The sequence below is a fragment of the Macrobrachium rosenbergii genome, chromosome 13, assembly GCF_040412425.1.
Source record: "Macrobrachium rosenbergii isolate ZJJX-2024 chromosome 13, ASM4041242v1, whole genome shotgun sequence".
Lineage (NCBI taxonomy): Eukaryota > Metazoa > Arthropoda > Malacostraca > Decapoda > Palaemonidae > Macrobrachium > Macrobrachium rosenbergii.
Genome location: NC_089753.1, coordinates 31,034,876 through 31,106,964, shown reverse-complemented (window position 1 = coordinate 31,106,964; position 72,089 = coordinate 31,034,876). Strand labels below are relative to the sequence as shown.

At 36.4% G+C, this 72,089-nt stretch overlaps 2 protein-coding genes across 2 annotated transcripts; one reads left to right on the top strand and one right to left on the bottom strand.

The window, feature by feature from the left end:
- Window positions 1-4,517: 4,517 nt before the first annotated feature.
- Window positions 4,518-11,137, top strand: LOC136844754 (uncharacterized). Its single transcript, XM_067113988.1, has 6 exons — window positions 4,518-4,752; window positions 5,676-5,810; window positions 6,195-6,352; window positions 7,412-7,536; window positions 10,616-10,786; window positions 10,940-11,137. Exons 1-6 carry the CDS (start codon window positions 4,559-4,561, stop codon window positions 11,135-11,137), a joined length of 981 nt encoding a protein of 326 aa, XP_066970089.1. The 5' UTR covers window positions 4,518-4,558.
- A 14,774-nt stretch (window positions 11,138-25,911) lies between these two features.
- On the bottom strand, window positions 25,912-71,260 carry LOC136845117 (polyamine-transporting ATPase 13A3-like). Its single transcript, XM_067114951.1, is given in 21 exon segments — window positions 25,912-30,997; window positions 31,122-31,338; window positions 32,504-32,661; window positions 34,309-34,579; window positions 35,283-35,321; window positions 35,323-35,412; window positions 37,178-37,333; window positions 39,278-39,448; window positions 39,720-39,827; window positions 40,320-40,412; window positions 41,349-41,588; window positions 41,927-42,139; window positions 42,506-42,661; window positions 42,924-43,079; window positions 43,359-43,456; window positions 43,614-43,750; window positions 53,772-53,843; window positions 60,094-60,155; window positions 60,824-60,991; window positions 69,154-69,230; window positions 71,103-71,260. Coding segments are annotated over 21 exon segments (3,837 nt in total). The 5' UTR covers window positions 71,173-71,260; the 3' UTR covers window positions 25,912-29,912.
- Between the last annotated feature and the right edge of the window lie 829 nt (window positions 71,261-72,089).

Genomic DNA, 72,089 nt, shown 5'->3' with positions numbered 1-72,089 from the left:
ACTTGGGCTATAGGCAATAGCTGTGAGACATTCAAGATGAACAAGAAATGCGGAGATGGTATCCAGTCTTATACAATTCAAAGTTCAGAATCTGTTACAATTCAAAGTTCAGAAATTGTAACGAACAACAGGTTAACCTATTCCACTTGCAAACACGGTTGTTTAAAAAGGAAACAAATACACCACTTTTTTTTTTTTTTAACCTAAATCACGTTCCACTTGTCTTTTTAAGGAAAATAAGTTTAGGAATTTGGCGCCAAAGAAAAGACATCACACACCACAAGCTCCGTAGAACGAGAGTTAAGGACCACTGTCTTATACCATTTATATATATATATATATATATATATATATATATATATATATATATATATATATATATATATATATATATATATATATATATATATATAGTAGTGTGTGTGCGTTTGCGTGATAATGAAGTTTACGTCAGAAAAACAAAAGTTACCATGTGCACCAGTTATTTAAATGGAACAAATCTGAGTCAGTTGCCAGAGAGAGAGAGAGAGAGAGAGAGAGAGAGAGAGAGAGAGAGAGAGAGAGAGAGAGAGAGAGAGAGAGAGAGAGAGAGAGAGGTGCTACTTAAGGAAAAAAGTAGAAATGTATACTACTTAGAATATGAACACCTAGAAAAGTCACTTCTCGTATTAAATAAAGGCCGTAGTTTAACAAGTGCGAATACGGCGGGATCCTCCCAACATATGGATTACCCTTAAGGGGTTATTGTTTGCAATTATCTTTTTTTTTAGCTCTTTTCTATCTTTTTTTTTCTGTCTATGTTCCAGACTAATGGCTGCTGTAAGCCACGTAGCTCTACATATATTATTCAATTGCTGCCCATTAAGATAAATTTAGTAGCAATTAAGTTGCTCCTGGTTTTCAAGCAACCGTGAACTAGCTTCCGCTTGACATGGAAGTTCATTTGGGATCTGAAAAAGAAAAAATCTAGTGCATTGTTTCATGCGTCCAGTTGTTTCTTTTTTGAGCTATTTCTTTTATCTGTTAATAGGAATTCGACGAAGACAACCCCATAGGTGCTTTTGCCAGACACAGTAAATTTACACAACTTCCTTACTTTTTCACTGGGTGTCTCCAAGAATCATGAAAACGTGAAAACCTGAGACCACCAAAGAAAACGACTCAAAACCACACTATTCGAAGCTATGTCTAACACGAGGTAACTATAGACAATTCGATCAAACCATAAACTGTAACAAATTAATCGAGCTCCGTTAATAGGTCGAACGAGCGGCCGCCAAGAGGGGTCCTCTACAAATAACCGTCTAGACAGCTTGCTGTTTTGAGAAACGAAAACTGTCTAGACAGGACGCGACGAATCCAAATCAAAATATTTTAGGAAAACGGGTTTCCACCATCTGTTTCGACTCGCTTATCTGTCTGTACCGTAGGTAAATATGTTTGGAAAATAGACCATTCTTGCATATATATGCTGTGATACTAAATTCAAATTGATATACTGAGCGCTCTGCAGACATCACCTGAAAATCTCTGTATCGCCTCGCGTATCAGAGATTCATTTCCTTGATCAATGAGCGGTAACCTTTCTGGAAAAATACACAGTGCGCTTATAGAGCAATGATAGACTACAGTATCGATTGTACGAGTCTGGAGTATCTCGCACATACCAGTGCTATATGGTGGGGAATCTGGCAGCCTCCAGTAGCGATCTAGCACGTACGGTTTCTTAGAGATACACAAGGTAGGTCGATATTCGTTCCACGAAAGAGCTGTAGGTGCATATTTTAGTTTTCTGTAGAAAAAAACAAAAATACTATTGAGATGGCTTTGTCTGTCCGTCCGCACTTTTTTTCTGTCCGCCCTCAGATCTTAAAAATTACTGAGGTCAGAGGGTTGCAAATTGGTATGCTGATCATCCACCCTCCAATCGTCAGACATACCAAATTGCAGCCATCTACCCTCAGTAGTTTTTATTTCATTTAAGGGTAAAGTTAGCCATAATCGTGCTTTTGGTACCGATACAGGACAGACCACCTACGGACCGTGGTTAAAGCTTCATGGGCCGCGGCTCATGCAACATTATACAGAGACCACCGAAAGACATATCTATTTTCGGTGGCCTTGATTATACGCTGTAGCGGCTGTACAGAAAATTCGATTGCGCCGAAAAAACTTCGGCGCATTTTTAACTTACCTGTGATTACAACCAGGGTCTATATCTGTTTGGACCCTGATTACAACGAGGTTTGCCAGTACGGAAGGCTCATCTCACTTGTCTGGAGTCGCGAATATTATAATGGAAGAAAAGGTTTCCAAGTATCGAACAGCGGGCGATGCTTCATGAAGTGGCAAAGCAACCTAAAGGAAATTTAACGTTGCTGTATCATTTTAATGACATAAGTTTTTGCAGCGAATAATAACACAAACTACTTTAGCAAAAAAAAAAAAAAAAAAAAAAAAAAAAAAGGAAAAATTCGCACACAAAACCTGTTTGCAAATCCGATGTTTACGAGTGATTTTCCAAACTCTTTTTTTGCTGCTGATATCAAGCTAGCGAAGTACTTAGTAGATATTCTTAACCCATTAGTAGGTACCATCTCAAATGCAAATATCAAGAATAATGTGGACCTGATAAATAAACTAAATAGTGTAGAGATTAATAGTGAATCCAGGCTTGTAAGTTTTGATGTTGTATCACTATTCACAAAGGTGCCAATAGATGATCTGATGGCGTTTTTATCTGAATTGTTAGAGAACACACAGCTGGATATCCCATTTTCTAAAAGTACTTTAATTGAACTGATTAAATTATGTGTAAAAGATTGTAAATTTGAATTTAATGGTAAATTTTACTCACAAAATTTTGGTATGGCAATGGGAAACCCTCTATCCCCAGTGTTAAGTAACTTATATATGGAATTTTTGAAAAGAAGATATTAAACAACATAATCCCACGTAATGTAACATGGTTTAGGTATGTTGACGACATAATTTGTGTATGGCCAGGAACAAAGATGTAAAAAAACTTTTTTGCCAAGTTAAATCAATTAGTACCATCAATTAAATTCACGATGGAAATGGAAAATGATGGGTGCTTACCGTTTTGGATGTCCTCATACGAAGAAATAGTAGTGGGTTCAAATACAGTGTGTATAGAAAACCCACTAATATTTCTTCCTATGTGCATTTCTATTCTGGACAAAGCAATAAGGTTAAAAAGTCAGTGTTTTCATCTATGTTTTTAAGAGCATTACGGGTATGTAGCCCTGAATATATTGATGATGAAATAGATAAGATTAGGAATGCAGGCAAAAATTGAAATATCCTGATAGTGTATTACACAGTGCATTTGAAGCGGCAAAAAAGACTATGTATCAAAACCAGAAAGAACCTTACAACACAAAAAATTTGCTTGTTTTGCCTTATAATAATAATATGAAGGATATCCCTCATCTTCTTAAGAATTTTGGTGTTAATGTCGCATTTAAGAACAATACAACAATGAAAAATGTACTTATCAAGAACTCCCCAGACAATACTAAAGGGTGTGTATATAAAATTCCGTGTAAGTCTTGTGACAACTTTTATATTGGCCAAACCGGGAAAGCACTGGAAAAAAGAATTGAACAACATAAGAAATGTGTGAGATATGCACAAGTGAACAGTGGTATATTTGTACATGTTAGTGAGAACAATCATGCTATCAACTGGGAAGGGGCAAAAGGATTGTATATTCTAATAATGCACTGGAAAGGAACATCATTGAATCTAGCTTTATAAAAGAAAGTTACAACCATAATATGAACATCAGTCAAGGGATGTATAAACTTGATCCTTTAATATCAAAAGAAATTTGTAAATTGTTTAAACTTTAAGGTAGGCAGTAGAGATGTATGAAAATAGGACTATCATATTTGTAAACACAGTACGAGGGTAGTAATGTTAATGAGTTTCCAAACTCCGCCTCCATGACACCTGTCAGGTGTGGATCTGAGGTGGGGTATGGTCTGTTTATCAGCAATGTCCCCAGAGAGTCTATTGTGATTTTTAGCCAAATGAGTTTTAAAGGCCACTCCTACCTCGACACCGGCCTGAGTGGGGATATGGAGTCCCTAACGGTTGTGTATGTTCGTCTGTACTGTTCTTGTAGTATATATATTTGTGACTTCTCACACTCTGTATCAGTCCTTCGTCAATGGCTTGGAAATAAAGTCGAAACCGGTCAGGACCTACACCCCGTTTCTTATTTTTCACCTGTGGTAATGTGTGATAAATGAATCACGTACAAAAGTGATAATAATCATATATATATATATATATATATATATATATATATATATATATATATATATATATATATATATATATATATATATATATATATATATATATATATATATATATATATATATATATATATATATATATATATATATATACAGTGTAACCACGTTAATAAGTATACAAATAGCGGTACACTAATTCACAGCAGAATCCCAGTCTTAGAAAAATGACTCTAAATTTTGCGAACTTGCCTTTTCTGGACAGGTTTTCCAACATGAGTTCCTCCGGGGGAACCGATTCTCCGCAACGTCGTCGAAAGGTCTTCTGGGACGGCGTCGACGCCTCCATCGCGGGGATGCTGCAGACTGAGAATGCTGAAGTCCTGTCCATCGTCGATACCGCAGAGATCATGAATTATCTTCCGAATTTCAAGGGACTGAACGTTCTCGATCTCGGTGCTGGTATTGGGTAAGCTGTGTGTGTGTGTATGTGTGAATAATAGAGGCTATATTGTACCACTTGAAGTGCAATGGAGATGCGCTTTTGAATAGAAAATACACCTCGGTTCATAGCCATACAACATCCAACAGTTTAGAACCTATTTTGTTAAAACGTCGTACAGCATTTGAAATGGCAACAACTTACGTGGAAGTATGAATCCAATGGAGATGCACTTTTGAATAGAAAATACACCTTGGCTCATAGCCATAAAACATCCAACAGTTTAGACCCTGTTTTGTTAAAACGTCGTACAGCACTTGAAATGGCAACAACTTACGTGGGAGTATGAAGCAAGATATGGAATCTTAATTATCAAGTAACTGTTCTTTTGTTGATTGATTACATCACACCTCTTATAAACTACACTACACGATATGAAACAATCAGCTCACTTTAACATTAATGCAATGAATGGTCAAATATAATAATTTGCCTCAAGTTCTCTTATTCCCTAAGTGTTTCTCAATACCTACTGTATATATGTTACAGGCAGACAGCGAAACCAGGCATTTCGCAAACTGCCTGAAATTTCAGGCGGATAGCGATATGCACATAGGGACATTTGATCTCCCAGGGGCTAGTACTAAACACAGAAAAATACATTTCCCCCCAGGGGCTAGTATTAAACACGGCGAAACAGTGTAGGTGAGACACTGTTTCACTGCGTTTAGTACTAGCCCCTGAGGGGATCAAATGTCCCCAAGTGCATTTTGCTATCTGCCTGAAACTTCAGGCAGTTCGCAAAATGCCTGGTTTCTCTATCTGCCTGTAACAAATGTTCCCTGTAACAAATGTTCCAAGTGCATTTCGCTATCTTCCTGAAATTTCAGGCAGTTTGCGAAATGCCTGGTTCCACTATCTGCCTTTAAAATATAGTACATCTTTGCCAGACGTTTCACCACCGAACTGGCCAAAGTGGCCCACCACGTAACAGCCGTTGACATCAGCCAGAGTTTCATCGAACAGAACCAAAAGAACAATAAGAACTTCACTAACATTACCTACGTCTGTAAGGACGTCGTCCAGTAAGTTTAATTCTCTTTCTGACTTCACTGTTCTTGCGTGAGGAAGAACTTTTTAGTACTGGGTCATACTCATTCAAAGATATTTTCCTTTCTTCATCATATATATATATATATATATATATATATATATATATATATATATATATATATATATATATATATATATATATATATATATATGCATATATGTATGTATACTTGCAAAAGACTGTTGAACTGAATGTAGAATTTAGGCCAAAGGCCAAGCACTGGGACCTATGAGGTTGTGCACCCTGTATCTAATGACTTACCTGTCTTCCTATATCACTACATACCTGCATAGATTCTTGTATATCTAATAATCTACCTTTTTCCAATATTTTCTGTTATCTGTCGCCTTCACAGACTTGATTTCCCACCTGGTTCCTTCAACCTCGTCTTCAGTAGTTGGATCTTGAAGTATCTGACTGACGAAGAAGTCTCCCAATTTCTTTCCCGGATTCTGTCATGGCTGACGCCCGGAGGCCACTTTTTCTTTCGAGAATCTTGCTTTCACGAAGTTGGTGAGTTCTGAAAGGATTTCAAGCCCACTATTAACTGAGTGCACATAGGAAGTCAATTCTTGCAGCTGATCCTAAGGAAAATCTAGAATCTTAATAGAACTACTTAATAATGATAATGTTACAACAGAACAGTAAACATCTGTTTCATGAAACCAATGAACTATGTGCTAAAAAGGCAAAGAATAGGGACTACACACCAGTGACGATTTTGGCCAGGGAAGTCGATCACAAACTATTCTGCCCTGAAATGGAAAACTGCAGCATCTGCAAAATTTTCGAAACTGATTATTGGGCTCCTACTCTGCAGTTTCAGAATGATTCTTCAATGCTTTCCACGAGTATTTAGGGGGTCCCATTTGCAGTATATGCAAAATCAGTAGTAAGGCAAGGGAAAACTGCAGTATCTACCATTTTCCTCAATTTTGTATTTTTGTAGATACTGCAGTCTTCCATTTTAGGGCAGTATTCTACTGTAGACATGATTTTCCACTAAGACAAATACAAGAAAAATGTCTAATAACTCCCCATTTCTCGGCCACTAACATTTGCGTTTAAACCACATATCACAACCATCCTTTCTTAGCCTCCAAACACAACCAGGCAGAGATCCGACCCTTCCACAAATACTCTCCTTCATTCTCAATTTTATTTTAATCCTGGCCCATACACTTTATCCGAATTCTATTTTTTCTGATGGACTTACTCTCACTTAAACCATGCTTAGTCCTTTCCATTCCTGTGCACAGTGTCCTTCCACCTCTGTCTCACTGGTGAGACAGTTTTCTCTCCTTGAACAACATCAAATGTCACATAATTTTTCTTTTGAGTCAAATCTGCAAACATTTACAACCTAAGACTTGGCGTTTTTCCTTAGGTCTGTTTATCATTAAATACATTATGACGCTTTAAATCTCCTTCCTGGCCACTGCAGGGTAGTTTTGAAAGCTCGTCAGCATTCTTGGCTAACCGATACAGGTGACCACTGAATCATTTATAAAGCTAAGAACGTTTATTTTTCCTTTCCATCTACCATTTCGTTCATATATTGAATGCCCACAGGCACAGTGAGCCTGCCAGGCAATCCAACGATCTTCCGTCCATTGTCACATTACTGTGAACTGCTTCGCTGTGCCTCAATCAACTTCAAACTTCTGCGTGCCAAAAATGTCCAGTCGTATTTGCAGGTGAGTCCACAAAGGCGGTTCCTCTCTCTCTCTCTCTCTCTCTCTCTCTCTCTCTCTCTCTCTCTCTCTCTCTCTCTCTCAGGGTCCAGATGGTCTACTGCAATGCATCTTACATGTCCAGCTGTGATGTTGGATTGGAAATGATCTACTTTACGTTATTATTATTATTATTATTATTATTATTATTATTATTATTATTATTATTATTATTATTATTATTATCATTAATACAAAACAAGCTGCAACACTAGTTGGATAAACAGAAAGCTACAAACACATGGGCCCAATATTGTAAAGCAGCTCCGTACAACAATGATTAAACTGAGACGCAAAAATATAAACTATGAAAGAGAAATAACAAAGAAAAACAAATAGGACAAAAAGAACATAAAATAGTAAAATAAATAATAATACAACTATGAAGTGAAACTCATGTCAGCTTCCTGTAGAAAAAAATTTTTGCACCAAGTTGGAATTTCTAAGGTTCCAATAATCCAGTATTAAAGGATCAGGAAAATCATTCCACAATTTGGTCACAATAGGAATAATACTACTAAAACTAGTAAAAAATGCTCCGAAGTTCCTACGGCGCAATCGAGTTTTCTGTACATCGTATAATCAAGGCCACCGAAAATAGATCTATCTTTCAGTGGTCTAGGTGTAATGCTGTATGAGCCGCGGCCCATGACACTTTAACCACGGTCTGGTGTTGGCCTGGCCTATATCATTGCCAGACGCACGATTTTGGCTTACTTTAACCTTCAATAAAGTAAAAACTACTGAGGCTAGAGGGCTGCACTTTGGTATGTTTGATGATTGGAGGGTGGATGATCAATATACCAATTTGCAGCACTCAAGCCTCAGTAGTTTTTAAGATCTGAGGGTGGACAGAACTAGTGCGGACAGACAGACAAAGCCGGTACAATAGTTTTCTTTTCAGAAAACTAAAAAAAATGTGTGCTGCTGAAACTCTTAGATGAAAAGGCAAGTCTGTTAGAATTAACTGCAAATTTAGTAGCGTGTGGTGGTTAATATGGTATAGGACGGTCTGAATGCAAAGGTTGATCAAAATTATCAACTATCTTATAGAGCATGCGCAAAGAGCTAATTGAGCATTGGTGACGGAAACAAATATCAAGATCGAGGAGAAGAATTTAAAAAAAAACGTAAGCTTTTATGCAAACAATCAAGTTACAAGCTAGCTGCTGAACACCAAACAAGGAATGGAATGGAATACAGACTTTAGGCCAAAGGCCAAGCACTAAAACCTATCAGGTCATTCAGCGCAGGAAAGGAAATTGAAAGTAGGTAGGTAACTTGGGGTAGAAAGGTGCAACAGGAGGAAAACCTCGCTGTTGCATTGCAACAACTATTAGGAGAAGGTGGATAGCAAGATAGAAGAAAGATAATATGAATGGAGAAGACCAAACAAGGGAACAATATTCAAAATATCAAAACGCTTCCTCTGGACAGACAGGTCTTCTAGGGTTCTGAAACTTTCTCAGCATACAGAGGTTTTGTGCACCTGAAGGAGAGGTAGACCAAATGTGCTGCTCAAAATGGAATCAAGAATGACACCTACAATTTTAAAGGAGTTGAATGTAGTTAAAGATACGCAGTCAGTGAAAAGATCTATTGGGTGTGGAGGTGTAGATCTCGAGTCTTAGAACTGCTAAAAATCACACCTTTGGTTTTGTCAGGATTTACTTTCCATAATAATTCATACCTTGCACTAATTTTGGCTAAATCTCTGTTAAGAGATTCAGCAACCACAGGTCTTCACTCAAGAAGTGAAATAATTGCAAGAAGAGCAGCACCATCAACATTGGCAATAAGTTTGTTTTCACGGCCAAGCCACATGACATAAATATATAACATAAAAAGTAATGGGCCAAGAACACTAGCCTAGGAACGCCAGAGATTACATTCATGCGGTCATTAAAGTGCTCATCAAAAACTGTTCTTTACAATTTATGAAATGGTCCACCAACTCCCATTTGTCCAAGTTTGAAAATGAGAGCCTCGTAACTAACACAGTCATGAACAAAATCTAAGGATTTCTGTACGACACTAGGAATTGAAATCGGAGCACCACAAGCATCCTGGTTCTTGCAGGAGCCAACTTGTAAACTAAGGAACAGATGATTACTTCTACCGTAGCACAGCATTCAAACGTTTTGCCAGCACACATTAATAAAACTTAAGATAATAATAATGAGAGTTACAAAAACTGGGTGGTAATAAGCAAGGCTAGCGCTACCACAATTATATTTACTTATTAAGAGCAACATTTTCAACTCTCTAAGTGCCAAAACAACCCATTCATGCTGACTTCCAAAAATCCACAGACAATTCTAGAATTAAGTAAACAAGTGGAAGGGAAAACTGACAGCAGAACTCCAACCCCAGACAGTGGAAGGCCACGGTACTGTCCAAGACTAGAGAACAGTGACATGATTTTTGAGTGGTCCCCCCGAAGCAGAGCTGCTTATCATAGTTAAAGTTTCTCCTCTGTTTTAAATATGAGAACGAAAGGTGCAGTATTAGTGTTGTCAGAGGTGGGAGGGAAAAAGAGAATATATAATGAATAAGCCAGACCATTCCATATCTGTGTGGGCACAAGAAAAGGAATGTACCTAAAAGGGGATCCAGCATCAGACTGGCTGGCTAATCCTTGAAGGGTTCTTTATTAGCTACAGATAGTAAATGATCATTATAAACTTAGAAATGGTTAGGCACTGATCGAAAAAAAAATCTATAAACAAATAATCACGTTTTACAGAATCTTCTGGGACTTTACTGTATAAAACGTATTTCGCCTAGAGACTGATTTAGAATTTTTTAGAGATTATGATCAAAAGAAAGCCATTAAAGGCTAAGAAATCCCTGAAAAAGCGCTTGTTCAGTTTTTGCTCACAATTTTTTTTTTTATGCATCTTTTATAACAAATGAAACTTGAAATTAACTGTAACGTTAGTTTAACATTCCATCTAGATATGGGTTCGTTACCTAACTTGAACGCTGTATATTTTTAACTACATATTTCTTACAAATAAACTTGCACTTTTGACATTTTCAGTTCCAGAATGCCCCCAACCAGGTGTGCTTCTTAGTCCAGAGAAAGGACAACGAAAAAGTGAACGAGGCTCACGAGATGCTGGAAGACCGATATTCCAGGCACAACATCACGATGATGGAGAAGATCTTCGGATCGCCCTGGATATACACGGGACGCGAGGATACGGCCAAGGTAATCAGTGACACAAACACTAGGCCTATCTGTACTGATCACCTGAAAAGCTGCAGATACAGTAGACCTCGTAGTCAGTCGCAAATAAAACTTCAAATACAAACGTTCACTGGTTAACTTTTTAGTCACAGACGTCTTATTTTCTGTCGACAGAAATTGTTCGGGAATCTGCAGTTACGCCCTGGCCATCGCGTGCTGGACGTCGGATGCGGAACGGGAAATTCGGCCTTTTTCATCACGAGGCAGTACAGGGCTCAAGTTCACGGGGTCGACCTATCAGTCGCCGCCATCGACCTGGCCATCGAGAGACAGATGGCGCTTGATAACGACCTGAGGAGAAGGGTCAGCTGAACCGGGTTCTCCTCTATGGAAGTGGAGTGTGGATGTTGAATGTGAATGAAAGGATGAAGGTGGAAGCAGTAGAGGTTTAATTCTGCCCTAAAATGGAAAACTGCAGTATCTGGGAAATTTTCGAAATTGAGATATGCCACCTATTGGGCTAGTGAAACATTAGTACACAAGGTACTGCAGTTTCAGAATGATTCTTCAGAGCTTTATTAAGGGGTCACATTTGCAAAATCAGTAGTAAGCAAGGGAAAACTGCAGTATCTACCATTTTTCTCAGTTTTGTATTTTTGCAGATACTGCACAGTCTTCCAATTTAGGGCAGAATTGTTGACGTAGTTTTTTATAGTTTAAGAAGAACTGAAGGGGCGAGAAGAACGAAGAAATGTAGGTATGGGTCAGCTTAGATGAAAGAATGGAGACCGTGTGCTAGATAAAAGGCGCCATAGTGTTGTGGCGGCGACATACTGTACAAGCTCTTTTGAAAACATCAAAAAGACATTTTTCGTCTGGGAAGTCAAGCTTGTTGGGCTTCAGTTAAGGTTGAATCACCTTTTATTTATATTATAAAAAATCACAATTACTTAATATTAAGCATGACAAGACTTTAATGTTAATTTTATTTAAAAAGGAAAGGTATTGCGAATGGAGAGTCAAAGTTATTCTTCTCCAAACCGAATCAGCGTTAGTTATTAAGAATCCCTGCCACATCTACTCACTTTATGTATGTATGTATATGTATATGGATATGCACACATATATATATATATATATATATATATATATATATATATATATATATATATATATATATATATATATATATATATATATATATATATAATGTACCGTTTACTTATATTTCGTTAATATTCTCTCTCTGTTCTGAATATTTAGACCTTCATTCTGACACTGCCATCTACCTTGTATTTTCTTGTCTTCTTGCTACATAGACCCTTTTTATCAGGCTACCTTTCCCTACTGTTGGCTGACCTACTATAAATACTATATAAATCAACGAATGGCTGGCAATTTAAGTACTTGGGAATATGAAGAATATGCACTGATAACTCCAGCGTTATATCGAATACTGATGAAGAAATCAACCCAATGAAAATGGTTTGCCTCACTATTAAAACTATATAAGAAATAACCAAATTGGTATCAGGCTGAAAAACATGTATACATCAATAAGTTTTGACCAGGGAATCAGTCTTGACTGCAGTCAAGGCGAGACTGTTACATAGGGTTTTAGCATGATGCATGGAGAATCACTGCTTTACAAAATACTAACAAGCTTCGAATTATCCTTTTATCCACAGGTCCACTTCGAAATTGGAGAGATTTTGGACATGAATTACGAGGAGGGATTCTTCGACATCATCTACAGCAGGGAATGCTTCGTGTACATTACAAACAAGCCGCTCCTCTTCAGTAAAATCTACGTAAGAAATCAGGACAAAGTCTTAATAATTCCGTCTTTTCTAGAGTAACTTATATATAATAATAATGTGCGATTTGCTCTTTCAGCTCACTTGGAACATAAGGCCTGGTATTTCCCATCATTGGAATTTCAGGAAGGTATTATACTTAATATCATAAGAGTTTGAGTAAACTGATGTCATGGTTTATGGAGACGCCTCCAAGATTTAGTAGCTCCAATGAGCATTGCTCCTCATGGTGTGCACACAGTTTGATTGTAAAAGCTGGAATGAGTGGATGTTGCTGCCACTCTTCCAGACCAGTGACCATCTCATCGATGGGTTTTGTGGACACTCATGGGACAGGTCTATCCGACTGCAAGTGGAGCAACCACCCTCTGAAGCAGAGAGATAAACCAAATTAGCTAAAGAGTGGAGCTCCGTAATTTTTGCCAGGACAGGTCTGATATCCTCTGCTGGCCGACTAACGCGTCCACAACCTCGCCTTTTCTTTCGAGGGGATTTTACCCAGTCTTTGGAAAAATAGGCCTCTAAAAGGCATTGAAGCTATCCCTTGGCTAAAGGGGATTGTAGTAGGTTATATACCTTGCACAAGGTAATTTGGAGGAAGTAAAGCCAGGTAGCTGAAATGAAAGGTAAGTGCCTGTCCTTTAACATAAGATTTTCATCAGGAATCTGTTTGTTCTCATATCTAATAGTATCTGCATAAAAGATGAAATCAGCCTTACTGAAATTTTTCTTATGAGGGCTCATACCTTACAAAACTACCCGTGCTATGAAATGACTGGGTTGGGGCTTGCACGTTCCAATTTCTTGAGGGAGTTAAGTTGGCAGTGCATAGGCCTACATTAGTTCAACAAACTTTACAGACCAACATTTTTTGCCTGCATCACTCTGACGAAAGCCCCCGTTGGAACTGCAAGGTAAAAATGTTCACCTGAAACCAGAATCATTGCAGTGTACTTCTTAAACTGTGGGTCCCTGACCAGAAGGTGCCTTGTGCCAGAAAAAAAGGTGCAAAACTCATTTTGAAACAGGATTCTTCCAGTGGGTTTATCCAAGGTATCCTTGTAGTAGTTCCCACTTTGAGACATCTTTTAGTGACAGTTGGTCTCAATCTCAGGCTTCTCGCAGTCTCGGTTCTTCATACGAATCCAAAGGTCCACAACAGGCTTCCAAATCCCTCTTTAAAACCTTGCTTCTGGGCAATGACTGTACCTCAGTCAACCAGCCATTTCTCTAAATGAGTGGGTTTTGGTTTCAACTTATAATGTAACATGAAAAGACTTACAGTATTAGAGGACTTGATGTACAATACCAAATGAGTATATGAACTATGTATTTTTTCATATGCTTGTGAAGAAGGCATCAAAACTCTTTGTTAAATTTCTATTCATCATTTCATAAATGTATGCAAATTTCTCCCTTGTTATAAGTACCGACGTGTAAATTTCCGGGGACCATTTTTGAAATCGTCACCCTGGCAGTATTAGACCGTCTAGTAGAGTGTCTTTACCACCCTTGCAACTGTCTCGCCTCTTCAACAAGTCTGACTACTTGATTTGAGCGTTGCTAAGGTCATTTTATATAAAAAGAGGCATTTGAATCACCAACAGTTCCATACGGCATCTTGCACGTTATATCAAATCAATTCCTATCTTGGAAAGTTAAAAATATGGCTTTGATTCTAAATTATTCTGGTTGAAAGTTCAAATTACACAATTGTTGCCAAAATGAAAAAGTCTTAACCCATTTTTTCTACTATTAACAAGACGCTCTAAATTAGATAATCTAATTCGCGTGGAATATAATGTTAATTAACGACACATATCCATTCTAGAGATGGCTGAGACCTGGTGGAACCGTTTTCTTCACCGATTTCTTGAAAGGAACCTCTCCGCCTTCGTCACCTTTTCTGGATTATCTCGAGACTATTAAACGTGAGTTCCTGGGCTAGGTCCAGTACTCCCTAAGGCAGTGGTTCTTAATCTGGGGGGCGTCAGCAATTTCCAGGGTTGGGGGGCGAGCCCTAGGGAAAAATTAAAAAATTCTCTAATTATATTCATTATTCTCTTAATATTCAACCACGCATTCAAGACCTAGTAGCTAAGAAACTGTGTCAAATGTCTCATTAATTCATTCCCAAAAGAATAAAAACACTCTCTCTCTTTTGTTATTTTCCTTTAAATCTGGGAGGGAATTTTACTAATAGATGCAAGGGGGGGGGGCGCGAAGAAAAGGACCAACTCTTAGAGGGGGCGTGGTAATAAAAAAAATTAAGAACCACTGACCTAAGGAGAGACCATTTCACCGTACATAAGCAGAGACGACTTCGTGGTATAGCCTCTTGGAAGAAAACTAAACAAATATTCATGGCAACTATAACCATTTGATAAATAATACTTAAACATGTGTAGCCGCGACAGATGCTTCAGAATATCACGGAAGCACTTTCTTAAGAGCTTGATTTTACAATAAGAAATGTGGCGTTACTTGCAAGCGTAGAAAGTGTTGAAACGTAACCTAGAAGCATTTTAGGTGTCCTTTGAAAATACATCAATCTAGGCACCCCCTTTTTTTTCTCTCTCTTGTAGCTTGCTTTCCAATGACTTTCGATTCCTACAAGCAAGCCTTAGAATCGGAGGGTTTTCAGAACGTGATGACGCTCGACTCCGGAGAAGAGTGGATGGAAATTTTACGAAGTGACATCAAAATCTTCGAGTCCACGAGGGAAAAGTTTGGATCAGACGTAGCGTTCCACGATCAGATGTGTGATATCACGGCAAAAAAGGTAAGCTAATAGATTAGCTCCAGTGTTTACGTAGTTATTTTAACCATCCGTTCATTCCAGCAATGTGAATCTCATTGCATTAACGAGTAGGCGTACGTGTTAACAGGCCTGTATGACACGAACGTTGCCTGTGTCAACAGTGTTCGAGGGTTTAAATAAAAGCTGTTTCAAGGAACCGCGTAACTTTTTTCTTGCAGATTGAATGGATCAGGGAGAAACAGCTGACAATGGGCATATTTAGAGCTACTAAGTGACCTACGGAAGGACTTGCAGATAGTGCAGAACAACATTTGCAAGGAACTCTATCTTCGTGCGGAAGTCCAAGCTCACCCATCAGCTTCCATCCTGTCAGAGAGTACCTCCACCAAGGCAGATGTTCCATGATCGAACAAGTCGCCCAAGAATGCAAGGAGGAAGAAGAAGAAGAAGAAGCCTATAAGAACGCTCCTCCCGACATCTCTGCTATCGCGAGTTCCCATGGCGAAAACCCAATTGAACCCTCAGGGGAGAGGCAAGAGAGAGAAGACTCAGTAAAAGAAGTCTTTCTGAGAAAGAATGCTCAAACGGTCAAGCGCAATCGTATTGATAAGACAGTGTCATTTATAATATAATAACGCTACGGTTGAATCGGTAATGATGATTAAAAAAAATGATGTGGAACATAATCTTGCAAATATTAAAGCAATTTATGACACACACACACGCACACACACACATATATACATATAACAATTCTGCAAAATAATAAAATTTATGTGTACACAGGCACATACATACATACACAAACACACACACACACACACACACACGCGCACTTAGGCTCTGTGTCAAATCACCTTACGATGAATTAGGATCCGCGTTCATTATCAATCTTGTTTTTTTGTGGAAATTGACTTTTACACCACTACCTGCATTCTTAACACTCTTTGTATGTCATTTCTGTCTCATTTACACTGATTGGCTGATAAATTTACGCAAACATGCGTCGCAATGATTATGGTCGAACTTAGACTTTCGTAGATTCCATGTTTAGACAAATACTTTTAGATCTGCTAAATCAATACACCGTGCTTCCCGTGTCTCATAAAATGCCGTTCCATGTTTTCACAGTCTAAGCTTCATTGTCATAAATTCTGAGATACAATGTTTAATTTTTACTTTAAAAAATCCCACGAAATATTGTTAATCAGCAGAGTTAAATAATTATTTTGAAAATATACAGTAACATAAATAAGATGTTTCCATTAAAAACCCAAAAAAATGAAATTGTGTATAAAGCGGTTGGCTATTGAGTCATTTTTACAGCAAAAATATATAGATAACTTCGGGCACATCTGCAACAAACATGTAGTCACTCAAAAGATATAATAATAATAATAATAATAATAATAATAATAATAATAATAATAATAATAATAGCTGATGGTTGGATGGGAACTGTAATCTAAGTTAAGGCATATATTAGGATAAGTTAAACAATAAACAAACCTCTTGTTTTTTTCTCACAGATTGAATGGATCAGATAGAAACGGCTAACAATGGGCATATTTAGAGCTGAATAAAATAATTTTGACTGGAGGAACAAAAATATCTTTTTAAGGACCTATCTACTCTCTGGGTCTGATCACCTAAAAACAAGCTTTTCTATGGTAAAAAAAAAAACAATTGCGTATCTGGGATAATGAAGAAGTCCAAAATAACCATCACGGTCAAGTAATCTTATCCGATGTGGACTGACTTCCCGAGGTTCCCGTCTAGAGTTCCGATGTACTGCTTGATAGGTAAACAGAATGGGAGAGATGTTACCTAACCTGCCTACTACTCCTAACTACTAGTCGTATTGAATATCTGTCACTTACTCTGCCGCTAATTATTCATATTCATAAATTAGGCTACAGTGGCGACAGAACTCAAGACATGCAAGTTCTCGCTGTGCATAAAGGAAGGTGCTGGAGTGGTTGAACAAGATAAAAAGATCCAGAAGTTAAACTGTGATGACGTATAAGGATCTATGAGGTGAAACGAAGGGAAAACTTGGGCAGGAAGATGGAGGAAATGGTGTGGGATGGAGGTAAAGTAAAAGGCTTAGAAGCTTCATTGAATCTCGTATATACGGATAAACTGCTAGCTGTTGTTACGACTTTTAAACGTTACTCCACCTTAATGATACTAATTTCCGCTTATTGACTGTTTGTAGTCACACCTGGAATTGCACCTGGACAAAAGTGTCATTACCATTGGGTTACTCTGTCCAGGCAACCAGGATATCTCTCTAACTAAAGGAATGCTGTGATATCAAGGGGGTGAAAAAGATGTCTATTGATATGATATAAATAACGAGAGGACGTCAGTGATATTCTCTACGTTTATTATACAATAAACACTTGTGCTCTTAAGACGTTTTTGCGTACTTTCTGTGTGATACCTTATTTTCAGGTGTTACGTTGTATGCTGTTTGGTTAGAAACTATGGAATACGCATTCTGAAAATACAAAAGGGAAAAATGGCAGTGAAATTCTGACTCCCTGTGAAGGTACAGCTTAGAAAAACATCTCTACCAGAACCTGAATAAATTGGTAATAACATTAACTGAGCTTACCAACATCTAGTTGCCTTAGATACATTTCAAGTTATTGAAGAGTCAAAAGATGAGGGCTGCATATCATACAGACACAACAGAATTCACAACCTCACAGAAAGCATTCTTGACTCTGTGACTAGTCAGTGGCCACTGACAACAATCTAGTGGTCAGACTAGAGGTTGGAAAAGGTACAGCAGTAATACATATGAAAAATAACGTAGGCGATAATCATGATTTTGTTGATTATAGTGTATTTTTTTTTACCTGATATTATTTGTACGGTATTTCAAGCGTGTTTAATATTTTACAACACTTCAGTTACCTTCAGTTTACTTTCACTTCAGTGTTGCCAATATTAGGGTAATTGCCCTTCACTTATAATCAGAGGCTTATAATAATCCGACCGCATTTCATTGTTGTGGCGGAAGGTTTTTCTTACTAAATCTGAGCAAAACATCGGATACATGTTTTTGGTTGTAGTGACATTTAGTTTTCAGAAAAAGATACACAAAATGCAGAGAGAGAGTTTGTTTAAAAATGCCCTCTTTAAAAATTACATCTTGATTTACTAAGTAGAGCAGATCTTAGTCTCCTTAAAGGCAAACATGGCCATTTGTTAGAGAGTGTATAATTGCGATGGAATGGTAGAAATTGCCCATTCAATTAGATGAAGAGAAAATCAGGCAACGAAAAATGAAAGCAAACGCTGAAATTTGGATTTTCCTAATGAATTTTAAACATTTTGATGTTGAGCCAGTATCTGAAAATTTAGTGTTTTGCAAAGTTGGCCCCAACTCTTCCCATTTTTAGTGCTGAGACTGAAATAATATTTTTCTGTCTTAACGGACACACACAAAAAAGAGGAATGTAATGGGACAAGAACCACTAAGGGCCATTTTAGTAACCAAATCATATATGGTGCCTTAGGGAAAAAACTGTGAAAATAAAAAAATAAACCTGAACACTGCAGTCTTCATGATGTCTGTATGTATGGTTTTAAAAGTGAGGAAAATCAAAAGACTAAACAAGCAAGCTTATTATTACATTCACATCCAGAGCCGCAGGATTATGAGAAGAAAAGGGTAATTTCAATCTTTGCAGAGAGGGCTGAGAGGTCCGAGTACGTTGGCAACACTGTCACGCACTCGCAGATTGTTGGAACTTTCTAGTATATAAACATTGTCAATTCCTCCTATGTACATGTGAAAACAACGTGAGTTTAAGGGGATATTTTCGGTTTTTATCGTGCGGGAAATATTGAAAATGGTTCATTCCTCCATAATCAACAACCTAATTAACCAAGTAAGTGTGTTAATTAAGTTTGTGGTAGTCTAAGTTGTGACTTGAGTAGCCAACATGAAGTGGACCTTCCAGGTGTCCATTTCTTTTATGCTTCCCTCTCCATTTTTCGTAGGTGCTGACCGTTCATTTTCATATATTTCCAAGCCCCTAAGTGGCAGTGTTGCAAAACAGGACCTCGTGCATTATTGTGTATTAAAATAAATTAGAATAACCTTGTCATTGATATGTATGTAGGCGTAAGGGTGAAAATGCCAAGGGTACAACCTCACGAAGATACACTTTATTTTGACGATTTTTTTAATGAATATAGAAAATTATGCGGGCTACATTTAACATTACAGGTGAATTAGGCAAATTTACCCACTTCTCTTTCCGTTTTTACTTAGCCTAAGCTATCCTAGTCCCCCAGGGGCTGATACCAGGTTAAACACGTTGCCTCACGGAGCTTCCGCCATGTTTAGTAACGGCCCCACGCGGGATGAACTTAAAAACGTAAGCTACAGTTTGCAGATTTCTAATTAGCTTAAGCAAGGCCTTTTCTAACCTAAGGCCACTGGTAAGTTTTTTTTTAAACCGTGATTTTATTCTGGAGTTGAAAATGCAGTTTTCTTAAGTTTTAATGTGTGCTTTTAATGTTGCAGAGGTTCATTTTCTTAGCAAATGAGTAGTTTTAGAGATACTGAACCTGCTAACATCCTATAATTTGGGGGACCGCAGTGGGCAAGCTGGGTTTCTGTGCAGGGGAAAACACAAGACAGGTGAAATACAGGGGTAGATTTAACCAAACCTAACCTAGGGAATCAGGTCCTTACCCGAGTAGGGGGCTTCACTTAATCTAAATGAGGTTGCCAGGGCCTTACCTAATCAGGAGGGGGTTAATTTTTCATCCTCCCCTGGACACCCTCAACCAAGGGTGTGGGTTGTTTATCTAGGATGAAGACCTAGCCTCCTCCCCCAGGACTCCCCCACTTAGAATATGCTCAGGAGCACTTAGATCATCACCAAAATCGTCTTTACAAGTTGAATGTGGTGAACTGCCTCTGTCTTTCCATATAGAACTAGATACTATGAAGATTGCTCTAAGAATTCAGACAAGTGATTCTCCAACAAAAAAAACAAAAGACGATTATTTGAATTAAGAGATGTGATGTGGCATTTATAAAACAACCATAATATTCATCCACCACCTTTCCCAGTTAGAGCTAGAAAAAATATTAGATATCTGAATTTGACCGAAACTGTTTGAAGATTTGTATTTATAAATACCCATCCACCACTTTTCCCAATCAGATCTGAATATAAATTTACAAGTGCCTTTAATAGTAAAATCACCTCCATCCTGGACAATGAATAAAATAAGAATTTGTACACACCTCAAGCATTTATCAAAAAGTTACTCATATACACCAGAACACCATAGACAACATACAATAGAGCATGTTAGTCGAAAAGGTCCACATTACACAATATATACAGATGGATCTAAATCAGAATACGGCGTGGGATATGCTGCAGTGTCCCAGGACAGGACTTAACAGTTCACTCTTCCTAATAATGATTCAGTATTCACAGCAGAATTGTGTGGAATTGCATCAGCTATAAAAATAATTAAAGAAACATCATTCAATAATTCTGTAATTTGTAGTGACTGGAGAAGTGCTATAGGAGCTATTCAGTGTTACAAATAAAAAAATAATATAGTACAACAAATTAAATTATTTCTCCATAACTTGTATAATAATGGAAAAAATGTAGAAATATGTTGGATCCCTGCCCATGTAGGGATCAAAGGAAATGATTATGCAACACGCATAGAAATGGGTATCATAAATAAATGGCAATATACATGGAATGAAGAACCTGAAAGTAATAAATTGAAACAAATAAAACCTAATGTTAAAAAATGGAGTTCATCATATCAGAGAGAAAGACACGCACAAGTAATTCTGACACGTCCCAGAATAGGCCATACTCGTCTGACACATGGGCACTTAATGAGCAGCCCACGTGGCCAGGCTGCCGAGTGCTCAGAGTGCAGGGTGATAATGACGGTCAGACTTGTTATGTGAGTGTCCAAAGTATGACCAACAGCAACTGTCAACTTTTGGGAAGAAATCAATACAGTAAATGAAATTTTCTCAGAATCTTTTACATTTTTGTCAGTTCCGACTTTGTTGTTCATGAGGAACTGTGGTTTGATAGATAAAATATAAAAATAAGTCAATAATAAAAGCACGTAAACAATTTGTTGAATTTAAATTTAAATTTTTCAAAAATATTACTTATGAATTTTAATATACCTTTTTTTAGTGTGGAAGCATGAGTAAATGTATTTATTGTGTGTATGTGTTATAGTATGAGAACGTAAGCCTATGTGATATTTTATCCTAATCCTTCGGGCCAGCCCTATAAGAGCTGAAAGTCAGCTCAGTGGTCTGGTTAAACTACCTTAATACTACTACTACTTAATTTAACCCAGGGTGCTGCGTCCTTCCCTAGCCAGTGGGGCTTCAGCTCCCGTCCCCCTCCCACCCCATCTAACTCAACTTAGGGTTCTGTAAACTTAAGTAATAGGGTTGCGACCCAAACTAACTTAACCTAATGACATGACCTAAGGTACCAGGTCCTTACTAGTACTTGAAATCACCTTAAAAGCCTTCAGTAAACCAAACCTTATTCACAGTCAGAACTTGCAGAAGTATCGTAAACATTTTAACAGACACCTTGGGATCCTGGCTTTTTGATAAGTAAAGTCTGTTAAGTAATAAAGACTATATTGTAGCCTGCATTTGATTTTTTTTTAGATATCTTATAGCTAATAGTAATTCCACATAGTTCCTAAACTTAACTAAATTGTATTTTACATTTAAGATGCAGTTAAAGAGATTTATTTAAAACTGTATCACATCTGAGATGGTAACATAGCAAAAAATAATCATAATACCTTATCAGATAAGTACAGAAGTCAGTTAATTTGAGGTGTTACTGTATTCCACTCTTTTATTTCCTCCTTCCAAAAACCCATTTCCCACAGGATATGAAAGGAAGACAATATCTTTAACCTCTTTTGCCAGCTAGCCTGTTTTCGCCCCTAGTGACGAAAGCATTGCCCCTCTAATCGTGTAACTGACTAATTTTCTCCATTTTATATTTGTACTATGATTCTTTTTTAATGTTCTTATACAGAATAAACCTTTGGTCTCAACGTAGGAAAAATTCTCTAGCTCCAGCTGGAGTCTGGTTGAAAAAAAAGTTACAATGAGTTGGTGGTATCGGGAGATGGCCAAGATGGCGGTGAGGAGGAGGAGGAGTTGATCTCCCATAACCCCCACCTTGGAAACATCGTCTTAGTTTTTCTCTGACCGCCTTTGTATGAGTGTGCGCTGTTGCCCTCTCTCATCAAAGCCTGTTGTTGTCCACTTCTTGCCTGCATATGCCTTTGGATACTGGTTTTAGCTTTCTTTTTTTGTATGATCAGTGTGTTTTTGTATCTCTTTGTGTGTTTCTGCTATGAGTATGGAATCCCACAATCCTTCTAATTGGGATAACTAATTACATTCCAGTAGATCGTTCAAGTTACTACCTCCTCCTCTTCCCCAACATGAACGTTTTTTATGCTACTACAATGGATATTTTGCAACAAAGACAAGCCAGACCTAGTTCAGTTAGGCTCAGGAATATCCTTCGACCAAGTTAAGGGAGGGCACTTCTTTTGCATTTCAGGAATCAGCAGCACTGGAGGTAACTGCTTCATAGGGTCTCGATCTCTTCATGGCTGGAGACTATCCAGTATCTCCTGCGAGCAAGAGGCTTTTCTCGCAGAGCAGCAACAGAGATGTCTGGCTATCTCAGAAGGCCTTCCTCAGCCATATACCAGGGAAAATGGGCCTCTACAATGATTGTTGTAGTCAAAGGGGTCTCTCTTCAGTTGGAACTTCTGTTCAGCAAGTGGCAGATTTCCTAGTTTTTCTCTGAAGGGAGAAAATGTCTTTCGGTGTCTGCCATCAAAGGCAACAGGCCTGCTTTGGGCTTGTTTCTGTGCCTGAAAGATGTAGATCTGTCTTCCTCATGGGAAATCTTAATGCTACTTAACAGCTTTGAGCAGTCTTGTTCTCCTAGAGAACTTAAGCCTCCTAGTTGGGACCTAACTCTGGTGCTAAGCAGTCTCACTCAAGCCCCATATGAACCATTACGCTATCATCTGACAGAGACTTGACCCTTAAAACAGTCTTCTCACTGGCTTTAACTTCATTGAAGAGAGTGTGTGAACTCCATGGTCTCTCATCTAATTTTAAACACTCGTGGGGTTGGGGGTCCGTAGCCTTCGAATTTATCCAGCAATTTGTAGCTAAGACTCAAAATCTTCTGGCTCTGTGAGGTTATTGGAAGTGCTTATAGCTTGCAACCTCAGATTCTAACACAGTGCATGAAAGAGCGCATTACGTTTGGGGTTTAGGCCCTTCATTAGCTTTTAAGAACTTACCTGTTCATAGGGTTTTGAAGGCTAGTACTTGGCTTTGTCAAACCACCTTCACATCCTTCATCTACGGAACGTTGCCCACAGGTGTTTGGACACTTTCCTTGGGTCCAGTGGCAGCTGCTCAAGTTTTGTAGCTCATCCAGTGCCCCTAGCAGGACAGTTTGTATCTTACCTAAGATGATGGTATGAAAGTGAGAGTGAATGAGATAACTGGCCTTTTTCTTTTCCCTTTCTTCTCTACCTGCGGGCAGTAGGAAGATTGATCCATCATGAGCTGGAACTGGTTAGATTCTACAGGTGAGTGAGTGGTCATTCTGTTTGAGAAAGTTTATTCATACATGTTTGAGAGAGAGAGAGAGAGAGAGAGAGAGAGAGAGAGAGAGAGAGAGAGAGAGAGAGAGAGAGAGAGAGAGAGAGAGAGAGAGAGAGAGAGAGAGAGAGAGAGAGAGAGAGAGAGAGAGAGAGAGAGAGAGAGAGAGAGAGAGAGAGAGAGAGAGAGAGAGAGAGAGAGAGAGAGAGAGAGAGAGAGAGAGAGAGAGAGAGAGAGAGAGAGATTGTTGTCTTAACAGATACAGCTCTTTAACTTCCACCAATGTTCCGCCATTCCAGTAGTCACCATTTGATAAACTATTTTCTGACAAGTCAGCGGCATGTCTCATCCTGTGTCCCCAGGAAATGAGACCTGGACCTTCAGTCTGTTCAAGCCTTTCATTTCTCCCACCAAAAGTGAAAGTATCCACGTTAGACCTAGGTTTGTTCATATGAACAGATGACAAACCTACGGTCATGTAAATGAATGGATTTCCTGAGATAACTAGATGCATTTTCTTCATTTAGCGAACCCTTTCTTATTCTAAAATTTTATATATTTTTACCGGTTTCCAGCTTGCGCCTGCGGGCAGTAGGAAGATTTTGTCATTACTTGATCCATCATGAGCTGGAACTGGTTAGATTCTACAGACCTAGGTTTGTTCACGCATATGTGAGTGAGTGGTCATTCTGTTTGAGAAACTAGATGCATCATTCTGTTTGAGAACTAATTTATTCTAAAATTTTACATGAATAAGATTTCTCAGTTCTTTAGACTGTAGGTATTGGCAGCTGAAAAATCCATTACTATTTATCTGACAAGTCAGCGGCATCCTCCCCTCTAACACACACACACACACACACACACACACACACACACACAGCCTTTCATTTCCTCCCAGAGAGAGAGAGAGAGAGAGAGAGAGAGAGAGAGAGAGAGAGAGCCACCCTTCAGGTGAGAGAGAAGAGATTCATGCCTCCTCTCTCATCCGATTTGTTGTCTTAACAGATACAAAATTTAATATTTTACACATATACAATGTTCCGCCACATTGTGTTTTAGTCCAGTAGTCTGACCATTTGATAAACTATTTATCTGACAAGTCAGCGGCATGTCTCATCCCTGTGCTTTAGCCGAACCAGGAAATGAGACCTGCTTTGCTGAGCCTTCAGTCTGTTCAAGCCTTTCATTTCCTCCCACCAAAAGTGAGTGTATCCTTACGTTAGACCTAGGTTTGTTCCGCATATGAACAGATGACAAACCTACGGTCGTAACGTGCATTGCCCACCTCTTGCCACCCTTCAGGTGGATTTCCTGGGCTGGAAGTAACTAGATGCATCATGCCTCCTCTCTCATCCGATTAGCCGAACCTCGTTGCCACTAATACCTTATTCTAAAATTTTATATATTTTTTACCGGTTTCCAGCTGGCGCAAAAAGATTTATCCGTATGTTAAGAACTTTAGACTGTAAGTATGTTAGCCATGAAAAATACAAAGTAAAATTTGTCATTTTTTTTATCATACAATATCTTATTAAGTAATTTCAACTTGTCATTTGAACATAATGCAATAAAGCACAACTATTCATCTTCGTATCGACATAAAAATCACCCTTATCATAGAAAAATTTACCCAGACCAAGCAGAGAAAAATATCACAATGCTCGAACACGGTCAGTGGGAAGTGAGTGAAGCTGGGACAGATGATGTGACAGGGATTGAAATATGATATGGTTAAGGGGCATTGTGCATTTTCCTCCCTTGTATATTAGCACACAAGTCAATCGGTGGTGCTCCCTTTTATTGTTCCAAACGTATGCATGCAGAAGATTGTTTGTGGAGCTGGTCGGTCAGGAATTAATTATAGAACTCATAAACATTTATCTTTATTTAAATACAGCAGTTAAGATACATAACATTTGTTCCATATACACCGCTTGCATGTATATAGTAATTACACTAAAGGTCTAAATGCATATTTGCATGTACAGTTCTTTCCGGTAGTCTACACCACTTGGAAATTGTCGTCTGGAAATTTAGTTTAGCCATTAGACTACAATATTCAAATTTTCAATTCCTGAAAAATATATGTAAATAATCAATTTTTGTTCAGTTATCCTGAAGTTGTATTCAGAGATTAAACATTGGAAAAATCTTAAATACACTAAAGTGAGACATCCACTCCAGTATTTCACAAATTACAGACTAACAACAACAGTTACGTAGTATTCTTCACTAAGATACGAACCGATAGAAAATAGGATACCTAGCGCGTTTCTGTTTGAATGCCGTCTTCAAATAACAAAAGAACCTTGTCATGTCATGCTTTTACTCACAGTTTTCTTACCCATTTGAATGTTATCACAATGATATACCTTAAAGGGTTCTATCATTATTTTTTCTTTACTTCATCCCATCTAACACTACAAGTAAAAGCATTAGGAACTCGTAACACAATTGTAACAGTCTGACTCCATTTACGTCTTTCGTCAAGGTGAAATTTTTGTGCACATAGCCCGGTCTGGGGAGTTTAATTGAATTGATTCGTATTTCCCAGTTCCTCAGATGAAATACCACTTGCCAGAATCTTATACTGGGGAACTAATGTAAAAAAAAAAATAATGTTCTAATAGCATATTTTCACTCTTCACTGGCTATGTTATTCTTACAAGGAAGAGTTATTCAAAAACATCACTGTTACCATGGAGAGACATTTGAAAAAGTAAAAGGTGGAATGTAGTACTCACATTATCAATGACACAACAAAATCACTATTTTTGTTACAGTATAGAACATTGAATGTAAACAGTGAAAGAGGCGCGGGGGAATGGCAGAGGATATTTAAATAAAAAAAAATTTTTCCAGCAGGCAAAGGGGTGCTTTGTTCCCCATTTGATCTCAAGAGACTACTGTATTTAATTATTGTTCTCACTAATAATTTCCCATTTGATCTCAAGAGACTACTGCATTTAATTATTGTTCTAATAATTTCCTCAACATGTAAACTAGTATGACAGTTTTGCAAGTGTGCTAGTGTTCTTTATGGAAGGTATGGGCTTTGCTTTCACTTTTATTAGCAAACTGCATGATAGTGGATTTCCAACAGTAGATGTTTGGAACACCATCATCTAATTTTAAATTTGAATAATAAATTTATTCTACATAGCACTCTCAAATATATTTATATTTGCATGCATATTATGCACTTTTTTATTGGTTTGCTAGTACAGTGCAGTACTTTTTTGATTTTCCAGATTCTGTGGAGTGATAACATGGACGTTCCTGCCGCCACCCATTATACCCTTTTCAGGTATTTAAAGCCAGGCCTCGCAACGAATGACAAAAGAATCTTAAGCCGTAAGTCACAGTGTACATTCATGATTTACTTGACTGCCCTGGCATTGTCACATACATTGCACTTTAGTTAATGATGAATGTAATCAGTACATTCCTTGTTTATTTCTGCGTTACAAAATGTTTTTTTAACTGTACACTGAACTTGATCAGTATAAGAACCATTTATGCTGATCACATGACATCAAAAGAGATAAATCAGAAAAATAACAGGTAGCAAACTAAGAAGTTCAAATTTTGTGACATTGCTGCTTTCCACTAATCCAGCAAAGTTTATTTTAGTATTGGACAGCTTCCCAGTTTCCCCTCATTACTTTACACAACTGTACTTGCAGTAATCTGTGGAGTGAGGCTTAACTATCAGCATTAGAATGCAAAATTTTTAAATCATATATTGCTGTACTATAAACAGTGATACTAGGTGTGGTTTGGATATTCTGGCCAGACCACCAATTAAGAAATCTCGACTCTTCCACAATGTACACAGGCACCTATTTAACCAATCACTAGCTTGTCTGTTCCTTGCTTTTTGTGGGATGAAATAAGTATAATTTCAGTCGTAGTTGTAAGTTTACAACTCTTTATTGATCAAGACCACAGGGAGAAGGGAAAATTATAAAAATTACACTGATACATTTAACAGGTAAATCTAGCTCTGACATGTATATGCTACTGACACTTGTGTTGGATATGATTGGAAGCATTTTCAGCTAGAATTAAAAACAGTGGAATCGTATTAACCTCAATAACTTAATACTGTACAACCTTGTAATCATTACAGGACTGGTTTTAAAGGTTGTTTTCAATCTCAGACCTACAATATAATTTCCAACTTCCATATGAAATACTATATATACAAGTTGAACCACATGACACAAGTACATGGAAACCGTTAGAGGGCTATGGAATTCTAGAGTCCTCGATGATTTCTTGATGTGGTTTCTTAGAAGTCTAATATAAAATATTACTGAATTTATTATATGAACTTAGATACTGATTTCCATCTACTATATAAAGTGATTATGCTAAACCATGGCTAGTAACTTAGTATTGTGAACTCGTTTGCCACAGTCACAAGTAATGTAAACACTAAACTTTCCTGACAGTTCCTAGAGTTAGGAAGTTCTGATTGGTCTAATGATTCTTAATAAACAATAAATTATAAGGCACAAAGTATGAAATTCTGAAGATTAAGTTGACAATGAATTTCACTAGTTTTTATTATGAAAAGCCATTTGTTTTTCAAACAATACTGTACATCTCTACATAAGAAAGAAAAACAAAGCTTGGTGCAAATGACAGTCTTAGTCAGTCTAGTTTTATTGTGTGATATATACAGATCCTTATTTTATAACTATGCGGTTGGATGTTAAATGCAAATGCCTATTTTTCATAAACGTTTTATAAAAAAAAGATGAGAACCTTTTTGACATGGAGTTTTTGGTATGATTTTCTTTTCAGATAAACATGTTGCTAGTCTAACATCCTAATACAGTGCAAACAGCGGATGAAAAAATTTGATAAATTTGTACTAGGATGTAATAACCAGTGAAGGATCAACATAGCCTTCAGCCTGATTATCAAGATATGTCTCAGCAAAAGGAAAACGCTTTTGTTTGGTGTATTAGTACACACAATATTAAAACTAGAGATTTGGAATTTTCGAAAATATGATTTTAGTTCCTAAATTTGAATGATTTATGCGCTATAAGTCAAATTGTACAGCTTTGAAGGTCTTGATAAATCTTGTGTGACTGCTGCGTGAAAAATGATATAGATAGCCTCTTAGGTTTTTAAACCTATGATAAAATTCTTGTGTAAACAATGAACTACTAATAGGCTGCATATTTTCATCACAAAGTATTCATTATATACAACTAAGAAAATATATCTATGACAAGCATTCACAGGTAACAAATATGTAGAGTAGAATAACTTATGGTTAAAGACTACAGTATTAAAAAGTCTCAAGTCCTTTGTGGACAAAATCTAAATTTCATTTACATTTCAGTTCACTGGAATTTACCTTTTTACGATTCTATGACAGTAATGAACAGACAACGGTATATATTTGTTAAATCAGAACAAGAGAAATCATTGATAATGACATAAACTTTCATTTCAGAGGTGAAAAACATATTGTGAAGAATAAAAAATACCAACATGTTACAGAACTTCTGATTTATTCCAGAGGTATTAAAATTTTTCAACGAATTAAAAATAAGACACTAAATTATTTAGTCATATAAATTGTTTTTTTTTTGTCAAAGTCTCCATAAAATACCCTAGATGGGGACTGAAGATTTCCGAGTACAATAAAAGCTCAAGGAGCTTTGATATGGAATAATAATAATAATAATTCTAGCTAAAACTGAATTCAGAATGCGTCATCAAACATGTTAAACCTTGCAGAGTTTTAATACTAACTAATTGTCTCTGTATCAGAGAATATCTACAGGAAAATGTAAGCGATTTTATTGAAATTCCAGTATGAAAGCACACTGGAATGTTCAGTAACCTTCATAAAGAAGAATGGAATTGTGTAACTGTGGTGACAGCTCCGTGAACATGGCCATTTGCTTCCTTCCTGTTCTTGCCATTTTCTTTGATGAGCTTTGCAGGATCTAGCATCAATTCTTTCTTATCAGCGTTTCCCGCCTTGTCAATGTCAGATGTTAAAGGTGGCCAGGCCTTATCATTGTGTAAATCCTGTTCGATTGCCAGGTATTTCTTTTTAGATTTGTAAATGTTATGGAACTTGCTCTTACATTTCCTGTAGAATATATAATCAATTATAACATACTCAATAAAGACGGCCATTGCACAATAAAGTAGAGAGAAAAGGAGCATTTGCCACCTGAAGAAATTTGCTTGGGGATCGTCGGGAGGTGGAAGAACCAGTTCAAATTTATCAATAATGAACTGTGGTGGACCAACTGTCAAGACTATACTGCATACAGTCGTGACAAGTATAGAGACAGATAGCAGGTAATTTGTATAAAATGGCTTCCTAAATGGTGGACCCCTAGAAAATACAACAGCTAATACTATATACTGGAACTGAGAGACAGAAAACACAGCATAGTTCTCATGGCCAGCGTATATTTCATCAGAAGTTGTTTGGTTAAATGGAACATACCACGGCTGTTCTTGCACGTAAAAGAAACAAAATGTCTGGAACCCAATAACAGTCATCATGTGAATAACAATTGACATGATTGGAGCAACTGAGAGGAGAGCAGCTGGAGGTGAATATGAAGCTAATGGGCCTTTATACGAGTCTGTACGTCCAAAAAATATGGCAAAGACTGTGATGAGGAAAAGATCAATCCAAAGAAACTGAAGATCTGTGAGATTACTATCTATCGAATAAAGTATCATGATTGTGACGAACTGTGTTAGAGAATATGCTGCCATGTACTTAAAGATGCCAAAACTTGTTACCAGTGCACATCGACCTTCACGAATCAAAATGGGGACACAGGATATGTTAGGCTCAGCTGAAGTAAATGGTGATGCCACAGATGCTTCAGCCTCTGAGAGAGAGATTCCTGCATGAGCAGCTTTAAGTGCACCACAGTCATTAGCACCGTCACCACACATGCCTGAAAGAAACACACCATTATACCTCAATCACATATGCTGGAACAATATTATATTTATGAAGCTATCATTCTAATACAATATACAAAACATTGTCTTTTGAAAACAGTTTTTCATTTCGCTTACCAACGTAGTATCCAAGTTCCTGAAGGTGAAGTATTAACTGCTGTTTTTGGTCAGGGGACATGCGAGCAAACACTGCCCCACGCACTGCCAGCTTCGGTAATATTTCCGGGAAATATGTACTGATTACGGCCCATGATTTTCCTTCTATTGCAAAACAGTAACTGTTTGTTACTTCATCCAAGTTTATGTGCACCATGCCATCAATATGTGTACTGACCTGAAACAGAAATAATTTCCTTTTATCTTTTTCTTTTTTTTTCCCACAAAATATCATCCAAACCTGGGCACTCATCTACTGTATTTAGTCTGTAAGAATAAAAATTTTCTCGGAACATATCTGGAGACAAATGCTGCACATTGGCATATGTCAGCCACAACTAAGCTACAACATCTTGAGGCTTTGTAAGTTTTGGCTGAAGCCAATCAAGATATGCCTTATAACAGAATTGTTGATACCAGTGATATATTGACATAAAATGGAAGGGAAGTGCATAAAAACTGGCTTCTGGCCAGAGAAGGGCAGCGCGAGCGTCTTGCAAGAAGACAGTTGAAGAGGAGAACTGAGGCGTCACAGCATCATCCAGGGGGGATTCAGGTCAGGCTCTGCCTACCTCTTACCCTATTGGGTTATCTCCCATTGCCACCAAAACCTTGTGCGATTTTTAACCGGACTCCAGCTAAGCGCTTGAGAAAATCCCCTTACGTAAAGACAGTGATTTGTTCTGTGTATCAACAAACTTACTGCTAGGTTTTTACAAATGTTCCTATTAAATGTATGTTCAGTCAACAATGAAATAATATATTTAACTGCAATGTAATTTATGTATTTTTTTCAATATTGTATACTATATTTAATTATCATTAGCCTCGCCTTTTTTTGGGGTTGGAGTTCTTTCACTGACTCGTTCAAAACTATAGAACAGTTTTTTGGCAAAAATATGGGCAATGCTGTAAGAAAAACTAAGTTTAACACTATGCTCTTGAAGCACTACATAATATTGCCTTAATTTGTTGACATCAATTATTTTTGCCTTTTTAACTATTTTTCACATTCAGACAATATTCTGTGGAACCTTCCTCTGCAAAGCAATTGGCTTGATATTTATAAATATTTATCTGTTGTTGAATAATAATAATTTTATTGGCACAGATAAACTGCCAGGTGCTTTAATGACTGTCTACCAAGAATTATTCAATTACTGTACTCCTTTTTTCAAGCACTCCATTTCTATGGTAATAAGATTTTCATGCTAGTAGAAACTACCTTCAGACATTGTAAAGTGTCAGAGAGAAAAAAGTTAAAAAATTACTATGTTAACCTTAAGTTTTAATTTGTTACTAATTAATTACTTTGGAAGAAAGCAAAAAAAAATCAAACTTACTGTTGCAGGTGCTGGATTTTTACTCATGGTGGTGTGATAAGTAAGAGCTGGTGGATTCCCTTGATGTGGAAGATGTCCCTTAACTGTTATAACTTGCAGCTTGGGGTCAACCAGTCCGCACTCACGTCCTACACTTAATGCTGTCAAGATGTTATCTCCTGTAGAATAAATGCAAATTCATATTAGGTAGAGTAAAACTCTGTAACATTTGCATTTCTTGAAGTACAGGTATGTGGTAAACACTTTTGGTTTGACAATTATAATAAGAAATTGTTTGCTCAATGTAAATTTTATTTATCATATACAGTACTTTTATATTTTCAAACAACAAAATAAACAGAATGATATGCTTAAGTTTTAAGAATCTCCAGGATAAAATTTACTTATCAGGATCTCAAAAAGGTTAAATAAGTATCAGAAATCAATTTTGCAGTGAGGTAAGAGAAAAATCAACCCTTTTTGACTTGAAAAATATGCATAATAAACAGTAATACTAAATTCAAGAAAATTTTTGTTTTTAGTAAATGTTAAAACCCTTTGATATTGATTGCAAGCAGCACCTCAATCTACCTGATTTTAACACTACTTACTGAAATGTGCCCGAGTCTGGAAAAAATATATTTTTATATATTTTGTATACATATATCTATTTTATACTTTTGTGCTTTTACTTCTGCAAGTAAAATATGCATGGTTATTTTTTCTCATGTTTCAAAGAACTACTAGCAGTTTGCAATATAGTTCATGTAATTTACTTACTGTACAATGTTAAATTCATGTTTAAAAAGTCCTTAGTGGAAGTGGTTACTCTTTGTTCATCTGACAATCACTAGCTAAAAAATTCCAAGATGTATAGACAAAGATGTTTATGGCCTTTTTTTTTCTACATGGTTTGTGTATGTTACATATCTTGTCAGCATAAAAAAGTTGAAAACTACTGCAGATGGCTACATTTTTGCTAGGCTATACTGTACTGTACAGTAATGTATATACTTTTAGAAGCTATTCATTTTGCACATGTACCTCAGGAGAGGAATGATGTAAATATTGTAAATTAATGATAATTAAGAATTAACAGTTAGGGTAGGCTAATAATTACTTTGTGGAACTGCTTCACACTATAGGCTATGCGAGTGGGCTCCAGAGTACTGTGTACTAGATTAAATCTGTTGATTAATGAATTTCGTTACTTATCAGGAAGGGCAGATCCCCCGAACTGTTAGGCTGAGGTGCCACTTGTCAAAATATTTGTCTCTGTTTATTATCCTAAGGCAAAGTCTATTCAGTCCCATGGTTACCAGTACAATATATCATCTAACCTCATTTTTGGTAAATATCTAGCGTAATAAAAGATCTCTCAATTTACATTTCTTCTATGACAAACCAATTAAACATAAATAGCCTTCTTCAGTCAAATTTCTTGATGCGGGCTGATATGAATGATGGATTTATATAAACTTTTGTTATAAAAACTTAATTCATTAGGATGAACCTATTAGTTAAGCCCAGCACTGCATAATTCAACACTGCCAATAAGGCTAATTATGACTGAAGGGTGTATTTGAAATTTACGTTATAAAAATATTCTAATACACTACAGTATTTTATATAAAAAAAACTACTACTGCATAAGACATCAGGTCACTGGTTTATGAAGCTGTAGTAAATACTGTAAAAATATTTCCAGTTTGAATAAACCATGCAAGGCAAAATCTTGGAATGTAAACTACACTGACAAAGCCTCACCTGTGCCTGTAATAAATAAATATATAAGAGACATGCATAGATATACTACTATTTATTACCTGTGACCATAATGGTTTTAATGTTCGCCTGATGTAACTGTGTAATGACTTCTGTTGTTTCAGCTTTCAACCTGTTCTCCATAACCAGAAGTCCTAAGAACTCCAAGTCACATTCAACTTCTTCACGATTCATGCGCTGAACTTTTATGTATGTTAATTCAAGGGGACGCCAGCCAAGTGCCAATACTCGATAACCTTCATGGGTATACTTTAGTAGCTCTTCTGAAAAATTTGCAGGCACCGATTCTGGTGTTGAAAGGCTTGCTATCATCTGCAAAAAAATAAAGTTTGCAATTATTTTCTGGCTTGAAATTGTTCCCCTAAATCACTGTGAATATCAGATGTTTTTTTCTGTACTTTTGTATGAGCAAATCACTTGTCAATTGATGCATCTTCTATTGCTCTATGTTGCTGAATTTATCAAGGAAAATTTTGTCTGCCAAATTCATAGTGATGTGTTTCTTAAACTCTTGCTTATTTTAATTTTTTTACATTTTATTTATTAAATTATTTTCATATTGTCAAAAATATCTGGATAAGATCTTTAATGCAAACATTATGAGGAATGTTTCACCTACCCCTAAATATTGTTTTCTGCAGATATGAGAACTACCAAGGGGAATTGTGATAATCTCATTCTGAGTAAACCCTACAAATGATACAACACATGCAAGTTGCTTAAAATCACTACCATAGTATCCCAGTTAATATTAACTTAGGATATCTTCGGTTATTAACTTTATACCCAAGCAAATTAAGCTTCATGTAAAATAAGGGGGACTATATTAGCTTTGGAAAGCATTCCAGATAAAAAAAAAAAAAACTTCATAACTGATAAAAACTTGTCATTATTGCTGTAGTGTGACAGTCAAAGCTTTTGATGTTTAAATATAAAATGCTGTGAAGGTGTGATATTACCTAACCACCAAAATTCTTAATTGTCTCTGCAATGAAACATAGTGTAAATAACTCACCTCCGGTGATCCTTTACAGTAGAGCTCATAATTCTTTTTAGGGAGCCCCTAGTTTGCGTGTTATGACAGACATGCGCTGTAGGCTGGATGAGAAGGGAAACTGGCGCAGAATTCCTATCTCAAGTGGTGGCTGTAATGCAATATGAAAATTTACACTCTAAACCTTCCTTTACTGAACGTCATGCATACAATAAATAATTCTAAGGAAAGTCTGTTTAGCCTAAGATTTATCAATATGAATTGATATATCTGAACAATGCAAAAAACATATCCCTGAGGACTTTCAGCCACTGTGAGTTAATGGTTTCCTCATAGACACTGTTAACTGTTAAAGAGTCAGAATCCACAATTCCTGAGCTCAAATTCCAGCTTTCTGTGCTGGGCTGGTGGGGGTTTAGGAGGAAGCAATTCCACCATTCATCACTGGAATGTGAAGTGAAAAAAAAAAAAAAAAAACAAAGGATAAGTATATTTATAGATCAGAACCCAGAACTTCGTCTTTCAAAAATTTAGTAGTATGAGTAGCTGTCAGTAGAGAAGTGAATTGTAGATTGCCAATTAATGGTTTGTCAGGCAGTAGTCAAGGAAGAAAGAAGCAGTTCACCCTCGTTTAATTCGAGCAAATACCCAAGCTTACTGTAACCATCTTTGTACCTTTTGAAAGAGAGGAAGTCAACTTGTGTTGTACTTTCTTAATGATATTTGTTATTTATAAGTAAAATAACTGAAAAAAAATGAATAAAAAATTTTCTATAAAACAACAATGAATATATTATTGCTACATCCAAGATAAATGCAAGTTCATCAATGATCAGACAGTTACCAAACATTTTTACATGGAAGGTTTTGGTGAAGGATGATGACTATTGTTCTCCAGTCACACTTATTCAAGTTTTTGATCCCTGAGATTTCAGACGAGAAAAATAATTGGGATCTGCACACCACCCCCAAAATGTTTTGTAATTGGGAATAAAGATTGGGATTGGCATATGAACAAGGGATGGGTCACACTAAGACAAGATGAATTAAACTTGTAAGGTAATAAATTTGCCTTTTAAAGTTCAGCCTCATTTTAGACAAACATTATGCAGGCCATTAAGAGAGGTACAAATAGTAAGATTAGTCAGCAAACCCAAGATAATTTTATAAAGTGAGACAAATTTACAAACAATTGTCAGAATATTGCATGAAAGAACTTTAAAACGGTAAGTTCTTTCATTCAATATTCTAACAATTGTTACTAAATTTGTCTCACTTCACAACATTATTTTGTCTATTGATTACTCTTACTGAATTTTGTCCCTCTCTTAGGGACCTGCATAATGTTTACTTTAGTAAAGTGTATGGCATAATAAAAAGGTAAACCATGCACAAGAGTTCAAATAAAGTAATTTCCTACATAGCTACATAAAATACAGCACAGACTGAAAAAAACCTGAAGAACATAGTCAAACCACAAAATATGCCCAGCTAAATTTTCACTGAAGAATAAAATCAGAGCAATACAGAAAATGGCATTTTTCTGAATAATATAATCCTATCCAAGAAATGAATAACCACACTGAAGGGTTCTCTGCCACCTCAGTTCACCTAAGTACATATTATATGTGGGAACCTAAACCCCCAAGTAACTATATACTGTAGTTTAGTTTCAAAAATACTATTTTCTGCTACCAGACTCTTTACTACTAGCAATGGCCATTAAAACAACTTCAAAACTTTGGGTTTGCACTAACCTGAACACACTTTTTTAATGTTATGGCAAAGATAACTTGTCACTAAATAAAATTAGAATAATTTATTTGACCCATGGCAACCATGTTTTATTTTCTTTACACAATTCAGTATCTCGTCTTGGTAGGAAAAAGTAACTTCAAGAATAATCTACCTCTTACCTGACTTTCAACATTTTGATTATTTCCTTCTCCTTGCGTCTTCATTTTGACCACTGAAGGCATCATCATGTCATATTTACTTGTATCATCTAAGCCAGGTTCCTCTAGGATCCAGTTAGTACTCTCAAACATCTTCAAATCCAAGGGGTCTCCAACCTGATGAATAAAAAGATTCTTTCTAGTCTATGAAGGATAATAAAAGTAGAATGTTTTGAGGTGCATTTTCATTTTTTTCATTTACCTTTTAAGGAACATTTTGGCTTTTCACTTCCTCTAAGTGTCTGTGTATTAAATATCTGATTAGGCCAGCCCTGTGAGAGCTGAAAGTCAGCTCAGTGGTCTGGTTAAACTACTTTAATATAATAATATATATCTGATTAAAATTAAAAAAAAATAGCAATTACTTGTGCCACAGAGATCAAGTAAAGGTGTATTTTTATTTACTAAAATGTGATAGTACATTATACTAAGTTTTCATACATTTTTATAAGAAAATACTTTACCTAATTGTGTTCAACTGTTATTAGATATAATAATTATGTCACAATTGTGTGGTCAATTGCATGTCAAAGCCTTTCCCAAAATATGAAGAGGCTCACAAAAATTACAGATATAGGAAAAGATCTTGAGCAAACACCATTTCTTCATGAAGTCACAGTAAATTCTGAAGGTCAAGGAAGAAAAATTACGAATAAAAAGGAAGTGTCTTAAAAGAGAAGAGAAGAGGGATGCAAAGTGACTTGGTTATGCATTGAAGAAATAAGCTAAATAGGGTTCTGCAAAAAATATGAGATAAGTAAACAGCTTACAGATGTAATGTTAAATTATGAAGATTTTCCATTTTTGCATGACCCTCCATGTGAAATTTGTTGCTGTGAGTTTCCCACTTTTGTATTTGATGTTACAGTAATCAAAGTTCATAAGCTCGGCTTCTCAAAAATCCCTTGTATATATAAGAAGGTTTTTGAAAAGCCTTTGATAGGTATGCAATTTCCTATCATCATACAGTGATGCATCTAAAATTATAGCATCAGCATTAGAGAAAAATTGTAGACTAACAAATGTTTGCGTGGGTACAATGTCTCATTCAAGTTGCCTAATGTGTTTTGCACTTGTACAGTAAACAAACAGGTTTCACTGTCTCATTTATAGGTATATAAGAAGCTACAAAACCTACAGTGGAAGGACCATGAAGATGGGGAAATGTGAGGTATATTTTTAATTTTTACAGGGTATGCTCCCCAAAGTTAGGATGTCTTATAACCGAGAAAACACCAGGCTAATGTGGTTGCATGATGATAAAGTTATTGTATTAAAAATCCATAGCACAAAAAGTATCTCTCTCTTTCTCTTATAATCCATAGCACAAAAAAGGATTTCTCTCTTTCTCTGCAATAAGGGATACTTATTGAGCGATTGAAAATTTAAATGTATAAAGTGTTATTAGTTAATGCACTGTGTTTCCTGAAATGAACAAAACAGGAAATGTCTTTCAAGACATGAGCAAAACAACAGGATAAGGCATGCATGAACAGAAAAAGAAAAAGAACAAATTATGGGACTAAAATAATAAGAAAATACAGTATGCAAAAACGGAGTACAAAAATATCACCATTCTGCTCTTGATAAGAGCTGTGGTGGGGCAGGATCATAGTGTCACTGCCCTGTTAACATGTTGATGCTAGACTGCTCCACAAAATCTACCAAATTTTGTACTGTATAAGTAATGAATACTTTCTTATTCATTACTCAGTTACAAACGTTTTGAAGTTAGAAAATAATAATTTACTGGGCAACTGCACTTCATCATCATCAAACAGAAAATGGCAAAATGAAACCAGTTCCCAAGCATCCACTATATAGTTTTAAGACTTTTTGACGTTTTGATTATGAAACTTGCATGTCATTGTCAAAACAGTCACATTAAGCAACGTTTTCATTCCAGATTATTTGCTGACAATGAAACATTGCTGAGTGTAAGGGATAAATACTAAAATATTTTGCTGCAACCTAGAACAGAAAATATGGGAAAAAATTGCAACCTGAACGCAAAGCAGAGCATAAAAGAAGTGCATTAGTTTGATAACACTGTACAATTACCTTCTGAGAATCAATTATAGTAATGGAATGGCATGTTGTCATAGAAAACAGCATGTGATCCAGGGGTAATCTAGCGGGATCCACCATCTGCCCTAATAATTTTGCTGAGCCATCAGAAGTAACAGGCACCACACCTCGCATGTCAAGACCATCCTCAGTTAATGTACCAGTCTGAAACACACAATGCCAAACTGAAAAACACTTGTAAACAATAACTGTCGAAACAAAACGGAACACAAGTTGCACATTTCGTTTCCGAGTAAAACCACCTCTTCTGTAGTTTTATGAATTTACTGCACTGCTGCTTTGTACTTGATTAATAAATGTTAACACTATGATCTTTTAAAAATGAAAATTTACTTTCATCAGTTTTCAATATTTCAGTATCTACATTAAAATCAGTGGAGCATAATGACAATACCATAAATACATTAAAACATACCTTATCAAAGCACACACAGTTGATGACACCAGAAATATTTATAGTTCGGGGTGATATACAGAAAATCCTGTGGGTTTTCAGCCTGTTCAGAGCATACAATATTCCCACCTGAAGCAGAAAATTTTACATCACTATTATTTTCCTGTTAAAGAATAACTGTCTGCATTATGATCACCAGTCAAGGTTATCAAAACTTGCCACAACAGAAAGTTGTACACCTCTTTTTTAACAGATACACATTTCACTAACAGTATCGACTTGTTGCTCTGTCTTCCAAAAAGACTCGGTGTCTACTTAGCTAAAATGCTAAAGTGGCTTTGCTCACTTGAGACAATGAGTTATAACCTACTCCTGCTCTTCTAGAAACAGTGTCAGTGTCAAAAAGGGTGTTTTCATATGGAACAAAACTACACACAGTTCAACAAGTCCATATTACTCATGTATTTAACCCCAGAAACAGATATTTCCTGCAATGACTTTGCAGTTGAATCCTGAGTAAAATTAATGTCTGTAACTGAAAACGTATATATTTAACCATTTTTTTCTCATGCATGGAGATTAAAATGTGAATTAGGATTAAGAAAAATATCTATTACTTACAGTCATTGCCATGGGTAATGCAGGTGGAATGACAATAGTGATAAGATCCAAGGCATCGAGGGCTATGGTACTAGCTGACAGATGTCGTAGATACTGAAAAAAAGCAAGACAACATTACTTACATGTACACCTACCTGATAAATCATGGTAATTTTATGCAAATACAGTATAATCAAATACTGTACTTCAAAATCCAATGTACTATAAACATTTCTGCAGAAAATCTCACACATCATATACATATCTCAGTTTTGATGATATCAAATTCTAATTTTATCCTTCAATTCATTGTGTATTCTCATTATCCTACTATACCTCTCCACCCGTCCAATACAGCAAGCTTTACCCATCACTGTAGTCTGATTACAATAGTTTATAATCAATCAATCTCTAATGGGTTAAGTAAAAACAAAAACAGTGGGATCTAAAATTTCAATATTGACATGTAGTCTACTTTCAAAAATCTAATTATTTCAAAATGTTTTATGACCAGTGCCATTAATCATTTCTAGGATAAAAATTACACAAACAAAAGACAAATTTCTAGAGGGCATCAACCTTGGCATACGTCGAATAAAAATATGGGTGAAAATCAGAAGTAAATGCATATATATTTATTTATTATCATCAATTTTCATGTCAAAAGTAAAATTCACACTCAAGAAGAAAATATAATGTTGCTGACAGATATAGCTTTCATCCCAAAAGGAAAAACCTTTTTTACTGCAGTTTAAGGTAACATTACTGACTTGAGGAAGAGACAATTGTGTAATTTAGAATGCATGCTAAAAGTGTACATAAGTATAATTTATATTAAATCTAATCAAATGGCATTTTTAGACAGAACCTTCACATGAATGAATAAAAATCAGACATCAATTAAGTGTTCAGCATTACTGTTATTTTCTAGGCACTTGGAGAGATGCAACTACTGAATAAAATGTCTGCAAAAGGCACAATACGTATCATACATACAGTACACTGTACAAACGTACTCGCAGAACCAAAAAAAAAAAAAATAATACAAACCTTTGTAATCACTGTGTAAATGAATCCAATTGAGGCTATGCCAGCAAGAACTCCAACAAACTTATACGAATCTTGCTGAAATTTGAAGTCCACAGGGGGAGGATACATGATCGATCTAACAAGGGAACCTTTGTTTGTTATAAACCCTGTTCGCACCACAACAGCAACAACTTTTTCACCGCCGTAGAACCTAGTTTGGATAACCTGAGTGCCGCAGTATAAAGTGTGTCGGCTATGTTCCTGGAACAGAAATTGGCAAATATAAAATAAGCCTCAAAGAGAGATACATCATATCTGCCCTTAAAATATAATATATGAAAATGTGTATATTTAAGTATAATATTAAAACAAAAATGAAAAACAGGATAAAACTATAATTCAGAAGTAAGAAACTATGCAAATTTTCAAAGTAATAAAGACAGGAAATATAAGAATGCAAATACTCATCCTCTCATCCAAACTTCTACTGTCATAAATTTAGAAAAATAGTCTTCATGTGTGAATCCAAGTGAAGTATTATGTCATGAACAAAACTTTCTTTTCAGAGTATATTCACATAAAGCAACTTACTTACGGACCTTGTCATTATAAATTATGTCAGCACGATCAACAATTGATGTCTTTGTAACTGGTACTGATTCTCCAGTAAGCATTGATTCATTGACAATGCAATTTCCTTGCAGCAGCACAGCATCACACTGCATCATGCAGCCTTGAGGTGGGATAGAAATCACGTCCCCAGGAACTAAATGCTCTGAAGGGATGGTTTCCACACGCTCATTGCGTACAACCTGAGAAATTTCAATGTGATATACTGATGCCTGAGATAAAATGAAAAACTGCAAAACTTAATTTACCTTTAAATTTTCAGATAAATCTAAAACAGGCCTATGGGTAACACTGAATTCTTGACTTACATGTACGTTTATAAAATCTTGTGTGCATATTTGTTTCATTAATCAAGCTAGCAACTACTACCTGTTCACTGTTCTTGAGTATAATTTTTCAATTTTCCAACAAATCTAAGTCACAGTATACCTTAATTCACTTATTACCAAAAAATTAAAATGCTTGGTCACAACTAATTATTTTGGATATGTACTTATCTCAGAAGATCATCTCTTTAACATACTAGAAGAAAAGATAATCCCACCAACCTGCACAATATCTGATGTCTGAATGGTTGAGCTAAGAGCCTTTTGATTAATATGCATCTGGTACACTTCTGACACAAGGGAAATAGCTGATGTGAGGACAATCACTGTAGCATAATAGACATAATCATCAGAGTACCACAGTGCTACAGAAAATATCTGGAATAAAAAAATCATGTATGTATTGTCTGGACATTAGTGCAAGAAATATGTTCACAACTCGAAAATTAAAGTGGAATCTCGACAAACAAGGGAGTTATAATATGTAGATGAGCTTACAAACATTAAAATATAAATTTTAAAAGTAATTTGTATTTTCCCCCAGGTATACAAACCACAGCTTTTCATAAGTGGAGTTATCAAGCAGTGGTGAACTAACAAAAAAAAAAATATTGACAAAAAAAAAAAAAAAAAAGCTTACCTGAAAAATATAAAATGGATTGAGGGCTTCAAGAAAAAGTAATCGATGTATTGGAACAATGGGGACCTTGATAGAATTTTCTCCATAAATAATACGCCTTCGTACTTGCTCGGTCCATGATAACCCCCGGTAATAATGAAGTTCTTGTGCAGTTTGCTGAAAATTAATTTCAAACTGATAAGCTCTTTCTGTAAAACAAAAAACTGAAAATTTGAAAACGAGCATAGAGTAATTCTATGCGATATGCCTCTTGCTGGCATAGTTTTACCAAGTATAATTACCAGTAAAAACAGACTGGCAGTGATACTGTGGACTGATAATGGTCCTGATTATAAAAACAAATATCATATGCATAGGAAAAACATATTGTTTCAAACATAGGAACGTTGAAAAGCTATAAAACTAACAAAACAAAACAAAAATAAAAAAACTTACCCCACAATCAAGACCTGGAAGTCTGTAGAATGTCTTGTTGTCAGGATCCCACAAGTATAAAACTTTTTTGCATGAAAAAACCCGTACACTTGAAACCTCTGTGAATGAAAGTTTAGCACGTAAACATAATGAAAGTATAAAAACGCAATTACAGCTTCTTGATATTCGCTTCCTTTCTTATTTTAAATGTAAACAACAAGAACAATGTGGTATTATATATACTTCCCATCAATAGAGGAATAATAACGCCAGTACCTTTAATTGTCCCTGACTGCATTGGCACAGCCAGTGTGGAGGGAAGGCTAAGATCAGAAAGCTGCTGCCCATCTGGAACACATCCATCACCACCATCATTGGTCCCACTATTTAGCACACTGTACTCCCGTTCATAGCTGAAAGACAGATGCGAGAATTTCGTTAACTGATCGTCGATAATAATTTGAAGTCTGATTACGAGCTTTGCAGTCGAGGCTAATTTACCATAATGAAAGGATATACTACAAGATTATCAATACAGTATTTAGTATTCAGTAACGTACTTTGAATCTAGTTTATGAACTGTCAGTGCTTTTATTAAGTTAGAATTACAAAAGAGACTACTGAACATGCCTAGGCTACATTTTCACAAAGAGTACACAAGAAGAATTGAAAAAATGGATAAGGTAAAGGAAAGAACATTTCAAACAATGCTGAAATGATCGTTTTACCATTTAATTGCAGGTATTCAGTTCCTTCTAGGTAGATATGGTTTAATTACTATAATAAAAATCAAATCAATTCTGTGTACCTGGTGAATGTTGACATTTACAGGACTCGAACTGTATCACACCTAGAGAATGTTCACATTTACAAACTCAAGACCATATCATAGATCTAAAACAGCAACTTGAGACTGTCAGTTTTTAGCTCTGATATAACCAGGACATTCCCTGAACCTTAAAGAGTGGTGGCTGGTCTCATTTGTTTACTCTACCCTAACCCAATACTATGTCCTTTCTTGATAACTCAAAGCCTGAGAATCTATGAGTGTTTTACCCTACTTTACATATTTTTGTCTATGATCCCTTTATTAGGAGTTCTGTTATATATGACAGAAAATTGCTCCTCTGTGATGAACACACTTTCTTTTCAATTCCATAATGTTCTATTTACATGATCACTTGACTCTGGACTCCCTCCTCTCCAATTCATGGCTTATAACCCAATTCTTTTGTCTTAATACAACACCTGGAATTCAATCCCATGACAACTGAGTACTGTACATTATCATCATTGCTACCACAATGTACCTATACGGTGAAATTTAATGGTAAAATGAAAGGGTTAAAAGAGCAGGTCTCAACCTTAAGGATGTTAAGTACTGTCTCAAAGCTCAGACCAAGGTAGGTACAGCCCTGTCCCAGATAGCAAATCTAAACCTGGAATTTATTACCCACAGACTAGGTATTTTACACATGAAAAAATACTGAAATTAATATTAATACTATTACAATTATTATTAGGTGATCATGGTAAAGGGACTGAGCACTGTAAACTGCTTGTGTGAATTCTTGAACTAAGACCTCATAAAAATCATTCACAATACAGCTAAACACCGGGGACGATTTCACGGGCAGGTCTTTGTGGCTCCATCTTCGAGCACCATCTGAATTTGCTTACTTCTAGCATCCCAGGTGGCCATCATAAAATTTTTCTACTTCATGTGAAGTTTCATGTGTCAAAAGAGAGAATTTCTACCCAATATCTTCCCATATTTCTCTTACTCATCTACTTGTCTACTCCTACAAGAATTCCTCAACATTCGATTTTCTTTGGTCTGGTGGCTAAGACCCATTTCTCTGATGTGCTCATCATTCCAAATGTCTTTACTGTCTGAGAAATTCTGTAACAGATGTGATTAAACAAGGCTTTAAATTACATATGTGCTTATTTTCAAACTCTTACCAAGTTATAATTTATGTACATTCATTGTTATTTTTTTTTTTTTGTCCCAAAAATAGGAGTACCAGACAGATAATCTGTCATCTGTACATCTGATTAGACACACACTATCTAACAACTGTTTGGCCTAGGGATCAGTCCCTCTTTTACAGCAACCTGCTTGTCCCTCCACATCTAGCAAGTTTTTAAACAAAACTGAGTTTCTGTTAATTCAGGATGGAACTCTCGGCATGAAGGAATCAATATCTACTTCAGGATGCAAGGAATGTCCCTGACATGCCAGAGCTCTTGAAAGATGGTCCAGATTACTGTCTTAGAGCTAAAGTACTTGCTGAGGTAATAAACATCTTCACATATACTTTAATTGCGTTCTCTCTTAAAGATGAAACGTTTTTCTTGCTAAAAAGTCATTTTTCAATTTTTCCTAACTGAACAGACCTAATGAAGTTCAAGTTAATACATAAGAAAATTAATGCTTTAAGACACTTCCTAATTCCTTCGGCAATCACTACAATTACATACAATCTCTCTCGCTCTTCTTAGAAACTAGTGAAGGCAGAATATGCTTCCCAAGTTTCATGATATCTTAAAACTACTGTATTGTAAAAAAGGATGCTGATAACTAGCAACTAGCAGGAAATGTGAAGCTTTGCCATATACTGCACTTTTAGTAACACTACATGCAAAAACTACTGGTCATAATCATAACTATGCATAAACTGGATGCTTGACAATCACCCAGTTTATGAATTCATCACAGCTTATATTTAGGATTGTACAGTATTAGTTATTTTTTACAGACGCTAAGCAGCTACGTCAACAATGATTTCAGTCTACTGTTTAATCAACTTTCATTTCTTGTTACCGAAATAAATTTACTAACTGCCCTGCCTCCAATTCTGAGCCACCATTACAGTACTGCACTTACAAACAACAAATGAAAGTATGAAAAAAGGTTTTGACATTAGACAGTGTGAGTAGTGATGGCAAATCCACTCACAAAGACAAGGACAACAATATCATCATAAAGAATAAACTGTAAACTCCCATATACTTACACCAATATCATGGTTAATTAGGGGAGGATGGCATGTATAATGATATAAACAAATTAATTTCTCTACCATGAAAATATATGAACACCTACATTTTTTTTTATACAGCACCAGTTTATAAATTGAAAGGAAAAACGTTTCAAATGCCGCAGTATTTCATACAAACATCTGACATTTTATTATACTTTTACACCCGTAAGAATGGACAAATCAACTGCTGAATAGCTACTAAAATGAGCGAGAAGTAAATTTAACGAGTGGTGAAATTTCCCAAATTCTCTTTCAGCTTTTAAAAGCTTTCATTGCTTGGCACTATGGGGCTGAGATGTATGCTAAGTGGCACTGAAAAAGGGTACTGTCAATAAAAGATATAATGTTAAGAGGTGTTTTGGAGTAGGTAAGTCTTATAGAAAGAATGAAGTATATGTTTGTTTTGTGAAGAAAGTGTACAATTCAAAAGTTTTGAGAGTAAGAAAGGGGAGATTAAGAAAGTGTCATCTGGGTAGGGTTGTCTAGGTAGGCTATGGTATCCTGAGCATGTGTGGAAGAGAGAGAGAGAGAGAGAGAGAGAGAGAGAGAGAGAGAGAGAGAGAGAGAGAGAGAGAGAGAGAGAGAGAGAGAGAGAGAGAGAGAGAGAGAGTGTGTGTGTGTGTGTGTGTGTTAGGTTGATGCACAGCTTTTGACAGCTTTTGTGTGGAAACATAATGCGGCTGATGTTGTGGAAGTGCTCCTACAATATAGTACCCAGGATACAACATTTATGGAACAAAGTACAACAATACTAAATGGTGTGGATATAAGGAACAATCCTACCAAATAAAACTTCATACACATATTTATATTCAAACAGAAGATAAACAAATAAATGTTATGATATACTTATAGTTTAAAATACTTACAGTTAAGTAAGGACTACCAACTGCACATTCTCCTAACACAAAACATGCAAAAAATTCACTCTCTCGAATACAGAAAAAATACAAATTAATTTGATTCCAATTTTATGAAATCTGGGCCATCGAGCCAAGCACTGGGGACTTTCAGCCATTCAGTGCTTAAGACAGTGAAAATAGCTGCAGAAAATAAATGAAATGTAATAAAAGGACCTAAAGGTGGAACTGGGAGAAAATCCCATAGCTGCACTAAGATACAATAGTTAGAGGGGTTGGACACAACAAATGAAAAAATGAGAATGGAGGTAAAGTAAAAGGCTATAAAGTGGGTGCAACTAGATGCCTAAAGGATGCTGCAAATACCTTTTAGTAATGCCTACATTGCACCACTTTTGAGGTGCACTGACATCAACCCGCTATGGGTTACAATGAAGATGCACTTGATGATGAATACGAGGATGATTTTGGTCACACCAAGAAACACACACTCATACAAATACATCAAGAACCCACAGAAGTACAAGCAGACACCATTTTGATGACTTCAGTAACGGCATATTGCAAGAGAACATGACAATAATCACTTAAAAGACTGAAATTGTACATAATAATATAATGGCAAAACATAACTGCTCACAATGAAACTTATATCAATGTCTGACTGTAATTTACAGGTGTACTTGAGTAGTCCCCACTATGGGTAAGTCTTATTTTAGCAGCTATTCAGCAACTGGTATGTCCACACTCACTATGTGTTTAGGAATAAGTATATGTAAGAAATTGGTAATTCACAACACTATAAGACTTAATCAGCATTTTGAATGCAAATCAAACTGACGTAGGGAATGGTAATTTTGTTAACAAGCAATTATCGAGTTCAGCTGTACTGTAACAACATATGAAAAGCTTTCAGTAAAGCATTTTAATACTCAAAGAAATTTCCATGTACACAGTATATTGAAAACATGTATATATTTTCTTCAGTAAACTTTTAAAAATTAATACAACACATAAAATTCTGTTTACTGTGCAGTCTTGCCAACAATGAAAATTAATCTGCAACTTAAAATAGTGCATACTTTCTGGATTGTACTAAAGATTTGTTCATCATATAGAGTAACATCTCAGTAATAAAGTGAAAATAAAATTAAAACTAAACTAAACATATGGTACCTTCACAAACAAGAAATAGTGTCTCTTTTGTTACCAATATTATCCTATTTAAGCAAACAAATCAATAACATCCATATCAGGCACCTGTGTGGAAGTTTTGTCAGAAACCGTACTGTAGATCTGAAAACTGTCCAGAAAGGCAACATACCATTTTCTGTCTTGGCCACAGTTGAAGGCCATTTGGTTAATGAACAACAGCTTTCCTCAGCAGTTTCACTTGCCATTTGTTATTGAATGTTTTCAGGAAGTGATCAATAGTTACAAGGAATGACTAGGCTTCAGGGATGAAGTACAAAAAACTTCAAATGTTCATGAAAACAAGTATTCCCACCACTATTTTTACACCTCCTCTCTAATAAGCTGTCCAATTTTTTCAACAATACTCACACACATGCTAAACTTCACTGTCTACGGTCAAGCTGATGTGAGAGTACACAAATATCAGACTGCTGTTTTCCTTTTCCCATTAAAACATCACGTACTGAGAAACCAAGTCTACAACTGTACACAGTATATCACAAATGCCAAAGACCATTCCTCAAACTTCCTTAAAAAACAAGCAGCTTGCCAATCAACCTCCATTTTCAATTACAAACACACAACTATCATTGAACCGTTGCCAACTACAGTAATCATCTTCTTAATCTAAAGGTAATAACTAAGTTTCCTTGGAAAGTACGAATAAGTAAGGCTCCTATGAAAGTCATTCTCTGATTACTCATTCTCCTCACTTATTCTCATATAGATACTCTAGTCTCACAATACCCTACCTCCTTGATAACCTCCACTGTCCTTTAAATTAGTCAAGTGGCATCAGTGGCACACTCAGACCTCTACAGAATATGAGGACCTTTAAAGATATTGATGGTATACCTTTTGGTTTCCTCAAGATTTCTAACATATTTTCTCCCATTTTCAACTTTTTTCACTTTAACCTGCCCACCGGGTCACCATACCTTGGTCTACCATCTAACAAATTGCTATCCCAGGTTGCTGTTAAAAAATGAGAGAAGAATGCAGTCACCTGAGCAAAATAAAAAAAGAATGAAGTCACCTGAGCAAAATAAAATAAGAATGAAGTCACCTGAGCAAAATAAAATAAGAACGAAGTCACCTGCCTGAGCAAAATCAAATAAGAATGAAGTCACCTGAGCAAAATCAAATAAGAATGAAATTGCCTGAGCAAAATAACAAACATTTAGTAGATATGTACAAAGGAAAAGTTACTGAGCTCAATAAAGAGACAAAAGCATGTGTAGGAATAAGAAGCAAATGAAGCGAGAACAGTAAAATTAAAAATGCTGTGATGCAACTAAGGATATCAAAAAGTCTACAAATAAAAAAATTTCACTGAACTTAAAAGAGTAGCGTACAAAAGCACTTCAAGGAGTCTACAAAGAGATCGGATGTTAAGCATCAGGAGTGGCCTGAAAAACTAAGAGCATAGCAAATAATCTCATCCCAAGGACACCAAAACTGACCTCAGCCTAATAAAACAAGGAAAAAAAAATACAGTTGAGTTTGAGTGGCTAGAGTTGGTGTGGCATACTGGTCATGGGCTACCCTACAATATATGAGTTGAATTCTATTAAAAAATATCCTATCCCGAATGTGAGCTGTGCATGTACACCTACTACAAGTATAGTTTAATGGAGGTCACACAGAACATAACCTTGATATGCAAGGCATAAATCCTGACAATAACTGAATTAAGAATGCGCACAACTAAATTTAATCGCAGGAGAAACAGTCATGTTCACCATAAAGAAGTAGGCTGTTTGAAGGATAAAGCTAATTATGAAATATGCACTCAGTACATACAGCTAATACCTGGTTATGCTATACCATACAACGAATATGCAAAACAAGGGATTTGAACACAGAAAATGCTGCGAAAGAGCTGCAGAACACTTTAGGAGTGAAAGTTACTTAGTAGCAAAGAGAGCTAGCAGACCAACAACTAGGCAACAATTAGCACTGATCTTAGGGAAGTGGATGGATCCCATCCCATCTAACACAGGCTAAAGTAGAATGGCACAATCTCTCCAGCACTTTTCAGATCTACGGTAAGGTTGTTAGACAAACTTCCTTCCAGATGCTGCGTCTGGATGTAAATGTTTTCTCTCTTAAGATCACCGACAAAGCATCATGGCTGATTTACACAATCAAGGAACTGTACCATCACTAATGTAAAAGGGCACTATAGTGAAAAATAAAAATACTCTGAAGCAAAAACACTACTATAACAGCTAATTTACATTACACAAGAGATGCATTATTTGCCCTATTTCAACGAATAAAAAATCAAGCAAACTTAAGTCAGTACAAAGCAAAGAATAATGAATTTATTAAAAAAGGAAAAGCAAAATGGTCAACCAACATTTCATGTACCATTTCATCACAAAGTAAGCCAAGTGCAGTAGAGAAAGTTGGAAAATATCCAGACTTGTCACACGTATTCATATTTTCTAGATTTCCTTCTAACATACTGAGAATTTCCTTCACTGCAGCCCTTAAACTCTAGATCACTAAATAACACATTAGAGTATCAACACAATTCTTACCATCTCTAAATCCTCTAACAATACAGTCAGCCCTTAGCTGGATTCATTATTGTAGATCTCAAAACATGTAAAATGTACTGCCGCATGTTGAACTTTGTGCAGAATCAATGCAAATGAATCATTGGTGCCAGTCAATCTCCGGAACTCAAATTAGTAGTGTTTATGCCAGGCATTGTTTCACTCCTTAGCTACTTGCACAGTGTGCACCCTTGATCAGTAAGACAATGCCTCCACAAAGTAATTCAGTGGTAAACTGAAAAGTTCCTCAAAGGCTAAGGTGTCTAAGTGCCAACTTTCTGGGAGAACATAAACTCTTATATCATTTGAATTGTGGCTTAACCTTAGTTTGCCATTAAGTTGTGTATGAACAAAGTGAGCAACATCTTGGTAAAGGGCAGAGAATAAAAAGTTTGTGGACACAATATAGTGGACATATGGAGGAGCTTTATGTGTGCATATGCAACTACTGTATGCTTATTGGGGAAGCTTGTAAATGGTGTAAAAAGCCCAAGACAATTGTGGCATGCAGGATGCCACTGAGGAAGGAGGTAGTCAGCAACTTTAAGGACTTCTCCACCACCGATGCAGAAGTCATTGAGATTCTGAATGTCACATGTGAAGTTGGTAAAGATGGCTTCTACTGACATGAGCAATGAAGAGCTCGAGAAGTGAGTCAGGTAAAATCTTCTAGATGATGGTGGTGCACATGGTTTACAGGAGGCAGAGCCATCAGCTTGGACCCTTGTCGAATTTCGACAGGAGGTGACCCTCGAGTAAAATCTTTCAATGGGATGAAGCCTCCGTGTCACCTAAAGGATAACATTGTGTGCCCACAACCACTTCGACACTTGTTGGGTGATGCAAAGAAAAAGACACATCTCCCATAATATGATTTTTACAAGTGCCACCACAGTGTCAGAGGAAGAGAGAATATGCATTTATAAATTTTCCCTACTAACCAACTTATCCTCTGCACTGAATTTTATTCTGCTCATAGTTTCTCTTTTATATTATTAAAAAACCAATCTGTAAGTTTTGAATAGGAATAAATCCTATGCTGTTGCTGATGTGCCTTGTGTACATAACAGTAGTTAAGTCTACAATGGTTGAGTTAAGTCATTGCAGTATTCCTTAAGCATAATGGAATTCACACTTTTTAAAAGTATTTTAAGTCATCTGGAGATGATTTATGGTACTTGCTGTATACTGGTGCATTTGCATAGGTATTTTATACAGTGCATGTACCAAGTATCATGTTATTTTATATAAAGAATTCAATGTTTTTGAGATATGAACTGGATCATGGAAGTACAACCTGACTGACTGTAAACAACTGGACAAATCTTATAAACTTTTCCATAATACTGTCAATGTACTCCACATTGGTAATGTCTGTTAAGAGTATGTACTGAATACTTTACTTGGAAACAACAGATTTGCTGCTTCAACTCTACCTCAATCTACTTTCTGACAGTGATCAATCTCATGCTTCTTGTACTTTTAAAATGTTTTCTTAATTTTTCCTTCAAAAGGATGGAAAGATCTTCCTGTGTATTATATCAACCTTACCAACTTCTGCAAAGGTAATGTTTCTTTAACTTCAAATTTTCTGTGCTTGAGAATTATGATTCAGTATTCCTGAACAAGATGGATGATTACGAACTTTTTTGACATGATATTTAAAGATTATGTGAGATCTAAAAACTTAATTTTCTCCCTTTCCTTCAATAAGAATATATGTTCATTATAAATAATAATAACAATAATATTAATAATAATAATAATTCATTATTACAGGTTATATTAAGGACAACTAGCATAATGCCTTTGAACAACTATAGGATGCCAAAATAATAAAAACTGCCCCACCCTTCACCCAAAGAAATATTGTATCATATATTGTAATTACTCTGGAATTCTTTCCAAAGACAAAATATGCTTTCTGTATAAGGCCTGGTCACTGTGAAAAGGTTTTAACGAATACTTTTTCATGAAACTACACTGAAAAAGACAGTTTTGTTGTGGATTTTTTCCACAGGACTAAAACACTCCGTAACTAGTGAAATAGCTTTTAGGGTAACGGGAACTGTACCCTAAATGCTTTATCAGTACTTTCTTTGGGATTATTGGTCCATTTGCACCATACTAGATAATAAACAGATAATCTCATAAAAAGTTTCGGAAGACTGAGGAATTCCCCTGCAGACAATGGTACTGAAATATTTTCCTAGTATTCTCTATTGCAGTTTAGTGCTTCCTAAAAGAAAACCACAATGAAAGTGTTACTGTAAAACAAAAATTAAAAAAAAAATTAATTAACAGTGTACAAGATGTGCATGCAAGCAGAGAATATAATTTTGCAATAGTAATAAAATGAGAAAGTATCAATACACATTATAATGTAAAAAAAATCTAACATATCTGATGAAGAGTAAAAATGGGACACTGGTTCGTACAGGTCCGTCAACATAACTTTCAAATAAGGCAATAGCAACGAGACGCATGCAAGATCAAAATTACTCTGTTGTAGCATCACAGCAAAGGCACAGTAGTATCTCAGTTATCAACACGTTTGCCTTTGAAAATCACACAGCAACACTTTTTGTGAAGTGGACCTCGTAAAATTAATGACAGTACAATGCATAGCACATGAAAGGGCACCAAATCAATCCTGTACTAAAGATTGGATGGGAATTAAGACGAGCAAGGGAATATAGGATAAGCACAAGTAATAACTGATGACTGGTAATGCAGGACTTAAACACGATGTTTAGTTTGATAAAGTACCTGGCATCTATTAAGAAATAGAGAAGATTCTGTAGTCGTTTCCAGACACTACCTGAAGCTCGAGGAAGTAAGCTTTTATGTTTGGAAAAGAAAAAATTGGTTATGAGAACCAATACCTAACAAACCCTTGAAAGGCACACTTTGTCTTCAGCAAACTGGATTATAGAGTAACCTGGATTTTTCAGTCATTCTCAAACTACTGTATAATCTGATGTGCTATGTACAGCAACCATTGAATATGAGAATACTGTACAGACAATGCTGTAAGTGCTCATATCACTGATGATGATCCATTTGAATTACTGGGTTATATTGCTTATCTAGTCATATGGCATAGGATTACTGCACACTATTACTACTACTTTCATCTACTCAGGAGCACATCAAAGGAACCCACGAACACTTTGTCAGCAGAGCCAAAAGAGGTGCAATGTTAGTTTCATGGTTTTGGAAGAATCTTTCTACCCATTACGTATATAGCTGGGGCACTAAATTTACTCGTCCAAAAGTGATTCCAATACAAAACTGCTAACTGGATATACATAAGGTCATATCCCCAAATTTTGATGTGATGTTTTGCTGATTTGTCTCTCTGTTATTTTACTTCATTTTCTCTCATTCCACATATTAAAATTCTAATCTATGAACATGTTTTTGCAAACTAATGGCATTTGGGACTTGTTCTATATTTTGAATATCTGTTAATCTTCAAAAACAATATTGATGTCAATGTATAGCTGTGGGATACTTTTCCCAGCAATATTACAGACGTTGATACTTCTAAGTTAAGGTTGTAATATGCAATGTGCTTTTTCTACTGTCAATCATTTATGTATTTATTTCTTTATTTTTTCATAGCTAAGCACTTCTGTGAACAACAACCTTTTATGACAAGTGAGTGGGCACTGCTCGGTCATTTCTACAAGAAATATCTTAAACAAATATCTTACTGTTTGAAGGCCATGTCACATCAGCTGTAGGGCTAAGCTTCAATCTAATGTTAAATACATTCTAGCCTTTACTGTATATTAATATAAACTTTTTCTTCATCTTATAATTGTACATCATATAAATTCTTCATTTAACCACCTAGCTGAACTCTATTTCTCTAATACTGATTAAAGGTAAAAAAAAGTTGTGGAATCCTTCCCTTTTACAGCTACATCTATTGATGATGTCAAACAACCATTCTCATTATCTGCAACTACCTAGATGTTGGTACACTCTAAAATTGACCTCAGATGGTTAAGTGAAAAGTTTTGAAAAAACTGACTTTTATCGCAAATGGAGGGCTCTAATGAGACATATTTTTACCCCTTGACCTAAATAGTTTATGTGGAGAACACCTGACCAGAACTATTGGTGTGACTTGAAACACATCTCTTTAAATACTTTACAGATATAGTATCCTAATTTTTACTTACGAAAATAATGAGTAACCTCAAAATATGAGAATTTATGATAAATCATTTCTAAAGAGACCTTTCTAAAAACAAAGGGTTGAAATGTCGTACATCCCTGAATTTTATAAAGATTCACGAATAAGTAATTAACCAATGATCCACCAGTTTCCCTCCCAATCATAACTAGGAAAGGATGCATGCATATTCATGATACCTTATAAAACCTACTCTTCGTCCTCATGCCGCGATGACCTCTCAGCAAAATCAGTAATCCATACCCTATCTTCATGTACTGAAGGGTAACGTTTATCTAGGTAATACAGGTACTTTCAATGGGACAATTCAATGACTGAAATATTTTAAGTCCTTTAAATTTCACAAAAAATCCCTATGTATGTATTAAGTCAATGACTAAAAACAAATAAATTATCTTATGGGCATCTTATATGAGTATGGTAACTTCCCCAGGGTCCCTCTGTAAGCAATCAAATCCCTTTTGCTCATTAATGCATATGGAGATACATCAACAAAACAATTGACTGATAGCACACTACAGTATAATAATTAACCTTACATCTCTTGTTAGCTGGTCTGACAAAGTGTCTCAAGTGTTTCTGATAGTAACCTGAGGCAGAATCCCTTCCATAAGTAGTTTTGCAATGGTATCCCATGCCACCTGGCTTCCTTTCCCACACTGATTAAACTAGGATTTTCTACTACAAGCTCCAAATTAAGCTTTAGTCTATTTTAACTTCTTTACACCGCATACTAACAAGCCATTTATTCTCATGTAATATCAAATGAAATTCCAAGCACAATACAACAATTTTCCTTCAAAACATATTTACAAATGAGTTTCCTGGAGGACTTTACAAGACAATAAACTTGTATTCCTGATATGATAAAAATAGGGTTTTTATATATAATTTTTTTCTCAAATATATATCCATTACTTTACAAATACCTAGTTGCCAGTCTACCAAAATCCGGATCCCAATTAAAAACAAAAAAAGCATCAACTGAGTGGCAAATAAGACCTCTTCCACTTGAAAACACAAAATATCACCAGCTATATTCTCCGGATAAAGTCCAAAGTTTGATTGTGTATCGTAGTTTATTTGCAACTGATCCTCTAATGGTTTACTTCAAAGATAGCTGTTGCAAACAGCACCACAAACTTTGGTAGTTGTAAAGGGACTTGTATCATCACAACATACACATATAATGTACATTCTTTTACATGTCTGATACAATCTTTGAATCTTTGAGCATCTGTGCACTGCTGTTTCAACCAGATGCGTATGGCAAGAAAATGTTCCTTTTCTCTTTTCATATACAGTACTGTACTAACAAGGTTTATACACTTGTAATGAGTTTTACGGAAGCCAAGCCTTCTAAATATTATGCATTAAATTTGCTCTTAAATTTTAGCAAAGGTTCAAATAATTTACTTTGCCAGCATGCTTTTGATACTCTGAGATTATAACGCATACACAAAGCTGCTCAATCCTTCATCCTTGAGCATCTTAGTTCAGTATGCATTACTCATTTTAGGAGCCTGCTCCATTAGGTTTAGTTTGGTTTATGGTGACCCAATTACATTTCAATGTTTTTTCATGAAGTAGAATTAACCTTGAAGCTCTTAAGAACACCTGTGTTTAAGTGTTGTGACTTGTTAAGTCTTTGTGTTACCATTTGCAAACACAGATCGATGATTCCAATATATTCTTGCCTGTGTTCATGAGCTTGGGTTCTTCATTTTCATACAATAAACATTTATGTATTGCAACAAACTACCTGACAATAAAGGGCTTATAGTTTATTAGAGAATATGTAATAAATCTAAGTTGTAGTGTTTGCCTTATTAAGGTGAAATCCAGCTCTGAAAAATTCTGAATTCAACTTTTAAAAGCAAACAAAACTGTGTTTGTTTGTTTGTAACATAACATTTTAAAACACTACCCAAGTTTTCTTCTCTGCTTTTTTTTTAAGCAATGCAACACTATTTTTCAGGTTTAATTTCTATTAAATTGCTTCTAATGTACAATTCAAACAAGATTCCATTCTCCCCTCTTTTGTAAGAAGTGATAAGCCTATAGGGAAGCTTTTTCTATAAGAGCCCTCTATTCATTTTTGAGCAGTCTGGGGAAACTCTGGGGAAACTCTCTTCATTTAATCTTTACCAGTGGAAACTCACAAAAAATGTGACCTTTGTAGCAGTTTTATGTTCCAGCAACAACTGGGCAAATATTACTTTCACATGAATTTTTTCTTTAGCTTGACTTAGCTCTCTGCTGACACACAGGCAAAAGAGAGAGAGAGAGAGAGAGAGAGAGAGAGAGAGAGAGAGAGAGAGAGAGAGAGAGAGAGAGAGAGAGAGAGAGAGAGAGAGAGAGAGAGAGAGAGAGAGAGTGTGTGTGTGTGTGTGTGTGTGTGCAGTCTCTCACTTCTATATTTCCTACAAACAATATCAAAAGGATACTGAATGCTGATATACTAACTCTGGTAATGGCAATGCTTTCCTTTGATACACAGAAGATAGTGACAGAGGAATAAATAAAATAAGTGTTGCAAAATTACTACAAATGAATAACCATAAATTTGATGCTACTACCATTACAAACTACCAAATGCATATAAAAATAAATCTACACTTCTCTATAAACATATTAATCTCTTCCGAGTTCCCAGCCTTTCTCTACATGGGGTATTATAACCCACTCAAAATTTCACTTTGTTTTGTCCTCCTTAAATCCCTTCATTCACTCAATAACCATATCTTAAAGTTAATTAACAATTTCATCATTACTCATTATTATGCATATGGAAAAACAGAAAAATTGTATGGAAAGTTAGTTAGCATATGGAAACATTCAAGACAGCAAAAAATATGCAAGTGTGTCACATGCGGTTATTTTTAACCACATGCCTTGTTACAAAGGGTAGTTACAGTGTCTGTAACTGTTTCCAATCTTTTTCTTTTCTCATCTCGGACAACAGGCACTTCAAATTCTTGAATACTGTTTTCACCTTTGCATCAGCAGCAAACAGTACTTATGCATACCTCAAATGCAGCCATGGTACATTGCTGAGTGTGGTCAAAGCTATGCAGAACTGTATGATCTGCCATTGGAATTAATTGTGGAAATTTTGAATAATTTCTCGGCCTTGCACATTCGTATGCTGATGTGGAGAGCCTTCCACCATGGGTGATATAGAGGGAAGTTACACCATGTCTGAAGGTATTAACTTACTTAACCTTCCCTTTATCCTTGACCTGGCAGACAAGAGATGTGGCAGTGTGTATCCCTGGGCTACGATTTCTCCCTCTCTATAGCTGAGACGAGTGGGAGTTGGAAGTGGCAAAATCTCAAATGGGATCTGCGTTGTTATTCAAAATGGTATGACTTTACCAACTGCCAGGCTGACATAGTTGGGTAAGGCCTACATTGCTAACCAGAAGTGACTTATGTAAATGCACACCTGCAGAATATATACTGGACACATCTTCAACATACACAAACTGCAATTATTCTTGTACATTTCACAAAACCCTGTCTACAATCACAGATACCAGAGAAAATGACGGACAGAGAGGATGGAAAAAATAAGCTGGATAAAAACTTGGTTCAAGGAGTTTTACAAAAGATCTTCAATTCTTTAAGCAAACCAAGTGCTACAAACACAAGCGCTGTAACAGGCGAGGTAGTTGTTTTTCATGAGGTCTTGCCATCTAACAATTGCTTCACTTGTTTTTAACTGGAACTAAACCAACAGCAAGGCGTTTGTAAAGTAATAGGTAAGCTCTTGTTTGGACACAAATGATCCAACTGAGTGTGTCCAAAAGAAAAAGATGCCACTAGATAGTGTACAAGATTTAACAGGTAACTTCAAGATATTAATACTAGATATTTATGATATTCAATGTCTACTTAAGATTTTTAAATGAAAACATTACAAAATTCTTTACAGTGACTTAAAAACGGAAAACTAATTTACAAGACCTGCAGAGTATGCAAAATTCTAAAAATTAAGGCAACACAGGTACACTATGACAATACACCACCTACTATTAAGGGCAATTCACAAATTCCAAGAAACTCAGCTATCATAGGCTTTACAGTACGATATCTTGTAATCAAGATATATACCTGTATATTCAGAAACCAATACAATTGAAGACCTTAACAGACAATATTACTGGGACTTTCTTTTTTTATAAACATTCTTTCCAAAATGTTAACAGTATTGTGAAAATTCATCAGTTTCTGTGACATACAAACTCTTGTACAACAAGGATGAAATAAGGTGTACATGTTAAGACTGCCTAAATACTATCTCATCACAGTCACACTTAAAAGTGCTCAGAAATGAAATCACAGTAAAATCAAGTGAGTATTATCTGTTCAACATTCCGTCTATGTTCTGTGATCTTAAATGGGTACTAGCTGTTAAAGTATTCTCTTATTACACATAAAATGATATGGCTTGTATAGCAGTGCAAAAGGTATTGATATACTAATGTTGTATACTTCCCCCAGGAATTCAATATGAAATGCATACAAGTTTCTTATTTGGCATTGTGAATGAAGCCAGTATCTAAAATGGATATTTCTTCCACAAATTTTCAAAATAAATCAAGAGAAATCTCTCACATATTTAAAATCATGCAGGGATATCCAAAGTATACCTTCTGAGAAATTTAGGTGCCAAAGTATACCTTTTTGAGTTATTCAAGTGTATAATTTATATTAGAAAGAGTTTACGTATATTACTGACTATGAACCATTCAAGTCAAAACTCTAAAATTTTCCGGCAATTTGGTACAACATAAAATGAGATATGCAATGAGATACACACAGGTTCTTGAACCACTATATTAACATACTGCATATAAACAAACACGAATACTCTCTTACCTAACGTTCTCGGCGCTGATTTCATAAATATTTTTCACAAAATTTCTCTTATACTTTTCTTCCTGTAAATGAAGAAGTCAGATTTTAGTGCTGCATTCTATAATATCAAATCCACCACCTTGCACATTATTCTCCATGCATGATAAAGGAAGGAAGGAATACAGAATTTCAGCCAATGGCCTAGTACTGGGACTTATGAGGTCATTCAGTGCTGAAAGGCGACATTGAGAGCAGACAGGTCTGAAAGGTGTAACAGGAGGAAAATCTCAAAGCTGTTGCACTATGAAACAATTGTTAGGAGAGGGTGGACAGCAAGTTGGAAAGAGGATATGAATGGAGGCGATACAGTAAAAGGAATGAAAGGGGTTGCAGCTAGGGGCCAAAGGGACGCTGCAAAAAACCTTAAGAAACGCTTACAGTGCATGGTAAGTGTAAGAAAAATGGACTCCTACACAAGGCTAACTTTAGTCATATTCTTTTTGAACACCACATGTCAAAGCCAATATTAAAATCCTGATTTTTGTACTAAGGTATAAAATTGTATAGTTACACACGGCAGGGTTATACGTTTACTATATGAGAGATCTAAATTATTATAAAAAAATTACCTCCTATTTAGGAAATAATATAGTGTGAGGCATGTTTATACCATATTCCAACGCTGCCTATGCCTCCAAAACTGTAACGTATATGTCTCTATTTACTAAACACATAACCTTGGGGGACTTACCACCACGAGGACCTTAGAAGCGTCCTCCAGAGAGCAACGGACATGAGTGGAGTAGAGCATCCACTCAGGGACCCAGTGGAAGACAAGACGCAGCAAACCACCTGTTGCCAAGATGAAAATCCAAGTTATACTCGTCCTAAGCCATGACCGCTTGTAACCATACACTTCCTGTGAAGAAATAAAAAAAGTAATGCAAGTGCAATTAAATATCATTCAGATACTGTCAGATGAAAATTATGTAAGTGCAATTAAATATCATTCAGATACTGTCAGAAGAAGACGGGAATCTATCTTTTTGAAAGGTCCCAGGAGAATCCAAAAACCCTAGACCTAGTAAGGGACTCACTCCTGAAATATGAACAAGATACTGAGTAATACAATCTATTCGGATGAAGCAGTATTTGCATGAAGCTATAGTGGGCTGGCTGAAACTAAGATGTCAACACTGGACTAAATAACAAAGTTCTCAAACAAATATTATATTAATTCTCCAATAATCATGATTGAAAAAGTCCTTTCCCCAAACAGAGGGCCATTTTAACTGAGGAGACTTGTACTGTTAAGACAGCCATGGCTTTCTCAGTCCATGAGTGGTCCTAATACCAATTATCTCTGAAATCCTTTAGGTAAAAGGTACAAATAACAGGATTTTCTCAACCCAACTGGTAATATCTCACAGCCATGTGATTTCAGGAAATGCTATATATGAGTTCACAGCCAACAAAGAGTCTGTCAACCTACAGATATCAACCCCTGACCTCCAGGTATCAAGTCACCAAACCTGTGAATCTGGTAATTTTATTTGGCTTCAATCTAGTTTTCAGGTTTCATTCTGTCCCAATGCTATAAGCCTCTCCTCTCAATGTAGCCATAATGTGGAGTCTCATTTCCCGGGTTTAATCACTAACCGCTTTTAGTCCACTATACTTTCCCATATTAACCTCCTCAGTTCTAAATCAGCTCCCCATCCCAACATGATGATGTTTGTCTTAATCTAGTGATGATGTTTGTCTTAATCTAGTACTGTGATCTCAAATACATTTTTTTGTTTTTCGTTCGAGGTGTTCCGTATAAGTCTCAATCTGTTGTGCCATTCGTTTTGCAATATTGCTTCATTTTCAACATTTCTTACTTCTCATGATTGTAGTAACATCTATTTCCGGGGAGAAATTTTGTTGTGCATCTTCCCGTCTCATCCTGGTATGTCCCCGTGCTTCATAGATATTCAAACTCATTAAACCCCAAATATTACTGCCCAATCTGTGGCATCTATTCCCATATATATCTCTTGAAATACTCCTCACTTTATCTGTATTTTTCTTGATTTGCCTTGAATTAGTATTTGTGTAGCGAGAGTGTCCTGCTGGATTCACCACACTAACAAACGCCAAGATTCTGGCACATTATTGTGCTTGATACTTCGTACTGCTTCCGTCATAATACTGTATTCTATACAACATAGGAAGCAATAACCATCCTTGTCTTAGTCCACAGTTCACTACAAAGCATCAAGTCCTTTATCCTACTACTGTATCTAAACAAAACGCCTCCTTTGACGACACAAATTCTAACGTACATTCCAAGGGAGGGTCTATGGATACCAATAAGGGCCTGCAAAGATCTACGTTTCCTTGAAACACGATCTGGAAGAGGTCGCTTGCGTACTTCAGCAGGAGCTATCATCCTGCTTTCAAGGTTTTGATGATTCTGCTACATTTTCACTGACAAACAGGAACGTTCTTCTTCTGTGAGATTATCTTAATCTTCCGTATTCTTCATTCTGTTTACAAATCTCTCTAACAATCACAGTCCATGTTTGGTATAAATCCTGTTGTGAAAGGTTACTTTTTTTGCCTAAATTTACATCTTTTCTATTTAATGAGAATCTTCTCTTGCGATGTGGTCCCGTTGTTCTCCGTTTTCTTCGACATTTTTCTCCAAAGACTCTATTTCTTTATTGCATGCGTTGCTGCGCTCATACTTTCATTAAAGTAAAATTTTCCTTTCCTCGATCCCCGCTGGAGGGTAGCGCCGTCCGTGCACCTCGTGCGGTGCACTGTAGGCATTACATAAGGTTCTTTGCAGCGTGCCTTCGGCCCCTAGCTGCAGCCCCTTTCGTTCCTTTTACTGTACCTCTTTTCATATTCTCTTTCTTCCATCTGACTTTCCACCATCTCTTAACAATAGATTCATAGTGCAGCTGCTTTGAGGTTTTCCTCCTGTTACACCTTTCAAACTTTTTACTGTCGGTTTCTGTTTCAGCGCTGGATGACCTCACAGGTCCAAATACTTGGCCTTTGGCCTAAATTCTATATTCAGTCCAATTCTGTCTCCGACATCCTTAAATGACTTTTCTTTATTCCTCATTCCTTCATAATCTCCACTTCCTCCTTCCGCACTCACTGCTTTTAACAATAAACTGTGCAAGTCATTTTTACGGCCCGTGCTTTTAATTTAGGGAGTAGACAGACTTCGAGTTTCACTGATATTCCCCCGGGGGACAAGTTTAACGCTCGCAATCACTAGATTGCGCAAGTCATATTCGGCACTCCTAAAAACGCTTACAAAACATAATTTTCTGTTTGTTTATCTGAGACCACATGATCCATTCAATTTGTCCTCTGTTAACGTACGAATTTCATTGCTAAGGTCTGCGTGGACACAAGTTCCTTTACATGAAGGTTGATAATAAAATAATCTTATCCTTCCAGGCTGACCATGCTATCTGCGGCAAATATATACTTCACTGCCTCAATTCTTCATACCGAGGTTCAGAGCCGTATGTTCAAGAAGGGATTGGCTAAGGAAATCTATTATAAAAAGGAACCATACTAAACCTAACCTAACCTTGTAGGCCGTATTACTTAGCCGGGGGGCTCCGACCCCCGGTGAAGGAAACTCGACTTTTTACCAAAAGTTCCCCTATAACACTGCGCATGCGCGATAGCAAAAATATACTCAGTTCTGAGTATAATTACAGGTTGATTACAGTCGACCCACAAAAGATATCGGTAAATTCTTGATAAGCAACCAAAATGCTATTGAAAAAAGTCAATTTCCAAGGTAATACCCGACGCGGAGCCGATACTTAGTTTTACCGGATTTTGTTCCGTAGACTCGATAATCTGTGTCTCAAGGAGCGAACTGCCTCAGGAAAGCAACAATGCCAATGGTAATGCAATTTCCCAGCAGTCAACGGCGCGAAGATCAAACACCAGTTGTGACAGAACTCATTAACTGGAAAGCATCTAAGGAAACGACTAATAAAGAATATGCAAATCAATGCTGCTTCTGACACATCCCATCCCCCCACAACAATAGCGAATACTGTACAAAGCCGGTAATAATGACGGTAATTTCCGCAGCAAGAATTGCAGCGGGTCGCCATTGCCAGTATTATTCGAACTTCACGAAGGTAAAACAAACTGCGCGAAGATTCTGGACGAGTTCGGCGAGTTTTTCCACTGAAATTAATGCGATTTCGCTCTGAGTTTGTTACACGTCCTGCGCGGGAAAATGTCCTGATCTGTGAAATTCCAAACGCGCAGTGAAAATATGAATGCCTTTCATCACAGTACCAGCAAATACTATAAATCTTAGAAACCCTATATGTATAGGAAATAGTCCAGGAACTTATCGACAACGCACTTTCTACCAAAATAACCTGGCCTGTCAAATTCCAAAGGCGCACAGTCAAAATATGCTTTCTTCACAGTACGTATCAACAAATACTTTAAATCCACGAATAACTTATCAACACCAACGACTTTTCCTTCAACAAGAACCCCTTTCCCACGGAAGTTTACCAATCACCATTTTCGATGGAATTCGGCATTCCCGTCAGAGTTCTCCTAAAAGAATACTGAGACTATGATCATCATCATCATCGCCTCCAACGGCGCGTGACGCAAAGGGCCTTTTGTGAAATTCCTCCACTTACGACCTTCCTGTGTTTCGTCTCCTACACATTTCCACTCATCTCCAGCCTCCCTTCTCTGAGATCCGAGTATGTCTGGGTCTTCTAACCCTGTGGTTCTCAACCAGGGGGGAATTTCAGTGTTTCATTTTGCTTGGGGGGGGGGGCGGAATTGTGACTACAGACTGGCAGGTTCAAACTGGCTCTAGGACCACTGTACTAAACGCAGTGTGTATCAGTCCGCACTATTGACAGGTCACGCTGGGCTTTCTCTCTGCTAGTTTGTGTGTTTGTTTAGTGTTTTGTTGCATATTATTTAGAGTACACCTTTTGAAGCAGACAATTTTGGAAAAGGGGCCGGGGGGATGACATTCTGACATATGGTGAAAGGGTGCATGGACCAAAAAGGTTGAGAACCACTGTTCTAACCCTTCTGGCGCCTAGGGAAGCCCAGTTACCACTGTGTGATAAACAGGCCAAGTGTTCGCTATTTCCCTTACATCGTTATCTCCTCCACTTATGCAACTTCCGTAATTTCCTTTATGGTGTCACTTCTCCCACTACCCTGCCTCTGACGCTATTTAGCATAAATCGACGTAATCTTACCATGATTAATAAGCGTATAGAAATACCAATCGAAATAAACTTACGTATAGTCTTACTTTCGTATGCAATTTCGGTCTATTTGATTCCAAATCTTGTTCAGACCTCCAATTGTTTCACTCAACTTTTTTCTCGTCTTTCACAGAGGTCTAAACTAAGAGGACCTTTGCTGAATATCAAAGTGCCTGAATATTTAAATGATTCAACCTCATGAAGTCTTTCTCACTCTGGTGCGTTTCATCCCTTCGCGAATATGTCAGTCGTTCAGCATTAGAAGGACCTCTTGCCATAAAAAAGATTTTTGAGTTATAAGCCATCAAAGTTCTGGAAATTCAACCTACTCTAATTCCATTATTTTTCAAGAGACAAAGTTGAATTTTGTATGAGATGAAGTATTTGCGATCAGGAATAGAACAGTATGCATAAAAAATTATAGTTCTCCCCCACCCCCTTTTTGAAAAAAAGGGAGGGTTTATTTTAAAGCTGATCAGGAGAAAAACGCCATTTTCAAAAGTTGAGGTGAGAGGCCCTTCTTATGCTGAACGCCTCATGTCCTCGTCACCTGTTTTTCTTGGATTTCATTTTGGGTCCCAACTCTCTAGATATGCATTCTATTAAACCCTGTAAACCTCATGATTTTGCTGATCAATACAGTATCATATCAAATTATAAGTGTCAAACTTCCTATCGTTACTCCTCTTCCACTTCTGACTATTCTTGTTCACTATAAAATCTGACAATGACAAACAATAAGGGTGAAATCATATCCCCTAGCAGCATGCCACTATTTACTGCAAATTCGCCTGACAAGATCCCATCGACTTCTCACGGATAATTCTAATTATTTTTTACATATTTAACAAGAACGCCATATTAACACGAGACCTTCCACAGTACTGGTCTGTGGGCGCTGACGAATGCCTTCTGCATTACAAGGGGATTTTTAAATTCCGTGCATTACTGCGCAACATTTCTCAGTACATTACTGCGCAATATTTCTCAGCGCAAGTCTCTGCATGGTCTGTGCAAATCCTGCCTTTTCTCAAACCAGCTTGTTTGTCTCTAAGCTTTGTATCAATTTCTTTCTTCAGATGGTACAGTGGTTAGTGTCGTGGCATGCCACTCAGACGGGGTGAGTTCGCGTCTCCCCCAGGGCGATGAAAAATCACTGGCTCTGTATTACGATCGGTTACTGCTGCAGTGTTGGGGTGTCTGCTGCAGTGGGAGGTTGTAACCAACATTCTTTGGAAGCTTAAAGAATTTCAAGTCAACGGCCCCTTTGGTGGGCTTGTTCCATGTGAATAGGTTTTAGCTACTGAAATAATAATAATAATAATAATAATAATAATAATTCATTGCAACCAGCCTCTACAGTTACCACATCCATCAGGTCACCTTTGTTTGGGACCTCGACGAGACTTCCGATTTCCAATCAAAAGTTTTGTTTCCTCAATCCATATTGAGCAAAACAGTATAGCTAGTATACGGATTCCATGATAATGGAATAACAGTACCTGGTATTCCAATCAAATTATCCACCACATGTCTGTCCTACCCACGACCCCTACAAAAAATTTACATCCTATTGCCATCTTTCTTCTTCTTTCGATTTTATTGTTGACCCATCGCTCATTTTGACAGGCATTTTCATCCTTCTCTTTTCGTCCATTGGTATTTCATCAATAATTCCGTGGGCTATCCTCACACCAGTGCCATTAAGCTGATTACATGGCTTTGTCAACAATATCATCGTGTTTGTCCAAGTACCCTTCTTGACCTTCGTTTATCTTCGCTATTTCGAGTTCTTTTCCTTATATCTTCGCTTAAATTTGTCTGCCTTGGTTACCCCATAACCCTGTACTTTTTCAGAGACTGATTTACATTCTGGAGGTCGAACCAGTCCTCATTCATTATCTGATCCTCTTCAGATAAGGTTTCTAGAACTGCAAATCTGTTTTGAATGTCAGCTTTTCCACTGGGTACTTTTATGTTCAACTTTAGCGTGGTAATGACAAGTTGGTGATCACGGGCCACTTTCCTGAAGTTCCTGACATTTCTCAGACGTTCTCTCCGTCTCTCGATCAATGCTCTTGTGATCTACTGAGCTTACGGCTCATTTTCGTTGGCAGTCTCTCTTTCAGGCCTATTTTGCCCCTTACATCATCCACATCTTCAACTGAACCCACGAAATCAAAATAAAGAAGTTCGTAATATGAGCAAAAAGAATAATTCGATCGTATCCGTTCGATGGACATGGACAAACTGCGCAACAAAACACAAAATAAAGAAGTTCGCGCAGCAAGCAGAGAGACAACACGAATGTGAAAGTCAGCAAGTTATTGAAAAAAATATAAACAAATTCAGTCATATCCATTCAATGGAATGACGCATCCAAATCACCACATTTTATGTGAAACTGAAGGTCACACAAACTGGTTCCCACCCAGCTGCAAGAATGTCCCATGGGTCGTTTTTCTACGCTACCCGTTTTCTTTGTTTAATGTTCATTCTCTCAAAACGCACTTGCGTCATAAGTTGGTGTGTTTCATCTCTGAGCGTTTTGCCTTAGTGGTGTTTGCGTGCTTGTAACACCTGTTGTTTGTAATTAATAATAATAATAATAATAATAATAATAATAATAATAATAATAATAAGTTATCTAGAAGGGTAGAGAAAGTTCTAAATAAATTGAATACATCAATAACATTCAACACTACACGTTTGAAAGAGGGTCTACTACCTATAATAATAATAATAATAATAATAATAATAATAATAATAATAAATGATCAAATCATGGATAACAATCTTCTACATCATTAACAAATGAATTACTGGAATCATTCTTAAATTCCATGAATAACAGACAGTTCGACAATCTTCAACCCTATTTTGTAAAATACGTTCTTAATCCAACCATGTCAGCTCTTACTTGGTGGCGATAGTCATGTACGCAAAATAAATAAACTGATAAATATAAAAACCTCAACAAATCATTTCAATAAACAAAAACATAAAAACTTGTCGATAAACAGGGCCGGGAGCTCGACACTTGAAAGGTCCAAAGTAGATATTTTTTCGTGAATTTCAATATGTATACTGTGTTGCATTTTCCCTTTTGCGGTTAAGAAGTTGCCATCAAAGACGCCTCATATACGCCTATCTAGAACAAACACACACACACACACACACACAACCTGAATGAAACCAGGGACTTGGACGGAAAACCTTAACCAGGATCTCGACCATTCTTAAATCCAGACAAAATATACTTAATACCTCTGTAACGGCTCTCCTTTCCCCCTGAGACGAGGATCTACGTATGTTAACAGCAATGTCGTTTATTCAAATCTATCTGCTTTTGATGGCCTCTATTAAAAACTCATGAAAATTGAAAATATCCTCATCTATCTATCTCACGAGGATCTTTTCACTTTTCATAATCGTTTGACAGTCCACTAAAAGCAAATAGAATTGAATAAGCGACATTCCTCGTAACATACGCAGGTCCTCGTCTCAGCGAGGAAAGGAGAGGCGTTACAGAGGTAATGAGTATATGGGTTAAATGCTGTTCAGGTCGAATTGGTCTGGATTGAAGGGTTTTCGAGATCCTGGTTACGGTATCCCGTCCAAATCTGGTTTCTTCCAGTGTGTGTGTGTGTGTGTGTGTGTGTGTGTGTGTGTATGTGTGTGTGTCCCAGATAAGTGAATGTGAGGAATCTTAGGCTCAGCAAAATTACGCTTGAAACGAATTGAACGAAAATGACATCTGGCGACGCCGGAGAACACGAACTATGGTGGCCACACCTACCGCCTGATCCTCAGTATTGGGGTTGATGTAATCGACGTCTGCATGAAAGGGGGTTCCGCCCCCGCCGTCTCCCTCATCTGAAATCAAGGTAAAAAAAAGAGAATTAAGGACGTTTAAATCAAATTTTATTTTTTTGGTCATTCATGGTTATATCACTCAATTTAACTGAAAAGAAAAGTTAATAATCTAAGAGAGAGAGAGAGAGAGAGAGAGAGAGAGAGAGAGAGAGAGAGAGAGAGAGAGAGAGAGAGTAGAAACGTACGACGAGCTGTTAATCAGCTCAGTGGTCTGGTAAAACTAAGGTATACTTAACTTTAGCCCAGTTTAAGAAGTCAACCTAACAATTATATACTAGAATATCTTCACAACAATTCAAATGACAAAGCCACCTCAAGTCCACAACAGGTTACAGAATGACAGTTCAGGAACAGATTGGTAGTAAACTTTAGTTTAAAAAAAAAAAAAAAAGACAAGATATTATCTGATTCTAAATTAACCCAACACACAGAAAATACAAATCTCCATTTTTTCTTATGTCCTTCTGACAAAGCGTTCATATATCCCCCGAAAACACTCTCTTAAAATACAAGAAATGTATTATATATATATATAATATATCTGTGTATGTCACTACTTGCATACACAAATACCCACACAGATAAATAAAATCTTCGAGATTTTGGGGAAAACGTGATTTAAAATTGTCAAGTTTTTATAGACGATTATTATACCTCACGCAAAATGCTACTGCCATCCACCACATCTGTCATTTCTCCTTGCAAACATCCAATAACAAACATCATCCTCCGCTAACTGAGAGGTCCTTGGCTTCCGCAGAACAATGCATAAAAAAAAAATATATTGTCCTTGGAATGAAGAAACGCAACAAACACATCCCCAAGCAATGAAAAGAAATTCCTTAAAAAAAAAAAATACAGCAGTCATTTCAATGGACGTTCATTAGGAATCGCGTCAGGAGTTCATTAGAAATTAAGAAGCATTTTTTTATTCAAGAAGCACTTCTATGAAGCATCTGCGTTTCTGAGAAGCATGTGGGAGCATCGCCGGATTAATTACTGCGCGAGTATTTCCGAAGCGTTCTCAGGTTCCAGAGTAAATTTGGAAGCGAATATTGGTCGAATTTGACACTTCCATTCAGTGTAAAGGAATGGCTTCGGAAAATGCATTTAAGTCCTCTGATATAAGAACGTGAAATATGTTACATTAACTAATACATACAGATTTTTATATTTTTATATCTTATATAAATAACATGTGCATTATATATACATTTATATATATTATATAAATAACACATGCATAAATATATATATGTATATTCCTTAAAAATACCCACAAGTAAAACAATGAAATTTGGACAAGCCACTATTTTTCAACCAATATACTTTGTCCGATGTGTACTGAAAGAAATATGGTGGTTTATTCAAATTTATTTGTTCCCTTTTAAAAATCTTTTAAAGGAAAACATTTAACTGTTAGATAGGAGAAAGCAGAAATATGTAAATAATTAAACACAGATATATGTATATGTATATATACACAGTATATATATACATATATGTATATATATATACAATTAAAAAGGTTCACCTATCATATAATTCACTGTGGAAATTCTTGATCGACAGAACATTTGCGGCTTAATATCTGAACATATGAAAAAGTGCATAATTGGTAACAATGCCATAACACACACACACATACACAAACGTGTGTGTTTGTGTATACATATGTATGTATGTACACAAACACACACACACTACATACTAACATATATATATATATATATATATATATATATTATATTATATATATATATATATATATATATATATATATATATATATATACAGTATATGTGCAGTTATATGTGCAGTTTAAGGACGTATCCAACAAGCATTTAATTAACTACAACAACAGAAGTATACATTGTCTTCGTAATACAAATATTCTGGCGTTGCGACGCTGTTTTTGCTTGACGGTCTGGAATGTGGCCATCGGGCATCGTAATACGCGGACGTGCGCACACTTTCGAGTCTTGACACTGACTAACCAGCGACTGTGTGTGTGTTGGTGATTTATAGACTCTGGACTCTGCCAGTGCGAGGGATTACTGGTGACTGCGGTACCTGAGGATGATTATGGGGTAATGGACTCTTGACTATCTCCCGCTGATAACCTTCCCGTCGTCAGCGCGAAAGGAAGTGAAGTGCAACTCGCAATGCGCACGGCAGACTCCGGTCGAGAGTGTCCTAGCAAAGCGTTATTCGATAGTTACGGCTCGGCAGCCATGTTTCCAGGATGTTGAATTGAATGTAGAATTTAGGCCGAAGGCCCAGCACTGGGAAATATGAGGTCATTCAGCGCTGAAGCGGAAATTGACGGTGAAAAGGTTTGAAAGGTGTAACAGGAAGAAAACCTCGCAGTTGCACTATGAATCAACTGTTAGGAGTTGGTAACTTGGTGGGAAGTAAGATGGAAGAACATAGAGGCCGAAAGCGCGCTGCAAAGAACCTTGAGTAATGCGGTGCACTGTAGGCACCAGCCCCCTACGGGGGTTTCCAGGATGTGCCCAATATAAAGGCTATATTATTTATACTATTACAGCCCCAAGAGAATGACGAGCATCCTTGCGATCGTCGACATCAAAGTGGACTGCACGTTCGAGAGGGTCTTTGTCTTAACTACGGGTGCGAGGATGCCTATGAATGATTCAAGCAAATTATATTTTTATATAAGCATGTTATTTTTTTCTGAAAAAATAATAATAATAATTATTATTATTATTATTATTATTATTATTATTATTATTATTATTGCTACAGCAGTGCTCTGAGCTATAGATAAACCTACACCTAATTTCCTAATGATTAAAAAAATGTTTTTTTTTTTATTGATACACATCATGTCAACTT

Coding starts and splice junctions, on each gene's coding strand:
- LOC136844754 (XM_067113988.1), top strand. CDS start 4,559: ATGAGTTCCTCCGGGGGAACCGATTCTCCGCAACGTCGTCGAAAGGTC. Junction 5,811..6,194: donor GTCTGTAAGGACGTCGTCCA/GTAAGTTTAATT, acceptor TCGCCTTCACAG/ACTTGATTTCCCACCTGGTT. Junction 10,787..10,939: donor GACGCGAGGATACGGCCAAG/GTAATCAGTGAC, acceptor TTCTGTCGACAG/AAATTGTTCGGGAATCTGCA.